This window comes from Triticum dicoccoides, chromosome 2A (assembly GCF_002162155.2).
Source record: "Triticum dicoccoides isolate Atlit2015 ecotype Zavitan chromosome 2A, WEW_v2.0, whole genome shotgun sequence".
Classification (NCBI taxonomy): Eukaryota; Viridiplantae; Streptophyta; class Magnoliopsida; order Poales; family Poaceae; genus Triticum; species Triticum dicoccoides.
This window is the reverse complement of record NC_041382.1, coordinates 699,182,417-699,254,505: the sequence shown is the minus strand read 5'-3', so window position 1 is coordinate 699,254,505 and position 72,089 is coordinate 699,182,417. Positions and strand designations below refer to the sequence as shown.

At 42.1% G+C, this 72,089-nt stretch overlaps 2 protein-coding genes and 1 long non-coding RNA gene across 3 annotated transcripts; 2 read left to right on the top strand and 1 right to left on the bottom strand.

Annotated features, from left to right (window-relative positions):
* Positions 1 to 30,677: 30,677 nt before the first annotated feature.
* LOC119358135 lies at positions 30,678 to 31,154 on the top strand. The gene is made up of 2 exons (XM_037624823.1): positions 30,678 to 31,031; positions 31,065 to 31,154. The coding sequence occupies exons 1-2, from the start codon at positions 30,678 to 30,680 to the stop codon at positions 31,152 to 31,154; spliced, it is 444 nt and encodes a 147-aa protein (XP_037480720.1).
* Positions 31,155 to 37,806: 6,652 nt separating this feature from the next.
* LOC119356379 (norbelladine synthase-like) lies at positions 37,807 to 38,702 on the top strand. The gene is made up of 2 exons (XM_037623330.1): positions 37,807 to 38,002; positions 38,116 to 38,702. Exons 1-2 carry the CDS (start codon positions 37,813 to 37,815, stop codon positions 38,415 to 38,417), a joined length of 492 nt encoding a protein of 163 aa, XP_037479227.1. The 5' UTR covers positions 37,807 to 37,812; the 3' UTR covers positions 38,418 to 38,702.
* A 25,704-nt stretch (positions 38,703 to 64,406) lies between these two features.
* On the bottom strand, positions 64,407 to 66,678 carry LOC119356380. The gene is made up of 3 exons (XR_005171913.1): positions 66,136 to 66,678; positions 64,609 to 64,775; positions 64,407 to 64,501 (listed from the first exon to the last, which is right to left on the bottom strand). It is a non-coding gene; the product is annotated as an uncharacterized LOC119356380 (long non-coding RNA).
* Between the last annotated feature and the right edge of the window lie 5,411 nt (positions 66,679 to 72,089).

Genomic DNA, 72,089 nt, shown 5'->3' with positions numbered 1-72,089 from the left:
CGATTCTAGCTCCACTGACCGTACGATGTCCATCCAACGGCCGTAGTGCTTCTTCAACCTTTGGTCTTCTTGCTCCAGCCGCCCAAAGTAGCGCCAGTCGTGCCGCATGCTCCTACCTCCCGTGGCCGGCTGTGCTGCCGCGGAGGCCTCACCGCCCCTACTATTCCCACCACTGGCCAGGCCCTGCGGCAACGACAGCCTCACAATGTAGCCGAACCAGTGAACCCTCGTACTCCTCTTCGCGCGGGCTTCCGCTGCCGCGTCTTCCCTGGCTCCGCGTCGTCCCCTTCCTAGGCCTCGCCGTTGTCCACCGCCCTGGTGCTCTCGGCGTGGCGTGGTCAACATGGTCAAGGAACGACTTCCATCGGAAGAGTACTGTACGTGGAGAGGCTGACAGCTGGGTCCACGGCTGCAGCAAGGAAGTGCCTCCTTATTACGCGCAAAATAATTATTCCTCCACCGGACAGCGAGGACCCATCGGACGGGCCACCGTATTTCGCGAAAAAATGTTTCCCCCTGACTGCTGGGACCCACCAGCTACATCTTAGCATGCAAGGAAGTGCATCCGGGCAAAAAAACGATTCGCCCCCCTGACTGCTGGGACCCACCAGCTATATCTTCGCACGCAAGGAAGTGCCTGACAGTCGGGACCCACCTGGTCGAAGCGTACATAGCGTTCTCATTCTGGTCGCGAACGTGTACGTACATACTGGTCGATGTAGAGGTGTGCACGTGTCGTAGTAGAGGCGCGCACGTAGCATGTACATGTACGTACAGCGGCAGGGTGCAAGAAAGTAAATACGGCCACGTACATACATACGGGCGGGGTCTCGAACACCTACTCGCGCGTACGTACGGCCAGGGCTCGTGTACATGGCTGGGTCGGAACGGAGAAACAACATCGTCGTCATGTTCATGGGGAGCCAACCGGCTGGGTCGGAACGGAATGCGTCGTCGTGTTCATCGGGAGGGCTTGGACGGAACAACCGATGGAAACGAGGCCTGGTGTACCGCAGAACGGAGGAAACGACCTTGTGTTTGACCGGCCACGTTCAAAACGGGATCCTGTTCATCTGGAGGGGTCTGGCGTACCATAAAACGGAGGAAACGGACCTCCTACGATCGAAACGAGGGTCCTGTTGATCGGGAGGGGTGTGGCGTACCGCAAAACGGAGGAAACGGACTTGTGTTGGAGCGCTACGGTCGAAACAGGGATCCTGTTCATCGGGAGGGGTGTGGCGTACCGCAAAGCAGGACTCCACGGGATACTGTTCATCTCCACCATCAACCCTCTCCAGCCTCCACGGGCTACTGTTCATCCACCGTCGACCTCCTCCAGCCTCCACCTGCGACTGTTCATCCACGGGCTCCTGTTCATCCAGCCTCCAGCGCGCTACTCCACCGGCTACTATTCAACCAGCCCTCTCCACGGGCTCCTGTTCAACCACCCCTCCACGGGCTACTGTTCATCCAACCCTCCATTGTATATTGTTCATCCTGCCCTCCACGGGGTGGTCCTGTTCATCCAGCCCTCCATGGGGTCCTGTTCATCTAGCCCCAACCGGCTCGATCGATCAGGGTCATGTTCATCCAGAGGCAACACCATGGGTTCATGTTCATCCACCCCCACCAGGAACTGTTCATCCAAACCCCCCAGCAACGCTCACTGTTCATCCAGAGGCAGCATCGATCGGCTTCAGTTAGCAGCAGTAGCGAAGGAATCGCTCGATCAGGTTCAGTTAACAGCCATCGATCGATTGGCCGGGTTCAGTAACGCGTAGCCTGCAGTGCAACTGCTCTGGTTCAGTTAGAGCCCAATGCCTCGCTCGGGTTTAGTTAGAGCCCAACGCCTCGCACCCACGCGCGTGCGTGTACGAGAAAAACGCGCATCGCTCGGCCCCGACCACCCACCGTAACCGGGAACACCCCGATATTTTCCTCGCCCTCGCTTCTACCACGGTTTTTTCCGTCATGGACGGCCCAAAGAATGTCATGCAGCTGCGTCTCCGGCCCGCCCAGGACGAAAAGCCCATTTTCTGTCATGATTTTTTGTCATAGAAGTAGGACCCCACCACATCTATGATGATACCGGGTTTTTTCACAATTATCGTCATAGAAGTGTCATAAGTATGACAGAAAAAAATTCGTTCGGCCCAAAATGTCACGGATGTGTCTTTTTTTGTAGTGAATCATCATACAGAAGAGCGGGATCCGACCCGAAACCAAATGAAAAAGAAGAACGACATCCACCCTGCTAATCCCAGGCTCCCTGACCCGAAACCTATTCCCTTGATCGAAGAAGAAGAACTCCAAAATCAATCAAGAATCGCTCTCATGTCAGATCATCGCATTACCTGTACCTGCAACCTCCGTCTAGATGAATAATTCTTTCACGTAGTTCTAGGTCATTGATTTGAGGAAATAAATATGTATTATATGTCATGAAAAGTATATCACTAGATTACTACACGGATGTAGTTTCTAAGTATATATTTTTTGTTACATATACTACATATTTAGATAGTTAAATCGTTGACCTAAAACTATGTGAATGACTTATTCACCGAGCCGTAGGTAGTAGGAAAACTGCCGTGTGTTGCAACGGGGAAAACCCACATACCCATGCCCTGTGTTTTGATATTGACTACCGGGATCAATATCGTCTGGAGAAAAATTATTTTATATTTACTTTACTAGATGTGATATATGTTTTCGATGTGTGTGTGTGTCATAATCTCTGTATACTAGATCATTGATGGCGCGCGTTGCCGCGCCCGTCTATTTTTGCTCTTAGTTGTTAGGGATTAATGCGTGTTGCAACTTCAAAAAGTATCATGCTTTCTCGTAGCTTGTGCTTGACTCCATTTTTTTGGAATTAATGGTCTGTAATAGAAGAGAGGAATTCGGTTAATCTGCAATAGTGGCATACAACCAAAGAAAGAAATTTGGTTGATCTACAAGAAAGTGACATGTTGAGCCCCTTTTAGGCCTAATAGACTTGTTGGTTCAAGATGTGAAATCAAACATATGGGATTTGAATTAAGATGGTTGATCGATACAAGTTTCATGATTGATCATGACTCTTTTGGCTCTAAAAACTCTCTCTCACAAAAATTCGCTTCATGACATCTAAAAATATAAATATTGAGGAAAGACATTAGGAATATTTCAGAAACTAAGAATAAAAATAAGACATACAAATATTTTAGAAATTTTGAACAACTTTTATTATTTAAACAATAACAATGCATTTCAGACATTGTTGCCGGCCTGCAATAAAATTCTACTGTATATTGCAGTATAATAGACAAAGATTCTCCAATGGATTACACCCGGGCACTAAACATCTGGTCAATACATGAAAATTGTTACGAAATAAGGAGTAAAAGTAGAAGTGGAGTTCTCTGAATATTAGCACAACGAACGAGAATTTATATAGGATCAATAGGGGTACATAAATATAAGTGAATCCATCATTAGTGAGTGTAAAACAAAAGGATGATTTGCAGGGTATCTCCAACAATCTTAAACAATTTCTGCCAAGGGAACTAAGGACATGGAGCACAGATACACTGTGACAACAAAGAGTGGAAAGCAAATACTTTATGGTTGATTGCAGAGGCACCAACCTGGATAAATCAAAGCCAACAAATCCAGTGTTCAAATGATCAGTTTTAGAATCAAAATATTCTTTGGCTCAACTGTTGATAATATATTCACCTCTTCCATTACTAACAAAAATAGATACCTTGTTTTTAACTATCACCTTGCATACCTCCATGTATTTTACTGGACGGCTAGCAAATAGGTATTGATTAGCATATGCGAATTATCAAAGGTCGAAACTAAGAAAGGCATACAATACCCTTTTTTAAGATGGAGACCCTTCCCATTTCATTGATAATTTGGATCGCTTGTCGGTTTCATAACTTTTCACAATATATATTCAAGAATCAACAAACTTTTTTGTCTCAAACAATAACTCGTCTTGCCATTCAATCAGGAAGTTATGTCAATCTAGGAGGACAAAAGGGAATTGATGCAAAGTCTACTTGTTAGATTTCAAAAAGAAAGAGTGGACATGCATGAGATAAGTCAATCATATTGCCATGGTAGATAAGCCCCAAACAATACGTAGGAGTGATACCATGAAATCAGAGTGAGCTATGGCCAATGGACTGCACATCCCATAAGAGTACATTCGCCTAAATGCATGTACCTGGACGTATCGGATAACCTTAACTCAGTAGTAGTCATAAAAAAGAAAGAAAGAAAAGAGTAAAGTGCACTTCAAGAATTATGCATATATGATATTCCAATGAGAACACGATTCACATGCATGCAGTCAAAATGATTCAGTAATAGGGAGAACCTTGGGAAACTTAATTTAAATAAAATCACACTTCTAACAGAATGATTATTGGACAATTTTGTAGCGCCCAAAATGCGATTCTACGTGATGAACTCATGATTGGGGCACAACCATATTTCGAGTGCATAACAAGGTGGATATCATTACAACATACCATGTACTGAATAGATGAGAATACAAGATAAAGGCTTACACTCGCCACAAGCTACAATATGAATACAACAGTTCATCAATACATCGCAATCATCATACAGAAGAGCAGGATCCGACTACGGATGAAACCAAACGAAAAAGAAGAACGACATCCACCCTGCTAATCCCAGGCTCCCCGACCCCAAACATATTCCCTTGATCGAAGAAGAAGAAGAAGAAGAACTCCAAAAGCAATCAAGCATCGCTCTCACGTCAGATCATCGCATTACATGTACCTACAACTATTGTTGTAGTAATTTGTGAGCCACGAGGACTCAGCAATCCCATTACCATGGGTATCAAGACTAGCAAAGCTTAAAGGGTATGGAATGGATAAGTCGTGAGGTTGCAGCAAGCAACTAACCATTGTATGGTGGCTAACTTACGAGTACAAGATTAAGATGAGAAACTATGCAACGGTCGCAAACTAGTAATGATCAAGAAATTTTCCTGAACTACTTATGTTCAAACATAACCCCGCCGTGTTCTCTTCTTGACTCACTCGAAAAGAGACAATCACGGTTATGCATGCGGTTGGTGTATTTTAATTGAGTTTAGTTCAAGTCCACTACAACCGGATATTAACAAATTCCCATCTGCCACATAACTGCGGGCACGGTTCCTGAAAGTTTAAACCCTGTAGGGGTGTCCCAATTTAGCCCATGACAAGCTCACGATCTGCGGAGACAATCCTCCATCGCGGGACCCTCCGATCAGACTCGGAATCCTGGTGCACAAGACATTTCGACGATGGTAAAACTAATCCAGCAAGACCTCTCGGTGTGCCGACACCCTGATAGTAGCCCCGCGTATCTCGTCTCAGGCCACGTCCTGATGAGCAGTCCGTACAACTAAACCAGTCCTCGAGTTTCCCCGTGGCGGTGCTGCAAGGGGCTCTAGTTTGGGACCAACACCATCAACACTGGTCCCCTTGTATGTAGAATAGAATCCTCGGGTTCATGACGCCCTATGCCAATTAATTATTTAGTTCAATATTATTATGGCAAATGTTAAAACCAATGTTGGGCTTTGCTGGAAGAGTTTTATTCAAAGCGAACTGTCAAGAGGGGCCCATAAACCCTCATCGTGTTAGGGACGCAAAATTAAGGAACATAACACCGGTATGATGGAAACTAGGGCGGCAAGAGTGGAACAAAACACAAGGCAAAAGGCCGAGCCTTCCACGCTTTACCAAGTATATAGATGCATTAATTAAATAAGAGATATGGTGATATCCCATGATATCCATGTCCCAACATGGATTGCAACTAGCAACGCTATAAGAGGGGTTGAGCAAAGCGGTAACATAGCCAAACAATGGTTTGCTAGGATGGTGGAAAAGGTTACATGCTATCATGGCAATTTGGGAGGCTTGATAAACAAGTGGTAGGTAGCCCGACATAGCGATAGCTGATACGTCTCCAACGTATCTATATTTTTTGATTGTTCCATGCTATTATGTTATCAACCTTGGATGTTTTATATGCATTTATATGCTATTTTATATGATTGTTGGGATTAACCTATTAACCCAGAGCCTAGTGCCAGTTTCTATTTTTACCTTGTTTTAGAGTATCGCAGAAAAAGAAAATCAAACGGAGTCCAATTGACCTGAAACTTCACGGAACTTATTTTTCGAAGGAAAGCCACCCGGGAGACTTGGAGTCTAGGTCAAGAAACAACGAGGAAGCCACGAGGCAGGGCGGCGCGCCCACCCCCCTGGGCGCGCCCTCCACCCTCGTGGGCCCCTCGTGGCTCCCCTGACGTACTTCTTCCGCCTATATATATCCATATATCCTAAAACGATCGGGGAGCACAATACATCGGGAGTTCCGCCGCCAGAAGCCTCCGTAGCCACCGAAAGCCAATCTAGACCCGTTCCGGCACCCCGCTGGAGGGGAAATCCCTCTCCGGTGGCCATCTTCATCATCCCGGTGCTCTCCATGACGAGGAGGGAGTAGTTCTCCCTCGGGGCTGAGGGTATGTACCAGTAGCTATGTGTTTGATCTCTCTCTCTCTCTCTCTCTCTCTCTCTCTCTCTCTCGTGTTCTTGATTTGGCACGATCTTGATGTATCGCGAGCTTTGCTATTATAGTTGGATCCTACGATGTTTCTCCTCCCCCTCTACTCTCTTGTAATGGATTGAGTTTTCCCCTTGAAGTAATCTTATCGGATTGAGTCTTTAAAGATTTGAAACACTTCATGTATGTCTTGGCATGCGTATCTGTGGTGACAATTGGATATCACGTGATTCACTTGATATATGTTTTGGTGATCAACTTGCGGGTTTCTCCCATGAACCTATGCATAGGGGTTGGCACATGTTTTCATCGTGATTCTCCGGTAGAACTTTGGGGCACTCTTTGAGGTCCTTTGTGTTGGTTGAATAGATGAATCTGAGATTGTGTGATGCATATCTTATAATCATACCCATGGATACTTGAGGTGACATTGGAGTATCTAGGTGACATTAGGGTTTTGGTTGATTTGTGTCTTAAGGTGTTATTCTAGTACGAACTCTAGGGTTGTTTGTGACACTTATAGGAATAGCCCAACGGATTGATTGGAAAGAATAACTTTGAGGTGGTTTCGTACCCTACCATAATCTCTTCATTTGTTCTTCGCTATTAGTGACTTTGGAGTGACTCTTTGTTGCATGTTGAGGGATAGTTATATGATCCAATTATGTTATTATTGTTGAGAGAACTTGCACTAGTGAAAGTATGAACCCTAGGCCTTGTTTCCTAGCATTGCAATACCATTTACGCTCACTTTTATCATTAGTTACCTTGCTGTTTTTATATTTCCAGATTACAAAAACCTATATCTACCATCCATATACCACTTGTATCACCATCTCTTCGCCGAACTAGTGCACCTATACGATTTACCATTGTATTGGGTGTGTTGGGGACACAAGAGACTCTTTGTTATTTGGTTGCAGGGTTGCTTGAGAGAGACCATCTTCATCCTATGCCTCCTACGGATTGATAAACCTTAGGTCATCCACTTGAGGGAAATTTTCTTCTGTCCTTCAAACCTCTGCACTTGGAGGCCCAACAACGTCTACAAGAAGAAGGTTGTGTAGTAGACATCAATGGTATCAAGACAACTAGCAAAGCAAAGATAGTAGTGGTATCCAGAGTAACGGTCATCTTGCCTGAAATCCCGCTAGGAAGAAGATCGAATCCATGAAGTATACGAACCAACATAGTCAAACGGATCCTCACAATCGCAACGTAACCAGAACTATCGTGAAGAAGTACAACCAGAAAGAAGTAAACAACATGATAAACACACATATCATAACCATGGCATGATGTCCAATCAAGTATGATGCATGTCCGGTTTAATGAGTCATGGCATGGCAAAGTGCAAGAAACAATACTACAAGTTAAGTGGAGCTCAATATGCAACGAGTTGCATATTGACGAAACACCACATTCAAACATTTAGTTCACTCCCGCTTATGCTACCCATCAATATTAAATGTTGTTAAACATGGAAAGAGGTAAAGCATAAGTAAAATACACATTTAGGTATTTTAAATGAGGCCGGAAACAACAATAATAATTTTGGAAAATCCCCATATGCATATTTAGAAATTTTCATGCAAACAACAATTTTTAAAGAATTTACATGTTGTTATCATGATGCGGATGATATATGCAAGTTTTACGCAATTTTTGTTAAAAGTTGACATGAACATGATATGAAGCATTTGGTCGCCATGACGGAATGAAAGGGGTGCCATGGCGGTGATAATGAAAATGATGCCAAGGCATTGTTCCGATTCCGACAACTCATTGAGACGTCGGTGCAAAAGAAACATGGGATGCATGGAAGGTGCAATGCAACAGGGAGTGATCTCGGATATCGGGCGTCCTATGTGTCGGTGGCATGACAAACGAGGGACGTGCACGAAACAAACGGGCACGGTTCAAACACGGGGTTCATCTCATACACCACACAACATTCGTCCACGGCGGTCATATCGACGTTATACCTTTGAAGTGTGCATCTTTGAGGCGGAACGAGTTCGTCGAGGGAAGTAGTTATTCTCATGACGGTAGTGGAAGTAGTCATTCACAGGGCGTCATGGGGAGTAGTCGTTCACGGGTCTTCTAGGTTCAACGGTAGTTGTACATGTTCCGTAGTTGTTCGGGGACGTCGGTAGAGTTACTCGACACATCATAGGGTGTAGTCGTACACGTTCGGAGAGGAACTTGTCGTCGAGGGACTTGGTGCATCCAAGATCTTTGGACTAACGGTACTTGGCGCTTGAGGTTCCAATACGGTTTCAAATGCGTCCACGCAAGACATCACAGGTGCAAGAGGCAACATCTTGGTGTGGTTATGGCCACGCATGATGAACTCGAAGCCGAGGCGAACAGGAACTACCTGGGAAGGCAAATGACGGTGGTGTCAGGGCATGAACAGGGGCCAAGGAGCTCGAGGCAAACCCCCAACAGAGAAGACAGTATGAGGCCTCAGCATGGCACGATGAGGGAGCAGCGGCTTGGCGAGCTTGAGGCCATGGCTGCAGGCTGGCTTGGCCAGCGGAAGCGGCAACAAGCTCGGCGGGGCTTGGGCGCCTACGAGAAGACACAATTGGTGGCGGGGTCCAGCGGGTCGCTCCACCGACCGACCCGCAGGGTCGTGTCATTGCGGCGAGCGCAGATGGCAGGGTCGAGGTCGAGTGACAGTGAGGGGCGAAGTGGACGGTGTCAGCCTGGCGCAATGGAGATGGAGCAGAGGCGGGGGCGGAGTAGAGGCGGTGGTGGCAGACGCGGGCGAGCTCAATCTGGCTGGATCTAGTAGCTAAGGTCGGGGACGAGGCCAGAGATGCGAGGACAAGATGGTGCGGGGCGGCGGTCGTCTCTGGCGGCGGGGAGGCAGTGGCGAGGCGGCGGCCTAGTTCTACGGGAGGGTCCGGCGATGCTCTCTCGCAGGGGAGGCATGCCATGGGGTCGGGTGCGACGGTGCGAGAGCGAGGCAGGGGGATTGAGAGCGGGGTCGAGCGGGACTTCGGGTCTGCGTGCGTGTGTGTGCGTGGCTGGTGGCGGCACAAAGGAATGAGGAGGGAGAGGGACATCAATGAGAGTGAGGGATCGCTGGCTAGGGTTAGAGTGCGGCTGGGCCTAGGTGGACATGGGTCGGCCTGGGCATAGGTTGCAGCTAGGCTGGGCTCTCTCTCTCTCACTCTAAAGAGAAATAAAATCAAAACAGAGATAAGAAAGAAAAGAAAGAGAGGTTAGGGGAAGAAGTTGGATACGCGGATAATTTTCCCGGACTCACAAAAATGAGCTTGATCCAAGAAAATAGAAGTTGGCACGAATGCAAGATTTAAATTCAAACTCATTTGAATTTAATTCAAATGGTTTGAACTAGGACAAGGTTTAGGAGTGGCCAAAATGTTGAGATTTTTGGTGGAGCTCCGGAAAGTGAAGAAAGAATTTAGGGCAAAGTTTGGAGACCAAACATGAAGCAGAAAAGGCACGGAATTATTTTGCAAGTGTGTTTATTGGTGATTCCGAAATAGTGGAATATTTAATATAGCTCCCTAATAATATTGGGAGACTTTTATATGTTGTAAAGAGAAATCACCATGTGCATTTCCCTCAATTTAAATGGATCGAAGATCCATGCAATTTATTTAGGTGAGTTTTAAAAAGGGGGTGCAAGATGATATGATGCAATGTACATGATGAAAAGATGAATGCAATGAACAAAAAAAATCACACGACGAATCTCGGAATCCATGGAAGGCATCTGGAGCGCCGGTCTTGGGGTGTCACAAATTTACTTTTGAACAAATTTCCAGAAAGTATAGTTAAGACTCAACATAACTTTCCATCCGCATCTAGTGTATTAGAAGTTGCTTTGTATCAGTGTGTGCTACAATGCACAATTTTCCTAATATAGATCAAGAATTAGAATTATGGAAATGGGTTAGCAATTAAATGAGGCAACGGTAGGAACCTGAAAGGGCAAAAGAAATGGTAGTTTTCTCCCTAACGCGTACTCGACCATAAAGATTTACTCCAGCATCTGGTAGCCTGCTAATTTAAACACCTAAACAGCAGAAACATCATAGAAAAATAAAGAAGAAAACTAAAAACACCAGATTTTCACTTCAATTGTTGCTTGAAGCTTTTCGTGGCCAGAGTACAAAGAAAAATAAAGGCAACCTAAGCTTGTATGCAGGTTGATTCATGTCTCACGAATGCATAAGTGAAGACTCCTCCATTGGTTGGTGTCGTCCACTCTTCTTGCTTCCTTCAAACCTAGTAGAGCAGTTTCTCTCAGCCAAGCAGCCATGGCATAGGCATCCATCGCCTCGGCGGGGCTGACCTCTCTATTTGCTTGGCTCTTCTCTCCCTAAATAGTGGGACCAGTCGAACGTCTCATTCTCTCTTTCGTAGCGACGGATCCTCACCGTCTCTCTCCCATCAACGGATCCAATTACGCGTGAAATAAAATGCCACAACTACCAATTAGTGGCATCAATGATACACAATATATCTAATACATACCTCTAACACACTACAAACATGTATAATGGAATCTTGTTATTTAATTTGTACACAGTATATGTAATTGATGTCTACTACACAACCTTCTTCTTGTAGACGTTGTTGGGCCTCCAAGTGCAGAGGTTTGTAGGACAGTAGCAAATTTCCCTCAAGTGGATGACCTAAGGTTTATCAATCCGTGGGAGGCGTAGGATGAAGATGGTCTCTCTCAAACAACCCTGCAACCAAATAGCAAAGAGTCTCTTGTGTCCCCAACACACCCAATACAATGGTAAATTGTATAGGTGCAGTAGTTCGGCGAAGAGATGGTGATACAAGTGCAATATGGATAGTAGATATAGGTTTTTCTAATCTGAAAATATACAAACAGCAAGGTAACTAATGATAAAAGTGAGTGAAAATGGTATTGCAATGCGTTGAAACAAGGCCTAGGGTTCATACTTTCACTAGGTCAAGTTCTCTCAACAATAATAACATAACTGGATCATATAACAATCCCTCAACATGCAACAAAGAGTCAGTCCAAATTCACTAACAACAGAGAACAAATGGAGAGATTATTGTAGGGTATGAAACCACCTCAAAAGCTATCCTTTCTGATCGATCTATTCAAGAGTCCGTAGTAAAATAACACGAAGCTATTCTTTCCGTTCAATCTATCCTAGAGTTCGTACTAGAATAACACCTTAAGACACAAATCAACCAAAACTTTAATGTCACCTAGATACTCCAATGTCACCTCAAGTATCTGTGGGTATGATTATACGATATGCACCACACAATCTCAGATTCATCCATTCAACCAACACAAAGAACTTCAAAGAGTGCCCCAAAGTTTCTACCGGAGAGTCAAGATGAAAACATGTGCCAACCCCTATGCATAAGTTCACGAGGTCATGAAACTCGCAACTTGATCACCAAAACATACATCAAGTGGATCACGTGAATGTCCGATTGTCACCACAGATAAGCACATGCAAGACATACATCAAGTCACTACAAAAAAATACACTTCCGCGATGGTACATGTTTGTCATAGTAGGTTGCGTTTTTTGTCATGCATGTACATCCATGATGATTTTATGACAGAATCAAGATAGTCATACCTGTGCTATCGTAGAAGTATTCCATGACATTACCAAAATTATCATCACGGAAGTGTCCACTTCCATGACAATAAATCGTGCGTCACAGAAGTTCTTTCGTCAAGGGTGACCGACACGTGGCATCCACCGTAACGGAACACCGTTAAGCTATCGGGTCGGGTTTTGGATCTGATAACCTGTTAGCAGCCCCAACCAATGGGGATTTTCCACGTGTAAAATCATCATTGGCTGGAGGAGACACGTGTTAGGTCTGCGTTGGCACAGGTGTCACTCATCCAATGGGTGAGACGCGCCTATGATATGTTGACACGTGGACCGGACCATCAAGTTTAAATGGCCCGGCCCAACTGAAGGCCCACAAGATTTTGCGGACCATAATGGACCGGCCCAGCTAAAGGCCCATGAGATTTTGCGGACCATAATGGGCTGGCCCAGCTAAAGGCCCATAAGATTTTGCGGGCCATAATGGGCCGGCCCAGGTAAAGGCCCACAATATTCTTGCGGATCATAATGGGCCGGCCCAGCTAATGGCCCACGAGATTTCACCGACATTAATGGGCCAGCCCAGCTGTAGGACCACAAGATTTTGAGGACCCTAGTAGGCCGGCCCATTAACTGGCTGCCATGTTTTGGGCCAAATGCCGGCCCATATTTCTTACTAACGAATAAAGTGACACGGTTTAAAATTTCATTAACACAATATGGTATTGTTCAGGTCAAGACATGGCAGGAAATGACATTGTGAAGGAGTTGGCAGCTTCACGACACCACTGGATTATAGATCAAGAACTCATAAGTATCAATGGTTAGTGTGTTGTCAATTTATACCATTTCAGATTGGCAAATAAAGAGACGGTTTAAATAATAGTAGAATGATATGACATTGTTCATAGTTAAGACATTGCAGAATATGACATTGTGCTGTAGTGGGTAGGTTCACCACACCACTGGATTACGGATGAAGAACAGAAGCATACATGCAGTGCAAAAGAAGATCACTTGCTCTGTATAGTTTAATTTACATGGTATGAAGAAGGAACTTGGTTGTACAACTAAAAACTTAAATTGAGAAAGGACAAACTTTTGTTTATGAACTACATAATAAACTTTAAACAAGCAATTTGATGCAAACACCAAAAATAAATAACTGTTGCAGTCATGCCTAACCAAATATATACAACAAAGTTTGAAGGCTTGAGATGGATAAACTTACATTATTGGTGAAGGCAGGCTCTATAAAGGCCTTATCCATGCTGATGGGGGGGGGGGCAATTCAAGAAGTTTACCACATAATCTTCTTCAAAAGCATTGCCTTTATTCTACATTTTGTTAAGAGTAAATATAGATGTGATAATATACGAAAAAATGGAGAATATTTAAGATAAGATGAAGAGTGATGCTACATAACCAAGTAGCTATAAATGTAAGTGCAGCGATACAGGAAAAAGGTACAGCCAAGAGAAATGCATAGCTAAACTTCTTCAATACCAACCTTATGGTAAGAGTAAATATAGATCTGATGTGTAGAAAATGGAGGGCAAAGGAAAATAAGCTGCAGAGTGATGGTACATGAACAACTACCTATCATTATAAGTACACTGATACAGGACATCATGTACTTACAAGAACAATGCAGAGCTAAAAAAACATCGGCATTGGATATATTCTACACTAATGTAACCATTCATACAGATCAGATAATTTGGAGCGAACAATTGATAAGCAAGCTATCATGCATACTGCTGTCACATAATGAACCAGGTATGTATGCAAGTGCAGTGATACAGGACAACAGGTACTAACAAGAGCAAAGCAGCGGGCAGCATATTTGTGATATCCTGTCATTCTTGTCAAATCGGAATTTTTCTTCGAGCATATTTCCTGCAAAAAAGATCCGTAAGGCACATGCGGAAAAGTAGAAGTTCAAATTGTCATGTGATTTCATAGACAGTACCTCATCCTGGGAACGAGACCAGTGCATAACAAGGGTTTTCCATTCAATGTCTTTTAAATTTAGCACAGGAGACTTTACCGGAAATTCATTTATAGACTTGCCATCAAAGTGTGATTTCCTCAGGTAACACCGATACTGCTGCAATGCTTCCTTGAAAAGCACAAGCAAGCTTTGCTCGTCATGACTATCCAGATTGACCCTCGCCTAGTTACAACAATGTAATGTAAATCATTGATGTGTTCAATCAGCAGAAAACAGGAAAATAATAACCATGAATAATAGCACTTACACGTAAGTTGGACAGGAAGATGTGAAAATGGTGTTTGTCTTCACAATAATCTTCCCATGATGGGAATATATGCACGTAGTCCCTAACAACATTGAAAGCATTGTCTTTTAAACTGGGAATAAATGGAATGGGGTTCCAATCTGCAGGAATTGGCCGTCTTTGCAGTTGGGATAGGTCTTCGGCCGGTGGACTTGCTGTACTTTTTGCTGGAGTGGGATTTTTCTGTGGTACAGCTGGTGCTATGGCAAATGAAATCGGTATACCTTTTGCTGGAGTTCAGGTCCTGTGTGGTGGGGCTAGTGGTGTGGCTAGTGAAGTATGGGTACAGTCTGCTGGAGTCGGTCCTACGTTTTGTGTCACTGGTTGTACAACCAATATAAGTGGGGTGATGTCTGATTTCTCCGGCACCACCGCGTTTTTCAAGGACTTTGCTGGTGCTCCTTCAGGTTCGGCAATCACCCTCTTCCTTTTTGATGTCTGATGCACAAGAACAACATTTGAGTGGAAAAACATGGTATGATGACAGATGGAATATGTATTGATAATGGATGGGCATGGCATCTCGACATATATGATGAGTAAACTAAGCATATGGCGCTGCAACAAAGTAGAAGAAATGCGAGACAACATATAAAAGATACCCGCAATCAATAAAATATTGCCAAATTAGAACAGGCACCTTGATGGGTGAACAGGACATGCCATCTGCCTTTGACTCCTCGAGGTTAGAATAGTCATTAGGATCATATTCTGAACAAGAATCAACAGGTGGGGAGCGTACGAGTTTCATTGCATCCAGAATGGCACTCAATGCCTTGGTGCCAATTTTGTAAGTCATTGCAGTGTTTAGCTTCAAGAGTGGACTGCTGCTAGTGCAACACAAAGCAGCTACATAGATCATAGTGTAGATATAACCGGAAAACCTTAAGCATCAGAGTAAAATCAGCAAAGTGGAACTTGCTGGAATATATGTGCTAGTATTGCCGGTACGACTAGAAAGGCTTTGGATACCATCTCTCTTCAAGTGAAGGTGCGGTACTGTTAATATCAGTGTAACTCTCAAAGGCGACACAGCTCCCCGCATTTCCTTGCTATTCTTATAGGATTCAAGTGGACAGGCCACTACAAATCCTATTCCTATGTTTACAAGATCCTACGAATCAAAGAGGCTCAAAGTGTCCATCAGAACTGACCGTATAGACCTCTACACTGCAAATGTCCCTGCTCATCTTCAGTACAAGGAACATATTGTACTACTATCATACTCCCTCCATTCCAAAATATAAGTCTTGGTAGAGATTTCCACTATGGATCACATACAGATGTATCCAGATACATTTTAGAGTGTAGATTCACTCATTTTGCTCCATATGTAGTCCATGGTGGAATCTATACAAAGACTTGTATTTAGGAATGGAGAGAGTACATATTAAAGAAGAACGGAAGAGGAACATGGTAAAGAAGAGCAAGAAGATTCTGGATAATAAAATGTTGGTTGCGCAGTGCCCACACATGATGAACCAGAGCGCATTAAGAATGCAACTCCCAGCTGTCTCTCGACCATTTCAGGCGGTTGGATGAAGATCCTATGTCTCCTAACCCTTCTTCTTCCTCGTCTCTGATTCTTCCCATACAGAACACCGCACGGGCCGCTGGCCGGACCATCGGCCCCCACCGCCCGTGTTCCTCCGCCACCCCCACCCCCACCCCCACCCCTGCCCCAACCCCTACCCGCGTCGAGTTTTCTTCGTTTGGCGAGGCCCCACAACCACCCGAGCCCCTTCGGTCGCACCGGCGAACTCTGGCGAGCTCTGAAAAATTGATTGACCCAATTTTGAAATTTAGTCTACTGTGATTTAACTAGTGTGGAATATAAAAGGGGATAACCATAAGCATTGGGAGTATAGTATTGAGCGTGCCATGGCGGATCTGAAGGTGCAAACCGGACAAAGGCAACTTCGCAACCAAGACAAGAAATCAGAGTAAAGCAGTGGCGATCTATTTTCTTGTTGCGATAAATAAGTTGAGCAGATACGAAGGAGTACCGCCTCTGGTGCGGCGTCGTGTACGCATCTGCTGAGAATTTGATGGTGTTGCGGTAGCGATGGCTGTCGGCGGCGTGGAAGCAGATCTAGGAGGGTATACGGTGGCGGCGGGGCGCGGTGGACGAGAGGATCGTAGGAGCGGCGCCGGCAAGGTGGACGACGGCGGGGATGAAGCGAGAGGACGGGATGCAAGGATCCCGGTCTGAAGTCGTGGATGAGAGAGGTCGATCTCTTGTAATGGACGGCGGCGTCGGGGTATCAGCTCCGGCATGGTGGAGGAGGACGGCGGTGGATGGGGTGGCGGACGGCGGCAGACGGAGGAGGGTGGGGTGGAGAGGGTGTTTTGGCGCCCACGGAGTACGAATGGGGAAAGGGAGGTAGAGAGGAAGGGTGGAACCATGTATTCAGGGCGCGCTTGTCTCAAATGCAAGGAAATTTACAAACTTAGCCCCCGTTTCAAATTTATACTACATCACAGCAACATTAGTCGGTTGGGGATAGGACGGTAATCTCGCATACACCGAATATTTGCCGACGAGAGTTTGTTTTTGGCGCCCACCGTGTATGAATATGAATCGGGGAGGGAGTCGATTTCGGCCGAGGACACACTTTGTTTTGGCGCCCACCATGTATGAATCCGGGTGAGAGGCGGTTACGTCATTTTTGGGTGAAATTACAAACCTACCCCTGTCGAAACCTATAGAAATCCAGCAGATAGGCTTTGCGTGGCAGGGATAGGCAGTAGTGATTTCCATCTCGCAGACTTTTGTTTCAAGCGGTTACTGCGACTTTCCCCGCTTCATTCAAATTTTGCAGAGTGCGCGTTTACCGTTCCAACTCAATTCGAATCCCGTTTGTATTCTAATTTTTTTCGGGCGGGATCCATTTCAATTGGAATTACATTCTATATACATCATTTTTTATATATACTTTCAAAAGCACAACAAAGAATTCTGCTCCTTTATATGTATAATATGATTTACAAATACAACGATCTCGAAATCTTAAGGTTGAATTCAAAAAAATTTAACCAAATTATGTTCTACTAAAATGTATGGATCAGTAATATCTACATATTAAATAACATAGATGTGCGTGAATTCATATGAGTATGCATGTTTGATAGATCAATTTTGGTTCGAGTATGGATTACATGTATCATCATCTCGAATTCAAATATTTGAATCCCTTTTTTGTTCACTCCTTTCACGCCCATCTCTCTCGCATGCATGCTCCTACAGGTAGCTATCACTCTCTTTTCTCCAGCTCACCCGCACGCTCACTTCATGTTTCTCCTATCCTCGCAAACATGGTCTCTTGACGTCTCCCTTGAGAAGTGTCACACTCTCCCTATCATTATACATTTCACGGTTTTCATTATCTCTCACGTCTCTACTGTTCTCTGGTATCACTCGGTACCTAAGCTTTCTTTTTCACCGCCACACACACAGTCTCCACTCGTCTTTCACTTTGTCTTTCTCTCTATGGGATTCTCTCACACACCCTATATGTCTCTACATATGACTCATACCACTAAAATTACTCTCTCTCTCTCTCTCCTGTAGACACAACATTTGTTGCGTTCTCCTTTTCGTCTCCATCCTAGACTGACATTATTCATTTGTTTACCGATCAGACAACCCCGACTACCGTCTCCTCTCTCTCTCTCTCTCTCTCATAGACACACACACAACTCCTGCTTCCACTCCCCTTCCCAACTACCATCTCTCTCTCTCACACACACAACTCTCGCTTTCGCACCCCGACTCGTATTTCTCTCACAAACATTTATCGACTAGCTAGCCTCTAGATAAGTTTATACACCCGCACATTCGTGCTTCCACCATCGCATACATGTCTCTCTCCCGCTCCTTGTATCTATGTAGATTTTTCTTCCCTTCTTGAGACACACCCTCTCGATCGTGCACACACACACTATCGCCTCATTTTAAGCCGATACCTATCGCACACACACTCCTTGTGTCTTTGTCACACATGCACTCCGTCCTCCTCCACTCTCCCACTCTCACACACACACATGGGCTTTTTGCAACAACTAGAAAGATGCCCATGCGTTGCACGGAACATCAAGATGCATTTGTATGAGTAGTTTATCTTGTGGGGGAAAAGGATGAATGAGGGAAGGCCTTATTTGCAAATGTGGAGAGGGGTGTGGGTATCTTTTTGCAAAATTGCCATAGTTTCCTTCCTATCCATCAGATATAGATCGGACGGCCTATATTGCAGGATGGCAGGCACACGATCATCACCGACAATGCTTTTTATAAGAGTAGGGATAAAAAATAGAGTTGGTGACGATGGTGGGCCTGCCATCCTGCAATGTAGGTCGTCCGATTTATATCTGGTGGATAGGAAGGAAAATATGGCAATTTACCCGCACTCTTCACCACATTTGCAGATAAGGCCTTCCCTCGTTCATCCTTTTCTCCCACAAGATCTTGATGTTCCATGCAACGCATGGGCATCTTGCTAGTAAGAGTAGAAATTAGACATATACCACTTCTCGAATCTTGAAACCAACAACATTCCTCCCTTATCTCATCAAAACCGCCAAAGGAATATATTTTGAGTGAAACATAACATATTTTTAGTGATATACATATTTCAAAACTAGACTTTTTTCTATCAAATCGGTGAATATGTATTAATCTATTTTGATCGTGTGGCAACGCATTGGCACATTGCTAGTAGTTATTATAATTTTTTGGACACCAGACAAATGGTGGAGTACATATACGAAGAGAAGAGGCGCACGCACGCAGTCGGCCTCTCGCTGTCTCGCACACATGAGTGTTACGTAAAGGCGACGTTAACAAATAAACCGTAAAACCCTAGGTGCACGATTGCTGCATTCGCGGGTACCGGGTACGTGGTGGAGCACCTTTGTAGGAATAGTCAGCTCGCGTGATAATTTGATCCATAGGAGTTGATGGTCGGAACCACAGGTGAACGACTTGGAGAGCGGTGGCTTGCCAGTTGCCACAGATCGAGTAGCCACATCTAAAATATCGTTTTTTAGCGGGGTTAAGAGTTCCAATTTTCAATGGCGTGTTATAAGTAGTAAGTAGTTTTTAGAACGATTGGTATGGAGCGAAAATGGAATTCATAGTACTACGTACCTCCTTGGCGTATGGTTGTATGATTTTTTTTTGCGATGGAGGTTGTATGGGTTTATGTTGCGAGATGTTGAACCTGGTAGTTCTAGGGAAAATACTATGGTTTAGATCTAGATGTTGGTTTTTAGTAATGAAAATCGAAAGGGGAAACCCTTCTTTGATTAAAAAAAACTACTACCTCCATTCTGGTTTACTAGTCCCCATCATACTTTGGGTCAAAGTTTGTCCATGAATTTTACTTGTAAAATGTGAATGGAAAACGAGATGCATGCATGAACACTAGTTACTCTAACCCCCTCTCTTCTTTAATTCTTTGCCACATCAGCATGTTTGCTATTCCCGTGTGCATGATACTGATACGTCTCCAACATATCTATAATTTTTGATTGCTCCATGCTATATTATCTACTGTTTTGGATGTTTATGGGCTTTATTATACACTTTTATATCATTTTTGGGACTAACCTATTAACCCAGAGCCCAGTGTCAATGCCAGTTTCTGTTTTTACCTTGTTTTAGGGTTTCGAAGAAAAGGAAAATCAAACGGAGTCCAATTGACCTGAAACTTCACGGAACCCATTTTTGGAAGGAAAGAAGCCCAGAAGACTTGAAGTGCACGTAAGGGAAGGTTCGAAGAGGCCACGAGGTAGGGGGCTCGCCCTCCACCCTCATGGGCCCCTCGTGGCCCTCCTGACGTACTTCTTCCGCCTATATATCTCCATATATCCTAAAAACATCAGAGAGCAGAATAGATCGGGAGTTCCGCCGCCAAAAGCCTCCGTAGCCACCGAAAGCCAATCTAGACCCGTTCCGGCACCCTGTCGAAGGGGGAATCCCTCTTCGGTGGCCATCTTCATCATCCCGGTGCTCTCCATGACGAGGAGGGAGTAGTTCTCCCTCGGGGCTGAGGGTATGTACCAGTAGCTATGTGTTTGATCTCTCTCTCTCTCTCTCTCTCTCTCTCGTGTTCTTGAGGTGATACGATCTTGATGTATCGCGAGCTTTGCTATTATATTTGGATCCTATGATGTTTATCCTCCCCCTCTACTCTCTTGTAATGGATTGAGTTTTCCCCTTGAAGTAATCTTACCGAATTGACACTACAAGAAATATGTCAACTAGTGACCTTCTGTCAGTGACCTTGGAAGAATTGGTCATAGATCTATGACCATTTGAGACCAATTGGTCAAAAGCTATTTAGGGGGCTCCAAACCCTAAACTATAACGACCATTTTGGTCAGAAAGGTCGTAATTTCCTTACATGAAATTGTCATAAAGCATATAGCACTGGTCTGCTGCCTTATTTCTAGCTGATCATGACCAATATAGATGGTCATAACCTTGTAAATTGTGGTGGGTTGCTATGACTAGGCGCCACCTCATCAATTTTGCCTATGTGTCATGTCCATGTGTCAGTTTTTGCCCTAGGTTGTGAAGCAAGCTATATTTCTGTCATTCCAAAAATTCCCAAAAAAATCTCATAAATTTTCTGGGTCATATCTTTGTCAAATATGTACAAAACCTTCCTTGCCTAGTTCAAAAATAATTCTATAATATTCATTTTCCTATTCTGTTCAGAAAAACACTTTGTGAAGGAAGTGCTATTTATATATTCTTGATTGCCCTCAAAATTTTTGGGCACTCTTTCCTATCGAAATCATTGCCGCATGATAAAATTCAGGTCCATTTGCCCAGTAAATCTTCCTCGGCAAATTTCCAAAGTTTTTGTCCACCTAGAAGCATTGTGAAGGAAGTACAAGATAGGAATATCATTATGAGTTTAATTTTTGCCACATATTCTATATGCCAAAGTCATAACTCTACACAAAAGTTTAGCTCTATCTAACAATACATGTGAGATCATCATCGAATCTTTGTTCCTGGTAATATTTTTAGTTTGTGAAGCAACTACATTTTATATTGCTTTATAATTGCTGAAAAATTTCCAGGACATTACCCTGACTATAGAAACCCCCTACACCAAATTTCAGCATAACCCAATCATCTATGTAAGCCCAGCTTCAATTTCTATTTTCTGTCCAAATTGGCACATTGCAAAGGAAGTGCTATCTAGACACCTCCTATTGTCCTCAAACTTTTTGTGCCATCTTACATATAAAAATCATTGCCACATTCCAATATTCAGCTCCATTTTCCTATTAAATCTTCCTCAGCAAATTTATAAAGTTTCTATCCAGAGAGAAGCTTTGTGAAGGAAGTACAAGCTAGGATTATCCAAATGGTATAAAACTTTTACAGTGCTTTAATATGCCCAAATTACCATACTCCACAAAATTTCAGCTCAATCCACTTATCCATTTGAGCCCAGATTCAACATCCATATTTCTGCCGGATGTGGTACTTTGCAAAGCAAGTACCATCCAAACTCCTCCATTTGAGATGAAAATTTGCCAAGACAGTATCCCTAGTAGATGATCATCCTCAGCCAAAAATCAGGCCCATTAGCCTTGTGAATTTCCCGTACCGCTTATCAAACGCTTGGCTGCTAATTCATGTTTGAGCATAGTTCGGTCTCCTTGTGAGATTCTTCTGTTGTTATTTTCTTCCAAGCATCTACCTGAGGAGTGCCCAACCTACTAGACATGCCTAGGCTACCCAGAACGCATGGCAATGCCATGGTCAGGCGGTGACCACGCGGCGGGCATGCGAGTCTACGCGCTTTGGAGTTGGGGCCCTGGGCCACCGTCCAAACCACGACGTATCACCACCAAACCATGTATTTATGATTAAATAGATACTTATGTAACTAGAAACGACTTTTGGAAAAAATAAAGAGCAAACTATAAGGCAGTTGCAGTTCAAATTTGACACGTTTCCTACTGAATGGGCGAAAATTTGTCTTTTTTACGAGAGGTGGATAAAAACTTTTGACACCCAACCATTTTGTCAATTGTGAATTAAATATATGGTAGGTCCTATAAAAAAACTCATTTCGGGCACTCGGAAAATGGAAAATGAATTTTTCGTGCCAAGAAAATGAAAACTTCCTTAGGAAACATTGTTTGGAATTCCAATATGCACCCTTGTGCACAATATGAGATCATTTGAACAAACTATACCATGAATGTGGCCATAAGATTGATCATTTGGCTTGAAAGCCATGAATCTTCACGCATGATAGCTCATTTTTTAGAACACCTTTTTTAAATAATTGTCATATTACAACTTTATTATTTTTCCTCGTAACTTGGTCACATATAATGACACAATGCGAAGGTTTTCCAAAAAAAAATTTGAATTTTTTATGCCCGTTTCAAAATGCGGTCAAAACGGCAGGCTTGACCGTTCCTAGCTAGTGGTTGAATCTTGGAATTTTTTTGATGTTTCTATGATTAAATAGATACTTATGTACCTATAAATGATTTTTGGAAAAAATAATGAGCAAACTATGAGGCAGCTGCAGTTCAAATTTGACCCAGTTCCTACTTAATCGGCAGAAACTTGTCTTTTTCACCAGAGGTGGATCGAAACTCTTGACACCCAACCATTTTGTCAATTGTGCATTCAATATGTCCTAGTATTTTAGAAAATTGATTTGGTCCAAATTTGCAACAAATATATGGTAGGTCCTTCAAATAAAAACTCATTTCGGGCACTCGGAAAATGGAAAATGAATTTTCCGTGCAAAGAAAATGAAAACTTCCTTAGGAACATTGTTTGGAATTCCAATATGCACCCTTGTGCACAATATGAGATCATTTGAACAAACTATGCCATGAATGTGGCTACAAGATTGATCATTTGGCTTGAAAGCCAAGATCTTCACGCATGATAGCTCATTTCTGAGAACACTTTTTTAAATTAATTTCCGTATTACAACTTTATTATTTTTCCTGTAAACTTGGACACACATAATGACACAATGCGAAGGTTTTCCAATTTTTTGATTCTTTTTCAATTTTTTATGCCCGTTTCAAAATGCGATCAAAACGGCGGGCTTGACCGTCCTAGCTAGTTGTTGAATCTTGGAAAACTTTTGATGTTTCTCTGATTAAATAGATACTTATGTAGAAATGATTTTTGGAAAAAATAAAGAGCAAACTATGAGGCAGCTGTAGTTCAAATTTGACCCGGTTCCTATTAAATCGGCGGAAATTTGTCTTTTTCACCAGAGGTGGATCAAAACTTTTGACACCCAACCATTTTGTCAATTGTGCATTAAATATGGCCTAGTATTTTAGAAAATTGATTTGGTCCAATTTTGCAACAAATATATGGTAGGTCCTTCACAGAAAAACTCATTTCGGGCACTCAGAAAATGGAAAATGAATTTTCCGTGCAAAGAAAATGAAAACTCCCTTAGGCAACATTGTTTGGATTCCAAGATGCACCCTTGTGCACAATATGAGATCATTTGAACAAACTATGCCATGAATGTGGCCATAAGATTGATCATTTGGCTTGAAAGCCATGAATCGTCAAGCAAGATAGCTCATTTCTGAGAACACTTTTTTAAATTTATTGTCGTATTACACCTTTATTATTTTCCCTGGAAACTTGGTCACATATAATGACACAACGTGAAGGTTTTCCTATTTTGTGATTTTTTTGAATTTTTTATGCCCGTTTCAAAATGCGGTCAAAACGGCGGGCTTGACCGTTCCTAGCTAGTGGTTGAATCTTGGAAAACTTTTGATATTTCTATGATTAAATAGATGCTTATGTACCTATAAATGATTTTTGGAAAAAATAATGAGCAAACTATGAGGCAGCTGTAGTTCAAATTTGACCCGGTTCCTACTTAATCGGCAGAAACTTGTCTTTTTCACCAGAGGTGGATCAAAACTTTTGACACCCAACCATTTTGACAATTGTGCATTAAATATGGCCTAGTATTTTAGAAAATTTATTTGGTCCAATTTTGCAACAAATATATGGTAGGTCATTCTCACAAAAAACTCATTTCGGGCACTCGGAAAATGGAAAATGAATTTTCCGTGCAAAGAAAATGAAAACTCCCTTAGGCAACATTGTTTGGAAGTCCAAGATGCACCCTTGTGCACAATATGAGATCATTTGAACAAACTATGCCATGAAAGTGGCCATAAGATTGATCATTTGGCTTGAAAGACACAAATCTTCAAGCATGATAGCTCATTTCTGAGAACACTTTTTGAAATTAATTGCCGTATTACAACTTTATTATGTTTCCTAGAAACTTGGTCACATATAATGACACAATGCGAAGGTTTTCCAATTTTTTTTTGAATTTTTCATTCCTGTTTCAAAATGCGATCAAAACGGCGGGCTTAACTGTTCCTAGCTAGTGGTTGAATCTTGGAAAACTTTTGATGTTTCTCTGATTAAATAGATACTTATGTACCTAGAAATCATTTTTGGAAAAAAATAAAGAGCAAATTATGAGGCAGCTGCAGTTCAAATTTGATCGGGTTCCTATTAAATCGGCGAGAATTTGTCTTTTTCACCAGAGGTGGATCAAAACTTTTGACACCCAACCATTTTGTCAATTGTGCATTAAATATGGCCTAGTATTTTAGAAATTTGATTTGGTCCAATTTTGCAACAAATATATGGTAGGTCCTTCACAAAAAAACTCATTTCGAGCACTCGGAAAATGGAAAAAGATATTTCCGTGCAAAGAAAATGAAAACTCCCTTAGGCAACATTGTTTGGAACTCCAAGATGCACCCTTGTGCACAATACGAGATCATTTGAACAAACTATGCCATGAATGTGGCCATATGATTGATCATTTGGCTTGAAAGCCATGAATTTTCAAGCATGATAGCTCATTTCTGAGAATACTTTTTTAAATTAATTGTCGTATTACAACTTTATTATTTTTCCTGGAAACTTGGTCACATATAATGACACAATGCAAAGGTTTTCCAATTATTTATTTATTTTGAATTTTTATTCCCGTTTCAAAATGTGATCAAAACGGTGGGCTTGACCGTTCCTAGCTAGTGGTTGAATCTTGGAAAACTTTTGACGTTTCTCTGATTAAATAGATACTTATGTACCTAGAAATGATTTTTGGAAAAAATAAAGAGCAAATTATGAGGCAGCTGCAGTTCAAATTTGACCTGGTTCCTATTAAATCAGCGGGAATTTGTCTTTTTCACCAGAGGTGGATCAAAACTTTTGACACCCAACCATTTTGTCAATTGTGCATTAAATTTGGCCTAGTATTTTAGAAAATTGATTTGGTCCAATTTTGCAACAAATATATGGTAGGTCATTCACAAAAAAACTCATTTCGGGCACTCAGAAAATGGAAAATGAATTTTTCGTGCAAAGAAAATGAAAACTTCCTTAGGAAACATTGTTTGGAATTCCAATATGCACCCTTGTGCACAATATGAGATCATTTGAACAAACTATACCATGAATGTGGCCATAAGATTGATCATTTGGCTTGAAAGCCATGAATCTTCACGCATGGTAGCTCACTTTTTAGAACACTTTTTTTTAAATAATTAATGTATTACAACTTTATGATTTTTCCTCGTAACTTGGTCACATATAATGACACAATGCGAAGGTTTTCCAATTTTTTGATTTTTTTTGAAATTTTTATGCCCATTTCAAAATGCGGCCAAAACGGCGGGCTTGACCGTTCCTAGCTAGTGGTTGAATCTTGGAAAACTTTTGATGTTTCTATGGTTAAATAGATACTTATGTACCTAGAAATGATTTTTGGAAAAAATAATGAGCAAACTATGAGCCAGCTGCAGTTCAAATTTCACTCGGTTCCTACTTAATCGGCAGAAACGTGTCTTTTTCACCAGAGGTGGATCGAAACTTTTGACACCCAGCCATTTTGTCAATTGTGCATTCAATATGTCCTAGTATTTTAGAAAATTGATTTGGTCCAAATTTGCAACAAATATATGGTAGGTCCTTCAAATAAAAACTCATTTCGGGCACTCGGAAAATGGAAAATGAATTTTCCGTGCAAAGAAAATAAAAACTTCCTTAGGAACATTGTTTGGAATTCCAAGATGCACCCTTGTGCACAATATGAGATCATTTGAACAAACTATGCCATGAATGTGGCCACAAGATTGATCATTTGGCTTGAAAGCCACGATCTTCACGCATGATAGCTCATTTCTGAGAACATTTTTTAAATTAATTGCCGTATTACAAGTTTATTATTTTTCCTGGAAACTTGGTCACATATAATGACACAATGCGAAGGTTTTCCAATTTTTTGCTTTTTTTTCAATTTTTATGCCCGTTTCAAAATGCGATCAAAACGGCGGGCTTAACCGTTCCTAGCTAGTGGTTGAATCTTGGAAAACTTTTGATGTTTCTCTGATTAAATAGATACTTTTGTACCTAGAAATAATTTTTTCAAAAAATAAAGAGGAAATTATGAGGCAGCTGCAGTTCAAATTTGACCCGGTTCCTATTAAATCGGCGGGAATTTGTCTTTTTCACCAGAGGTGGATCAAAACTTTTGACACCCAACCATTTTGTCAATTGTGCATTAAATTTGGCCTAGTATTTTAGAAAATTGATTTGGTCCAATTTTGCAACAAATATATGGTAGGTCCTTCACAAAAAACACTCATTTCGGGCACTTGGAAAATGGAAAATGAATTTTCCGTGCAAAGAAAATGAAAACTCCCCTAGGCAACATTGTTTGGAACTCCAAGATGCACCCTTGTGCACAATACGAGATCATTTGAACAAACTATGCCATGAATGTGGCCATAAGATTGATCATTTGGCTTGAAAGCCATGAATCTTCAAACATGATAGCTCATTCTGAGAACACTTTTTTAAATTAATTGTTGTATTACAACTTTGTTATTTTTCCTTAAAACTTGGTCACATATAATGACACAATGCAAAGGTTTTCCAATTATTTATTTATTTTTAAATTTTTTATTCCCGTTTCAAAATGCGATCAAAACGGCAGGCGTGACCGTCCTAGCTAGTGGTTGAATCTTGGAAAACTTTTGATGTTTCTCTAATTAAATAGATACTTATGTACCTAGAAATGATTTTTGGAAAAAATAAAGAGCAAATTATGAGGCAGCTGTAGTTCAAATTTGACCGGGTTCCTATTAAATCGGCGGGAATTTGTCTTTTTCACCAGAAGTGGATCAAAACTTTTGACACCCAACCATTTTGTCAATTGTGCATTAAATATGGCCTAGTATTTTATAAAATTGATTTGGTACAATTTTGCAACAAATATATGGTCGGTCATTCACAAAAAAAACTCATTTCGGGCACTCAGAAAATGGAAAATGAATTTTTCGTGCAAAGAAAATGAAAACTTCCTTAGGAAACATTGTTTGTAATTCCAATATGCACCCTTGTGCACAATATGAGATCATTTGAAAAAACTATACCATGAATGTGGCCATAAGATTGATCATTTGGCTTGAAAACCATGAATCTTCACGCATGGTAGCTCATTTTTTAGAACACTTTTTTTAAATAATTGCCGTATTACAACTTTATTATTTTTCCTCGTAACTTGGTCACATATAATGACACAACGCGAAGGTTTTCCTATTTTTTGATTTTTTTTGAATTTTTTATGCCCGTTTCAAAATGCGGTCAAAACGGCGGGCTTGACCGTTCCTAGCTAGTGGTTGAATCTTGGAAAACTTTTGATATTTCTATGATTAAATAGATACTTATGTACCTAGAAATGATTTTTGGAAAAAATAATGATTAAACTATGAGGCAGCTGTAGTTCAAATTTGACTCGGTTCCTACTTAATCGGCAGAAACTTGTCTTTTTCACCAGAGGTGGATCGAAACTTTTGACACCCAACCATTTTGTCAATTGTGCATTCAATATGTCATAGTATTTTAGAAAATTAATTTGGTCCAAATTTGCAACAAATATATGGTAGGTCCTTCAAATAAAAACTCATTTCGGACACTCGGGAAATGGAAAATGAATCTTCTGTGCAAAGAAAATGAAAACTTCCTTAGGAACATTGTTTGGAATTCCAAGATGCACCCTTGTGCACAATATGAGATCATTTAAACAAACTATGCCATGAATGTGGCCACAAGATTGATCATTTGGCTTGAAAGCCATGATCTTCACGCATGAATCATGATAGCTCATTTCTAAGAACACTTTTTTAAATTAATTGCCTTATGACAACTTTATTATTTTTCCTGAAAACTTGGTCCCATATAATGACACAATGCGAAGGTTTTCCAAATTTTTTTCACTTTTTATGCCCGTTTCAAAATGCGATCAAAATGGCGGGCTTGACCATTCCTAGCTAGTGATTGAATCTTGGAAAACTTTTGATGTTTCTCTGACTGAATAGATACTTATGTACCTAGAAATGATTTTTGGAAAAAATAAAGAGCAAATTATGTGGCAGCTGCAGGTCAAATTTGACCGGGTTCCCATTAAATCGGCGGGAATTTGTCTTTTTCACCAGAGGTGGATCAAAACTTTTGACACCCAACCATTTTGTCAATTGTGCATTAAATATGGCCTAGTATTTTAGAAAATTGATTTGGTCTAATTTTGCAACAAATATATGGTAGGTCATTCAAAAAAAACTCATTTCGGGCACTCGGAAAATGGAAAATGAATTTTCCGTGCAAAGAAAATGAAAACCCCCTTAGGCAACATTGTTTGGAACTCCAAGATGCACCCTTGTGCACAATACGAGATCATTTGAACAAACTATGCCATGAACGTGGTCCTAAGATTGATCATTTGACTTGAAATCCATGAATCTTCAAGCATGATAGCTCATTTCTGAGAACACTTTTTTAAATTAATTGTTGTATTACAACTTTATTATTTTTCCTGGAAACTTGGTCACATATAATGACACAATGCGAAGGTTTTCCATTTTTTTTATTTTTTTGAATTTTTTATTCCCGTTTCAAAATGAGATCAAAACGGCGGGCTTGACCGTTCCTAGCTAGTGGTTGAATCTTGGAAAACTTTTGATGTTTCTCTGATTAAATAGATACTTATGTACCTAGAAATGATTTTTGGAAAAAATAAAGAGCAAATTATGAGGCAACTGCAGTTCAAATTTGACCCAGTTCCTATTAAATCGGCGGGAATTTGTCTTTTCACCGGAGGTGGATCAAAACTTTTGACACCCAACCATTTTGTCAATTGTGCATTAAATATGGCCTAGTATTTTAAAAAATTGATTTGGTCCAATTTTGCAACAAATATATGGTAGGTCCTTCACAAAAAAACTCATTTCGGGCACTCGGAAAATGGAAAATGAATTTTCCGTGCAAAGAAAATGAAAACTCCCTTAGGCAACATTGTTTGGAATTCCAAGATACACCCTTGTGCACAATATGAGATCATTTGAACAAATATTTGGTAGGTCTTTTACAAAAAAGCTCATTTTGAGAACTAAAAAGTGAAAACTGGGTTTTCCTGAAAAACTTATCTTTGATTTCAACCAATTTAAATGGTCATAAGGTCTTCAAATTGTTTGCTGCGTTTTGATTGGTCCACAGACATATCACGCGGAGCATGGATTATACACCATCGGATGCTCGAGGATCCAACGGCAGTCATCAACCCTTCCACACCAACCCTAGCTCTGTTCTCGTGGTCATTTTGCATCCACCCCCCGCCTCCTTTTTTCCCAATCCATCCCAGATCGAGAGAGAGCTCGTTTCCTTCCTTCCTCCAGCTCCCTCCAGATCGAGGAAGAGATCGCCGCCGCCACCTCCCTCCAGCGGAGCTCGCCGCCGTCCATGGCCTCCCCCACGCCCTCCTGCTCCGCCTGCTCCTCCTCCCTCGACGCCCCCCGCGCGCCATTGCTGATTTCCCAAACCAGACCGCCTCCCCGGTTCATTCCTTCCTCCCCTCCTATCCACCCACCTCGGCGCCGCCACCCAACTCGTATGATGATGGAGATTCCCTTCCGTTTCGCCCGCCGGTGTCACGGGACAAGTAAAACTGGTGGTCACACACAGCACAACGACCACACGATCGATCGAGCTCGAGCCGGCGGAGAGAAAAGTGCTCACTCCCATGAGGCCGGCCAGTGATGCTTGCACACAGGTGCCGACCACGACCGCACCAGCATGGCCAAGTGGGATCCCACCTACCCGCGCTCCAAGCAGCGGTCAACCCCGCCCCGCCGCAGCCTCGCGCTGCGCCGCAAGTGCTCGTCCCACCGTGTTGCGTCGGGGCTCTCCGCCAGAGACTCCAGCGCGTCTGGGGCGGATCTGGAGCTTGCGGTGCCCAAGCGGCGGCGCAGCATCGGCGGGTCCACGGACTGGAGGGCCGGGCTGCTGCCGCCGACCACCACCACAGCCTCCTCCTCCTCCGCGCAGAAGGGCAACGACGGCCACGCGCGTGTGAAGCGGGGCGCGTGGCTGGACGTCTCTCTGTCACTCCATTTCTGTACCTCAATTTCGATCGCCTCGGCTAATGATGTGTTGGTTGGTTGCACGTGCGTGCACGCTCAGACGTGGAAGAAGATGGTGGCGGGCGCGTCGAGGATGTTTGTGGAGATGCACCGGAGCAGCCACGTGCAGCTCATCAGCGACATGGTCTAGCAGATGAGATCACCCAAGCTGCCGCCCGTCCACCCGCCTCGGCGCCGCCGTTGCCGTTGGATGTTCAGTTTCTATCTATGAACAAGTATGCGTCACTTTTTCTTTTTGTTTGACCAAACTCAAGTCCCCTTTCTAAAACTGCAGCCAAGCAGTACTTGCTACTGGAATAATCCCATGAATGAATTCTTTGTTGTGGTCAACTCTTTCTTGTCTCTCTACTAGGATTCATCCACCAAGCCCAGAGTTAGAATTTTGTGTCAGGCTGCTAGTAAATCAGGCTCTACTCTGTCCAATAGCATGTTGGATGGCACCTGCAGTTAATTGCACGGACATATGGATTTTGGTTCATTTTGTACGTATGTTTGTTTGTTCATGCTTACGACTTTGGCTAAAACACGTTGGATGCCCAACTCCTATGGTGAACCTTTTGGTTCAAGCAAGCAAACTCATGTTCCCTTTCTATGACTGAAGCCAAGCTGTACCTACTACTGGCATAATATGATGGATTCATTCTTTGTTTGTGGTCAACTCTTGTCTGTCTACTAGCATTTGTGCGAGAACCTGAATGTTGTGTAGGCTGCTGTGCTTTACTACCAGTAAACTAGTTTGTACTCTCTCCAACTGCAAGTTGGATAGCCTTGCAATTAATTGTACAGACATGCATATGATTTTTGGTTCAATTTGTATGTATGTATATGCTTAAGACTTTGACTAAAACTAGTTGGATGTTCAGTTCCCCATGAAGGTGACCAATCCCTAGCAGTGCCCATTGGTCCTTCCTGTTAATTTCACCTCCTGTGATTTTAATCTTTGTTTCTTGCTTTCCACAGCGACCAAGTTCTCTTAACAGCGGGACATCTGAGTTCGTCGTGGTGATGGCAGCTGACACGGAGCCGCTCGAAATCTCCTCGACCTCCCGTCATGTTTCTTGCGGATGGCAAGGTAGACATTCTGTCCATATACATCATACTAATGCTAATTAATTTATATGTTGTAGCTTGTGCGATATGGTCATAGCAGTAACTGTTAAGCTCGTAATTCTGTATGTTGTCTTCAAGTTCTCTCTAATATAGATTTCTCAAATATCTCTCTGAACTTCTCTAATAAAAAATGGTGCTAACTGTTAAAGCTCTTCGTGGTGACATGTTTCTTTTACCAATGCAATAATATATTAGCACTCAAGGACTGTTTGAGTGATAGGCTGTTCATACTATTAGAGAAGTGAACTGATTAAGCTATTGTTTTCCCCAACAACAAAAAATAAACACGGCAGTTGAACAACTAGTATCCCTTCACTTGGAAGCCTATGAAACTTTCTGTAGCAGCAGTGCAGCACACTTTATATATATGTATGAGGCTGGGTAGTTCAAATCTACTTTACTTCCTAACTCATTCATATATATGATGGAAATTGTGCAGGTTCCATGGTGCCAAGTGGCCTTTGGCCATCTTGAACTGGGACTCCAGTAACAAGTAGATGTTGCTGCCACACTCAATATTTTAATTTGTTTTCTTTTTCTTTTTGGAGAGATGTTAATCACCCAGTTTCCCTGTTAATAACCTGAGAACACTTGCCTCCTCCCCAACCCTCGCCCCAGCCTGCCGCTGCTGGCTTGCTGCGTGGCTGTCGCCACAACAGATAATTAGATTTTTGGGACTCTGTTTCTATGCTCTGCTCAATAGCATTTTGGATATTGATTGGACACGCTTTATATAAAACGATTTATCTTGTACATTGCTCTGCCTAACTTGTAGGAGTATACATGAAACCATACTTGTCAAATATCGATACTTGTCAAATATCGAGTATCACAACTGAATAATAACGTCTTGTTTTCTGTTCACTGAATCAAAATTCTTATCTCTTTTTACGATCAGTCCATCTTACAACCATCAATAAGAAAAACACTTATCTTCATATTAGGATTATTATTTTCTTGTCTGCAATATTATAATGTACATATGCTTTTCTGTTCACTGAATCACAATTCTTCACTCTTTTTACCATCAATCCATCTCCTTACAGTTGCATGTTTTTTTAGCTGTCCAGATGACCAAGCCCAAGGAGGAAGCAGCTGCTCATCACTAAGGACAAGTAACTCCAGCAGGTTGACGCCGTAGATTCATAGTGTACCTTCTATATGCCCATCCAGTTCTGTGATTTGTATCTTGAAACCCAAAAACCCCATGCCCATGTGGGAGCAGAACCATAGTTTTTTGCTTGTGGAAAATAATATCCTTGGCTGAATCGACTTGAGGCGGTTTCTTCGAAATTCTTGGAAATAATTTGGTAGTTTCTTTCGGCGAGGAATTGTTTCATACTGAAGTTTACTGGTACATGTGTGGTTTGCTACTGTTGCTTCGTTTGGGTTGGGTTGGTTCCAGCGGGGAGATGTGCACGCACACTGGCAGCATGAGCTAGCAGCCATGATTGCCAGCTAGCCACCACCATGTAAATGTAATAAATGTGTGGCCTATCTAGTGTGCTGCTGATAGAAATATAGATGTGTGGCCTATCTAGTGTGTTGCTGATAATCTGTTTTTACCTCACTTGGCAGGCACCATAATCTGTTTTTTCCTCACTGTACTGTAGGAATAAATGTGTGGCCTATCTAGTGTGCTGCTGATAGAAATATAGATGGAAGATTTGTTGACCAGTTAAATTGAGCTTATTATCAATTCTGCTTATAAGCTATGTTTGATGCTGCCTACAGGTTCTTATTCTTCTTTTTTTGCATAGGTGAAGTATGAAGTGTGAAGCCGTGAAGCCTATCAGCAAGAGTAGCATATTATGTATTGTAATATCAAGCAAAGTGTAATATTAGTCAGAGTAGCATATTATGTATTGTAATATTTAGTGTTGTTTTGGATGAATTTCATTTGCTCTATAATCTGTTTGAAATATTGACTGTGTATAATTTCCATACCTATGAAATGGAAACCGGACCAGGGGGCCCACTTATGAAAATTGGTTGACAAATTTTGAAATTTCTGATGTGTGGGTCCAATTGTGATATCAGCATGACAAGTGGGACCAGCGCAAAAATAATGTGGCTAAAAATAGAAAATTAATAGTAATGGCCTAGAAATTAAAAAGGCCGAATAGTTGGGCCTGGCCCATATAGCTGACCAAAATTAATAAGAAAAAATATATAAAAATGCTAAATTGTTGGGCTCGGCCCATGTAAACCATCGAACTGGACCGGGTTGAATCTTATCAATGATCTTTTCAATTGGTCGCAATTTTGCCATGTCAGATTGACATGTCGGATCCTACGTGGCCTGGTCAGAGAGCTAGCGACCAAAACAAAAGGTCATAGAATCAACGACCTTTTGTTTTGGTCATGGAATTCCATGACCTTCTCACAAAGAAGGTCGTTAATTTTAGTTTATGACCGCCAGCTTTTGACCTTCTATTTTTGGTCACAAAAAGGTCACAAATAAAAAACAATGACCTTTCAGTGACCAATAGTGATGGTCGCAAGTTGACATATTTCTTGTAGTGTGAGTCTTTAAAGATTTGAGAACACTTGATGTATGTCTTGCCGTGCATATCTGTGGTGACAATGGGATATCACGTGATTCACTTGATGTATGTTTTGGTGATCAACTTGCGGGTTCCGCCCATGAACCTATGCATAGGGGTTGGCACACGTTTTCATCGTGATTCTCCGGTAGAAACTTTGGGGCACTCTTTGAGGTCCTATGTGTTGGTTGAATAGATGAATCTGAGATTGTGTGATGCATATCGTATAATCATATCCACGAATACTTGAGGTGACATTGGAGTATCTATGTGACATTAGGGTTTTGGTTGATTTGTGTCTTAAGGTGTTATTCTAGTATGAACTCTAGGGATGTTTGTGACACTTATAGGAATAGCCTAACGGATTGATTGGAAAGAATAACTTTGAGGTGGTTTCGTACCCTACCATAATCTCTTTGTTTCTTCTCCGCTATTAGTGACTTTGGAGTGACTCTTTGTTGCATATTGAGGGATAGTTATGTGATCCAATTATGTTATTATTGTTGAGAGGACTTGCACTAGTGAAAGTATGAACCCCAGGCCTTGTTTCCTATAATTGCAATACCGTTTATGCTCACTTTTACCATTAGTTACCTTGTTGTTTTTATATTTTCAGATTACAAAAACCTATATCTACCATCCATATACCACTTGTATCACCATCTCTTCGCCGAACTAGTGCACCTATATAATTTATCATTGTATTTGGTGTGTTGGGGACACAAGAGACTCTTTGTTATTTAGTTGCAGGGTTGCCTGAGAGAAACCATCTTCATCCTACGCCTCCTACGGATTGATAAACCTTAGGTCATCCACTTAAGGGAAATTTGCTACTGTCCTACAAATCTCTGTACTTGGAGGCCCAACAACGTCTACAAGAAGAAGATTGTGTAGTAGACATCAAACTTTTTTCTGGCGCCGTTGCCGGGGAGGTGAGTGCTGGAAGGTATATCTTTAGATTTTGCACGAGTCTTTTAGTGTCTTGTTTTATCACTAGTTTAGTTTATAGAAAAAACTATAAAAAATGAAATTGAGTTTGTCTCATACGCTTCACCTTTTTAATATCTTTCGTTAGTATGATGGAAAGGAAAATTGTGCTCAAGTGCTAGAAGAAGAAATCTATAAAATGTTTAACACTAAATGTTTGAATGATGAGCATGATTGCAATGCTGTAAGTATTCAAATAGAGTCACAACTACTTGTTTACAAATGAGGTTGCAATTGCATGTTTTTCAAATGGGGTGGGAACTGCATGCTTTTAAGAAGGGTCATAACCAATAGCTCTATGTTTTGTAGTTTTGAAAATTGTTCATGTCTTTCGAGGCTCACAATCTCGCTAAGCATGCACTTACTTTAGGGGTTTGCCACCATACTTAGTTAGGCCATCACGATAATCTTTTGTTCGTCCCAGTAACGGTGGTGACACCTTAATAAAGCTTGCGTACAAATAAAAAGGAGTCACTGCAAGCATTATATAGACGCACCCGCTGTATACCGCTTTGTGCGGGAATTAACGCCCCATTACCGGCAGCCCCGTTTCATGGGCCACTATTTGTGTGGCCCGTTAGAAAATAGGTATTTTTACTTCAGAATTTTGATAAAAAAATATAAAATAAAATATGCTTCAATCATGGAAATAATTAAATATAATCTTGTGTTATAAAATATGTTCTTCCATACTGAATAACAAATATCTATGCTTTTGGGAAAGATTAGTGTATTTTCAAAAATGTTCATGAAATTCGAAAAAGTGTGGTATTCTTTTAGAATGCATATAATTTTTAAACGTTGACATTTTTTAAATCATGTACTCTTTTTGAGTTGAAAAAAATGTCCATGTACTTGAAAAATTTATGTTTTTGCAGTTTTGAAAATTGTTCATGTCTTTCGAACAAATTGTTCATGTAATTTTCAAATATTGTTCATGCATTAATTGTAGGTGAAATGAAACTTTGATCTCCCCAAAAGGAGATCTTCATATAACTGGGATATTGGATATATTTTGTCACACTGTTGAAACAGATGGTTCCAAAATTGTTTCTGTTTTACATATTCTGTAAGAACATCCATGATTTTGTAAAGAAACCAGGGATAAAACCCTTCCCCCCAAAAAGAAAAACAAATACATAACCATAGCGATGATCGCCGGCCGCTGGCTCCATCTTCCTCACCGGCCGTCGCCACCATCAAGGACATGCCACCAGCAGTGAAAGGCGCGCTAGCGGTGAATGGAGCACTCTGCTGGCCTCTGGGAGATGCTCAATTTTGAGAGCATGACCATGCTTTTCCAGAGAGAATAAGAGTAGGCAAGGGAATTTGCTTTCGGCGCCAAGCATTTGTGATGTACTACTAATTAAGGGCAGGCCCTCAAACACTGTATCGCCTTACACTTGGTTCAAATCTCTTAAGAATCAATGAAAAAGAACACCCCAGATCGCCGCGGCGAATCAACCAAATATTTTTGGCATTGCCGTACCGCAAGTCCAGCCTGCACAGCATAGCATCGTACCGTGCTACATTTAGTAAGATGAGGAGCTGACATGAGGAGCAAATGATGGCGCCAGGATTGGCTAACAAAATCGCATAAACGGCAGCCGGCCAGCACATGAGGATCACAGTGACGCACAAATGATTGGCTTCCATGATCACAAAGCAGCAGTAAACAAATCGGCAAACGATGGAGACGGACGCAATCAGACATGTTGGCGAGAACCAAGTGCTTATGGAGGAATCAGTTCTCCAAAATAAGAAAAAATAAAGGGGGCTTACAGGAAGAGAATCGCTTTGTCCACTGGTCCAGGCAGGCCAAAATGCACAATATAGTAAGCTTCAGGCCCGCAAACCACGCAAATACTTTATTTGCCTCCAAGGGAAACCACCCAATATTTAACTTCAGCCAAAACAATGCCAGGATAACTCCAGCCAAAAGCGCGCCCCTCGTTGTCACCGTGGCATCTCAACCTTCGAGATTCCGAGCGAAGACTTTAAGCCGTGTTCACTTGTCATAACTCATACCCGACTTGCCTATATATACAGTTAATCAGTTTCAGTTGTAAACACCGTCACACACTGAACTCCATCAGCTTCTTGGTTGACAGACACTTCCCTCGTCACACACAGTCCATCAAGTCCATGGCGATGAGGAGGAACAAGGTTCACGAGTTCGAGGCCGATGTGCCCGCCGCCGAGCTATGGGGGCTCTACGGCACGCTCCGTGCGGCCGAGCTGCTGCCAGAGCTTCTCCCGCAGGTGCTCGCCAAGATACAGCTCGTGAGCGGCGACGGCGACGTCGGCACCATCTTGGAGCTCACATTTGCTCCAGGTCAGATATCCAGAAACCACCCTTCAATCCTCAACTCGTATGCTTTCAAAAAAAAAATTCCTCAAGTCGTCCATGTGCATACTGACCGAGCAACGGTTTGCTGCTTTTGCTAGGGATCCCTGGCCTGGAGACATACAGGGAGAAATTCATCAAGGTTGACAATGAGAACTACATCAAGGAGGCACAGACGATCGACGGAGACATCCTGAAGCTCGGGTTCCTCTATTACATGGTCAGGTTCGAGATCATCGCCAAAGGACCCAGTTCTTCAGTGATAAGATCGACCATTGTGTATGAGATAAATGAGGAAACTCACCCCGGGCTTGAAGCTATGGTCAGCACCGGACCTCTGGCTGCAACTGCTGAGAAATTTGCAGGGTACCTCAAGGAGCAGAAGATCCCTCAGAGCAGTTAATTCTTGCAACAGCTCAGAGCAAAAGTGTACCAATGCTTTGAGAGAAATAATGTCTGATTCCACGTTGTGTGTTTTCCCTGAAAAATAAATGACCAATGATCAAACATATTAGGATAGTATGTTTGATCATATGAATATCGCATAGTTGATATATAGATATTTCGCGGTCCATGTACCTTAACTTTATTAGTTTCATGAAAATGAAGTTGGGAGCCTTGATGCTCCTTTTCTCGAAGAAATGTACCTTAACTTGTTTTGGTTAATGAAGGTTTGATTAAAAAAGTACCACGGATTTCATTATGTATCATCACATACTTGGAATTTTGGAAAATATTCTCACGCATATGCATTTTGCAGTTATGACCAGTTAAGCCGAATAAACACAAGATATATATGACTCAGATTGATGGCAAGATGGACTAAATTGTATTGTGCAAATGAAGAAGCTGAACCGAGAGGGGATTATATCATCCAAACAATCACGAAGTTCTAGGTTGATGAGTAGTTCAACACCACATTCGAGAAGATCTGACCAAATGAAAATAACAGTTGACTGTAACGAATCAAATCAGCCATGAACAGAAACCAAACCTCGCCAGCCTTTGATTCATCTCTGCAGAACTACTACCCTCCTGCTTCTGCTGCAAGTAAAGGAGAACATACACACATACCAAAAGCAAGATCAACTGCTACAATAAGAATAAATCAGGACACTGAATCCACCTCCTATTAAATGATGAATGATGGAACTCATGAACAGAAGACCACAGGGAGATGGCCCTTCAAATCAGACCTTCCTCAAACCCCCATCGACATGATCTCCACATACCAGATTCAGTCCTGCAACCAACGCATGGAGGCCAACACAAATGAATCGAACAAACCACCGAAAAGGCACTGACCTGACTCAGTTACAGAGCAAAGGTTTGCCCACGAGACCAACAACAACAAAGCCTTTAGTCCCAAACAAGTTGGGGTAGGCTAGAGGTGAAACCCACAAGATCTCGCAACCAACTCATGGCTCTGGCACATGGATAGCAAGCTTCCACGCACCCCTGTCCATAGCTAGTTCTTTGGTCATACTCCAATTCTTCAGGTCTCTCTTAACGGACTCATCCCATGTCAAATTCGGTCTACCCCGACCTCTCTTGACATTCTCCGCATGCTTTAACCGACCGCTATGCACTGGAGCTTCTAGAGGCCTGCGCTGAATACGGCCAAACCATCTCAGACGATGTTGGACAAGCTTCTCTTCAATAGGTGCTACCCCAACTGTATCTCGTATATCATCATTCCGGACTCGATCCTTCCTCATGTGGCCACACATCCATCTCAACATACGCATCTCCGCCACACCTAACTGTCGAACATGTCGCCTTTTAGTCGGCCAACACTCAACGCCATACAACATTGCGGGTCGAACCGCCGTCCTGTAGAACTTTCCTTTTAGCTTTTGTGGCACTCTTGTCACAGAGAATGCCAGAAGCTTGGCGCCACTTCATCCATCCGGCTTTGATTCGATTGTTCACATCTTCATCAATACCCCCATCCTCCTGCAGCATTGACCCCAAATATCGAAAGGTGTTTTCTGAGGCACCACCTGCCCATCAAGGCTAACCTCCTCCTCCTCACACCTAGTAGTACTGACACCGCACATTATGTACTCGGTTTTAGTTCTACTAAGCATTCCAAGGTTTGTATCCACAACTCTAACTTCCTAAATATATCGTGCAACCGACAGGCGCAGAAGACCAACATGGGGATCAAGGGTACATATAATGGACCAAACCTTGAGAGATAGGTCGCAAACCAAACAATTTAAACAGATTCCAACTCACTACCAGAGTACCAATGATGGTGCAGAAAACTGTCAGTGCCCCCGTTAGGGTGGAGACAGTAGTCGGAAGTAAAGGGGGTTCACACGGGGGTTTTACCCAGGTTTGAGACCTCATGATCGAGGTAATACCCTACTCCTGCTTTGTTTTGGATTGATGTGGCAGCACCTCGTGCGAGGGGGTTACAAGTGGAGGATAATGAATGCTACCGAGGTCTGGGCAATGGAACAGATGCCTCGGACTACCCCTAGCCTCACCTTATAAAGGGGATGAGAGCTTCTTGGCTTGCACGCCAAGGATAAATTTTATCTCCAAGCCTGGACCCTTGGACCGATCGCTGGGTAAGGCTGCCGCTAGGCCTCTTGGGCCCTGAAGCCAGCCAAGTCTCGAGCTTCCCGGGGACGGGCCACCCTCGGTATATTGTACCGTCGGTAGCGCCCGAGCTTGTCTGGAGTTGTGGAGTCTTGCTGCCTTGAGAACGGAATCCAGGCAAGCTCTTTCTTAGTGATGGAGACAGTCTAGCTCCCGGTAGCCCGACCTCAAAATCTACGTATCACGCGGCCTCCAGCGACGCATCTCTATGGCTTCGTAGCTCTTGATTTTGTGGTGCCGCGATCTAGCGGTTTTGCATCTTTCACCTTCATGGCTTCGCGGTATGCGTCTTTGCAATGTTGCGGCTTCACGGCTACACGGCCTCCGGCGTCGCGTCTTCACAGCTTCATGGCTGTGGGGCCTCCAGTGTCAAGTCTTCTTCAAATCATTTATTGCTAGCCGTAGGAACCTAGGCGTCGTTGCCGCTCGCTTTGTCACATCCCGTCATCACTGTCGTAAAGATAGGGAGATAGCCAGTCGGTTCCGCTTTGACCGCTGCATCATGATGATAATGCCTGGATCTCCGCACCCACATCCTGCGTGGTGGGAAACCGCAAAGGAAATGGGCAGTTGTCGACCTGCCAAAGCCGTTTCCTGGGTTTCCCGATGGGATATAAAGAGGGGGGAGAGAGGCATTTCCCCACTTCCTCTTTTCCTCTCGTAGATTCCGCTACTGCTTCTCCCTCCCCCGTCGGAACCGCCATCGTCGCAAGCTCTTGCTCCTCAAGCCCTCCCTTTCTTTCCTTCTCCACCCAAGCGAGCCGCTGATGGTGTGAGTCGAGGGAGACCGCGGTCGAGGTCGTGGCCGAAGCGTTCCCAAGGCCACCACCGCTGACAAGTGGAAGGACAACGCTTCCGCCAACGAGAAGGCGGGCGAGACCACGGACAAGTGGTTCTTCTCCACTGCGTTGGTTCAAGACGACTTTCTGCTGCCTTGGGAGGTACTTCAATGGATGATGGCGGGGACCGAAGCCATCCTGGCGTCGGTCGGCAGAAGCAAGTGTTGCACTAGCAGTTCTTTTGTCGAGGTTTGGCTTTCCCTCTGCACAGCTTTGTGTGCGGGCTTCTGTTCTCCTACGGGTGTCAGTTGCATCATTTGACACCCAACGCCATTCTCCAATCGCCAACTTCATCACCCTTTGCAAATGCTTCCTCGGGACAAACCCAAACTTCGAGTTATTTTGATACTACTTCCTGGTGAAGGTCTAGAAGAATGGCGATGATATCCGCGACCTTGAAGGCGCCAAACCTCCAGCTCCAGCTTGAATCGAACTACTTCAAGATTGCTTTAGCGAAGTCAGACTGCAACTGGCATAAGGGTTCTATGCTTCGGGGCTCGCGGGAGATCTGCCGCCTTTCATCAATGAACCACCCAAGCATCTGAGAGATCTTGGAAGCCGATGAAGAAGACATCTAGCAATGCTCGGGGGCTGATCAAGGCGGTGGAGAGCCTGATCGACCACGGGCTGACCGGGGAGCAAGTCTTGGAGATGTATCTCGAGCGGCGAGTCCAGCCACTCGGGCTCACCCCATGTATCTTTACATGGGGCCTCAAAATCCAACTCAGGCAACGGCATGAGAGCTCAGCAACGACAAGCTGCGAGCCCGCATCGTCACCCTAAAAGATCTAGGGTCAAAAAAAATTCCGCTCACTGTAGCAATGGAGACTTTTAGCGCTGCCAACCCTCAAGTGACGTAAGTGTTCTCGAGCCCGGGGCCGTGTGGCTTTAAGATTCATAGTGGCTTTTCTTCTCTTCTTCATCCTGCCTTGACTTGTTGATGTTTGCAGTAGTTTGCGGCTTTCGCTGCCTTCCTATCCATACCTTTGCTGCTTGGAAAAGCTCTGAGCCCAGCGATGGTAGCACTACTTGAGCTGGAGCCAGTGAAGGTGATTGCGGCTCGCCGCGCTCCTACCAAGGGGAAGACCGCCACACCGCCTGAAGAGGAGGAAAATGACGATGGTGGCAACAAGGAGGACGATGAATTTTTAGAAGGTGAAGAATATGATGATGCCCTTGAAGAACCTGATCTCTATGCATATCGGAGAGTACCCAACCCTACATATGCAAGGGATACATACAAGGTGAAAGCTGAGAACAAATTAAATAAAGATTAGTTCATTCAAAATAGATTAACAAATAAGTTGCTCCCGCCAAGCCGTATTTAGAACCACCAATAATCCAAGTAAGAATCATAAGGGACTAAATTATACTATGCAAACAAGAAGTAATCAAAAGGGATTATTATCCAAATAATCAAACTCCAGATCAACACCAAAACATCATCCAAGAAGATCTGACCAAATAAAAAAACTGTTGAACCATAACAAATCAAATTAGCCATTAACAAAAATAAAACCACTCCAGCCAATGATTCATCTCTACGGAACTACTACCCTCAGTTTCCGTGGCATCCAAAGATGACATACATACCAAAATGAGATCATCAAAGTCAAACTAGGCATTAACAAAAACAGAACCTCTCCAACCATTGATTCATCTCTACGTGACTACTACCCTCCGTTTCTGTGGCATCCAAAGAAAACATAACCCTTATAATTCCAATTTTCAAAGAACACCAACAAATCCAAATCAGAATTCATGACAAAGTTAAACCCCGAAGACAAAGAAATGAAATAGGATAACTATAATCCTAACTCATCATGAAGACGCTCCCGTTAAGATGTATAATCCAAATTTCTAGGCAAATGGACACAAATTCAAACCAGAATTGTTGAAAACGTAGATGAAGAAGAAATTAAATAGAAGGAGAGATCATACAAATGAAGAGAGAACCTCAAATAATCCAAGTGAGAATCATCAAGGACTAAAATTTGATAAAAAACGAAGAAGTATTCAAGAGGGGATTAACATCCAAACAATTCAACTAAATAAGACGCAAACAAGAAATCTTTTTGCAAATTTTGGGTTTTGCAACATAAACACAAAGACGAAAGAAATGATAAAAAGAAAACAACAAAGAAAAGAAAAAAAGAACAACCAAAAGAAAACAAAAGAACAACGAAAGAGAAATATTTTTGGATTTTCGAAAACATAAAAGGCAAAGATGAACTCAAAGAAACACAACAGAAATATTTTCGTAACTTTCGTTTTTTTTCTCAAAGAAGGCAAACAAGAACGCAGAGAGAAGCAAATATAAAAGATATTCAAAGTTTCAACAAAGAGGCAATCAAATAAACTTTTCAAAGAAAAAGAGCGAGAATTTTGTTTTATTTTCTCAAATAAATTCAAAAGAACATAAGGACAAAGAAATCTTTGGGGGTTTCCTTTAAAAGCAAACAAAAAACAAAAAAATAGGAAAGAAAAATAATCAAAAAGAACACTTCAAACACTTAACGCTCAATAAGAAACAAACGAGAAATCTTTTTGGAATATTTGGGTTTTGCAATTTAAACACAAAGACCAAAAAAACGACAAAAAAAAAGAAAAGTCAAAAGGAACCAAAAGAAAACAAAAGAACAACGGAAGAGAAATATTTTTCGATTTTCAGAAACATAAAAAGCAAAGAAATATTTTTTGGAATTTTGTTTTTCCTCAAAGAAGGCAAACGAACTTAAAGAGAAGCGAAGATAAAATATTTTTAAAGTTTCAACAAAGAGGCAATCAAATAAACTTCCAAAGAAAAGCAAAATGAATGAGGAAATATTTTTGTTGTTTTCTCGAAGAACTTCAAAAGAACAAAAGGACAAAGAAATATTTGGGGGTTTATTTTAAAAGCAAACAACAAACAAACAAAAGAAAAAATAGGAATAAAAAAATCAAAAAGAACACTTCAAACACTTGAGACTCAATAAGACGCAAACGAGAAATCTTTTGGAATTTTTGGGTTTTGCAACTTAAACACATAGACGAAAGAAACGACAAAAAGAAAAGAGCAAAGAAAAGCCAAAAAGAACCAAAAGAACACCAGAACATAAATATTTTTTGGATTTTTGGAAACATAAAAGGCAAAAAAGAACTTAAAGAAACATAACAGAAATATTTTTGGAATTTTTATTTTTTCTCGAATAAGACAAACAAGAGTGTACAAAGAAGCAAAGATAAAAGATTTTCAAAGTTTCAACAAAGAGGCAATCAAATAAACTTTCAAACAAAAAGCAAAACGAACGAGGAAATATATTTTTTGTTTTCTCAAAGAACTTCGAAAGAACAGAAGGACAAAGAAATCTTTTGGGGTTACTTTTAAAAGCAAACAGCAAACAAACATCCAAACGAAAAAATAGGAAGAGAAAAACAAAAAGAACACCTCAAACAGTTGACACTCAATAAGAGCAAATGAGAAATCTTTTGGATTTTTTGGGTTTTGCAACTTAAAAACAAAGACAAAAGAAACGATGAAAAGAAAACAACAAAGAAAAGCCAAAAAGAACGACCAAAAGAAAACAAGAAAAACAAACAAACAATGAAAAAGAAATGTTTTTGGATTCTGGAAACATAAAAGGCAAAGAAGAACTTAAAGAAACACAACAAAAATATTTTTGGAACTTTTGTTTTTTCTTAAAGAAGGCAAACAAGAACGTAAAGACAAGCAAAGGTAAAACATATGCAAAGTTTCAACAAAGTGGCAATCAAATACACTTCCAGAGAAAAAGCAAAACAAACAAGGAAATATTTTTGTTGTTTTCTCAACATCAAAAGAACAAAAGGACAAAGAAATATTTTGGGGTTTCTTGAAAACAACAAACAAACATACAAAAGAAGAAATAGGAAGAAAAAAGAACAAAAAGAACACTTTAAACACTCAAGACTCAATAAGACGCAAACAAGAAATCTTTTTGCAATTTTTGGGTTTTGGAACTCAAACACAAAGACAAAAGAAAGAACAAAAAGAAACAGGACGAAAAGCCAAAAAGAACAATCAAAAGAAAACGAAGGAAAACAAAAGAAAAATGGAAGAGAAATATTTTTGGATTTCTTTAAATATAAAAGGTAAAGAACTACACAAATATTTTTGAAATTTTTTGTTTTCTCAAAGAAGGCAAACAATAAAACGAAGACAAGCAAAGATAAAAGATTTCCAAAGTTTCAACAAAGAGGCAATCAGATAAACTTCCAAAGAAAAAGCAAAAAGAACGAAGAAATATTTTTGTTGTTTTCTCAAAGAACTTCAAAAGAAAAAAAAGGAGAAAGAAATGTTTTGTGGTTTATTGTAAAAGCAAACAAATAAATAAAAGAAACAATAAGAAGGAAAAACACCATAAAGAACACAAAAGAAAGAGATCAAAAACCAAATGAAACCAAACAAGAAGAACGAGAAATACTTTTGGGTTTCCGATCTTTAACAGAACACCTACTTCCTACTTCTAGTTTCATTGCCCGGTACGTCTTTGTCAACTTCTTCAGTTGAGACCCTAACTACACCGGAGGTTAGGCGACTTCAACATCTACTTGCGGCTTCTTTTGGTTCAACATCAACAGGTTTTGCTACTAATTTTTCTTGTATCGAGTGACCACTTTTTACAGAACCAGGTACATCTCCATGGATCCTTGGTACTGGACGTATTTTCATATAACTTATGATTCTTCCAGTTTGTCAACCATTCGACCTCCAGATTCTCATGTTCATGTTCTGATTAGAATCCTCACACGAATGCTCTACTTGGTGTTGGCCTTCAACCTTTTAATTCCCAGGTCCTTTGGGAGCTTATCTGGCTTAACCTTCCCTTTGTTGCCACCACCGCCAGTCTCTCCGCCTCGGTTACTTCGTTTACCGACTCTTTTGGCATCATCGTCTTGGTCACTTGTGTGGCTCTAGTCTCCCATCCTTAGTTCGACGTGGTCTTCTTGGATCTGTCTCTAGCGGTGTGTCTTTAGGCTGTCGGTTCGTCGGCTTAACAAACAGGTTAAGTTACATTATCCTCATAGCGAGATTGTGTCTCATCGTCCTTTCGATCTTGTTCACTTTGATGTTTGGGGTCCAGATCCCTTTGCCTCAAAAGGAAGACATCGCTACTATATTATCTTTATAGATGATTTCTCTAGACACATGGATATATTTTATGCTTTTCTTCTAGTGAGGTCTTATCTATCAGTAAGAAGTTTGCCGCCATGCTTCATACCCAATTTTCCACTCCTATCTATGCCTTCCATGCAGATTTTGCTTGCGAGTTTATCAATCATTTGTTGTGCGGATTCCTTGTTGAGCAGGGCACACTTTCTTAGTTCTCTTGTCGTGGTCTTGATGCTTAGAATTATTTGCTAAGCATCGTCACCTTCTTGAGGCAGCTTGTGCATTGAAGATCAACGCATGTCTTCCATCTCACTTTTGGGTTGAGGTTGTTTCTAAATCCACCTACCTCATCGACAGTCAGCCTTCCTTGCTTTGCAGGGCGATATTTCTCTTGAGTGTCTTTTTGGTCATTCTCGTGGCTACTCAGTTGCTTCGTTTGTTTTGTTGCGTCTAATATGTTCTTCTTGCGCCTCAAAATGACTGCTTAGTATATTGAATGTGTCTTCTTAGGTTACTGATGAGCACAAGGGCTATCAGTGTTGGGATCGTATCGATCGGCGGATAAGCATTCCTCCGGGTAGGGATGAAAATGGAGTGGAAACTTTCTGTTTTTCCGGAGAAAAAATGGAAATGGAGAGGAAATATGAAAACGGAAATGGAAATTTACAAAACGGAAGTGGAAATGAAATTTTTTATGCGGAAATGGAAACAAAAACGGAACGGTGTTTTCCGGTGGAACATGCATGGAAATGGAACTTTCCGTTTCCGTGAATATGGAATTTCTGTTTTTACTATAGACCAATAGCTGCTTTGTAGCCCAACCACCAAAGGGAACACAATGACAGAATTAGTAGAATGGATTTAAGGCCCAACTTCTACTGCCACAGATGTACTCAGCTTGACCCTATATGCAATGGTCAAGTACTACTACAATACTACGCTAAGTTGCTAACATAATGGTATTATTTTGTAGCCATGTTAACAACTCATTAAATTTGTTTGTTTTTGTGTGTATTTCTCTATGATTCAAGGGGTTATTAAGTTCCGATCAATGCCTATTTCTGTATCCGTATCCGCTTTGTATTCGCTCCGTGTCCGTTTCCGATAATATCTGTTTCCATATTCATTTCCGGGGTTTCTGTATTCGTTTCCGCTTCTACAAAAGAATATGAAAACAAATATGATAGCACTCAGTTCCGTCCGTTTCCGCTCCGTTTTCATCCCTACCTCCGGGTGCAACTTTTGATGAGCCTCGTCCTTCCTATCCACGTCGATTCTCTCCTTCAGCCTCTCTCATTGAGGATATTTCTTTCCTAGCTTTTGCCGATACACCTATCACTCATATATTGCCCTTGTCCATCCATTCCAATGTGTCTTCCTATACGACTATTGTAGACCCCACATCATCGTCACCTGCAGCTTCCCCACCTTGTTCGTCCCCTAAGCCTTCCCCGGTGATTCATCCTCATCCTCTTCTTTACTACACTAGTCGTCCACATCCTGTGGATTCTTCTGATGTGTCATCTTTCAATGAGCTATCTCCCCTAAGCCTTCCCCGATGATTCATCCTCATCCTCTTCTTTACTACACTAGTCGTCCACATCTTGTGGATTCTTCTGATGTGTCATCTTTCAATGAGCTATCTCCCCTAAGCCTTCCCCGATGATTCATCCTCATCCTCTTCTTTACTACACTAGTCGTCCACATCTAGTGGATTCTTATGATGTTTCATCTTTCAATGAGCTATCTCCCTCGACTACTATGTCTCCTTCTATTGACAACGCACCTCCTCCAGCTCAACCTACTTATGGCTTCTGCGCTCGCCCGCTTCCGCTAATTGATCGCTATGGGTATTCTAGCGTTGCTCTTCTCAATACGACTTACCATGATGCCATGTTCATCCCAAACATCGACATGTGATGGCTGAGGAGATTGCTGCTCTTGAACGCACCGACACGTGGGATCTCATTTCACTTGTATCTTGTAGGTAGGTATACAAGATTTAGACTAATGGTTCTCCTGCGTTAGAAAGCTCGTCTTGTGACCTGTGGCTTTCAACATGAACATGGCTATGACTATGATGAGACATTTGCTCATATGGCACACATGACCACTCTTCGCACACTTCTCCTGTGATATTTGTTCGCTACTGGTCCGTCTCTCAGCTTGATGTCAAGAATGTCTTTCTTAATGGTGAGTTGCATGAGAAGGTATACATGTAGCCACCACCTAGATTTTTTTTCCTGATGGCACGATTTGGCGTCTTTGTTGCTCTCTCTATGCCTTTAGCCCCTCGTGTCCGGTTTGAGTGTTTTGTCTCAGCGATAACTGCGACCAGTTTTTGCCAAATGCTTATGATCTACACTTTATACCATCTTTCAACTCAGGGTCAAACTTTGCTTCTATATGTCGATGACATGATCATCACTGCCAACAACTCTGAGTGCATTGCCTTTTTGAAGGTTCGTCTTAGTGAATAGTTTTTATGTCTAATATTGGTCCTCTTTGTTACTTCCTTGGAATTGAGGTTTATTCTACCTCTGATGGCTTCTTTATTTCCTAAGAGAAGTACATTCAGTATCTTCTTGCTCATGCTGCTTAGTGATAAAGTCACTATTGACACTGCCATGGAGCTCAACGTCCACCTTTGTTTGATCTGACACGCTATCGTCATCTTGTTGGGAGTCTTGTATTTAGATGTCACTCGTCCAGACATTTCATATCACATTCTCATTCTAAGTCAGCTTGTCTTTGCTCCCACTTTAATCCACTTTGAGTCACCCCCCTCCCCCGGTTCTACAATATCTTTGTGGAACTACCTCACCGTCTCCTTATTCCTATGCACAAGTTTGCTCGTCCCGTTGTACTTACTGTGTTTTCTTGATGGTTTTCTCATTGCCCGAAAGACAAAGAAACAGACTACGCTATTCCCTTTGAGTGCAAAGGCTAAGTTGCAAGCTATACCTCTGTTGACAACAGAGGTGACTTGGTTACGATGGTTGCTTGAGGATTTTGATGTTTTTGACACTAGACCTACTCCTCCTTTGTCAAACAGTACAAATGCTATCAATATTGCGTGCTATCCTGAAAAGCATGAACTCACCAACCATAATCTTGTTGATGTGTCCTATCACTCACGTATTGCCCTCTTCCATTCCCGTGTGTCTTCTTGTACTACTGTTGTAGACCCCACATCATCGTCACCTGCGGCTTCCCCACCTCGTTCATTCCCTAAGACTTCCCCGATGATTCCCCCCAATCCTCTTCTTTACTGCACTAGTCATCCGCATCTTGTGGATTCTTCTAATGTGTCATCTTTCGATGAGCCATCTCCCTCGACTATTATATCTTCTTTTGTTAGCAATGCACCACCTCTAGCTCAACCTACTTATGGCTTCTGCGCTTGCCCGCTTCCGCATATTGATCGCTATGGGTATTCTAGTGCTGCTCTTCACAATACAACATACCGTGACGCCATGTTCATCCCGAACGGCGACATGCGATGGCAGAGGAGATTGCTTCTCTTGAACACACCGGCATGTGGGGTCTCATTTCCCTTCCTCCCTATGCTCATCCCATAACTTGTATATTCATCACGTTAACTTGCCAGACCGATTAAATGGTTGGTTAGACCGACTAATCTGTTGTCAGGCTGATTAATCATTGTTGGCATGTTAATTTGTGGGCAAACAAAGCCCAATTGTTTGGCCCATAAACCCTCCCGCTCCTAAATAGCTAGGGTTTAGCCCTCCTGTCACCCCTCTTACTCCTTTCATCCCCTCCCGACCTAGATGGCGGCCGACCAAGTCCTCGTCGGCGTGCTGCCACTTCCCCTCCTCCCATGTGTGTCGCCGCTTCCTCTTCTCCCTCTACGCACCGCTACTTCCCCTCCTTCATGACATAAAACCTACTGCAACCGACCCGTTCAGATGCCCTTCACGAAGGCCGTCACCTTCCCTCTGTCTGTCGTCATCGTGTGGCCACCATCTCTTAGAGTTGCGACACGGGCAGAATTTAGCAAAAAATGTTGTATAAATGTTTGTTGATGACTTTTGATGCCCACATGGATGATTGTTGTTGTATACATGTTTGTGGTCTATTGAGAAAAGAAAACGGTGCCATTTGCCTCCTATTTGCAATGTAGATTTTCCCTCCATACAAAATTTGCTTCTATTGAGTTGAAAAATCCACTAATTAGTGGTTGACCGGTTAATCCGGTTAATACGCCGATTCAACGATTAATCACTACTCCCAAGTTGCGTGAGCAGTTACCAGATAGCGATTTCCTCAACATTCTTAACCCGCAAGATGTGTGCACGACGCTACCTGTCATCGAGGCCAAGGGCCACCAAAGGGAGCATGGGATGCAACTTCAAGTCCGTGGCACAGAACCTGCAACCAGGGGAAGGACTCCAAACCGGATCGACGAGGAACAGAGATTGCACAACTTTGACACCTACTTCTTTTAGTTTTTACTCATAGCCTTGTGCTTCTTCGTCAACCTCTTCAGTTGACCTCCTCACTACACTCGAGATTACGCGACTTCAGTGTCTGCTAGCTGCTTCTTTTGGTTCTCTATCAATAGGTTTTGCAGGTTTACTACTGGACAATTTGTACAAAAGAGAAGACAAGGGAAATATTTTTGGTCTTTTCATTAGTTCAACAATAAAGCAGATAAGAGCCAATCAGAAATATTTTTGGTTCACAATACTTAAGACTCAATAAGACGCAAACAAGAAATATTTTTGGAATTTGTAAGTTTTGCAACATAAATAAACGCAAAGACGAAACAAACAACAAAAAGGAAACAACAGAGAAAAGCCAAAAACAACAGCCAAAAAAACAAAGGAAAACAAAAGAACAACGAAAGAGAAATATTTTTGGATTTTCTAAATCACAAAAGGCAAAGAACTCAGAGAAACATAACAAAAATAATTTGAAATTTTTGTTTCTTCTCAAATAAGGGAAACAAGAATGCAAAGAGAAGCAAAGATAAAAGATTTCCAAAGTTTCAACAAAGAGGAAATCAAATAAACATCCAAAAGAAAAGCAAAAAGAACCAAGAAATATTTTATTATTTTCTCAAAGAACTTCAAAAGAACAAAACTACAAGAGGACAAAGAAATCTTTTTGGGTTTCTTTTAAAAGCAAAGAACAAAAAACAAAAGAAGCAATAGGAAGCAAAAAAACACTACAGACACTTAAGACTCAAAAGAGAAATCTTTGTGGAATTTTTGGGTTTTGCAACTTTTTTTTGAACGTGTGTAACTTCAACACAAAGATGAAATAGCAAAAAGAAAACATCAAAAAATATGCCAAGAAGAACAATCAAAAGAAAGCAAAAGATCAACGAAAGAAAATATTTTAATTATGGATTTTCTGACAAATAAAAGGGAAAGAACAACTAAGAGAAACACAGAGAAATGATTTTGGAATTTTGGCTTTTCTCAAAGAAGGCAAAGAGAAGCAGAGATAAAAGATTTTCAAAGTTTTAACAAAGAGGTAATCAAATAAACATCCAAAGAAAAAAACGAGGAAATATTTTTGTGGTTTTCTCAAATAACATCAGAAGAATAAAAAGATAAAGAAATCTTTTTGGGTTTCTTTTAATAGCAAACAACAAAGAAACAAAAGAAAAAATAGGAAGCAAAAAAACATTTCAAACAATTAAGACTCCATATGACGCAAACAAGAATCTTTCTGGAATGTTTGGGTTTTACAACTTAAACACAAAGACGAAAGAAACGACAAAAAGAAAAAAAGAAAGAAAAGAGAAAAAGAATAACCAAAAGAAAACAAAGGAAACAATTAGGACTCAATAAGACGCAAACGATAAATCTTTTGGAATGTTTGGTTTTGCAACTTAAACACAAAGATGAAAGAAACGACAAAAAGAAAACAACGGAGAAAATCCAAAAAGAACAACCAAAAGAAAACAATGGAAAACAGAAGAACAAAGAAAAAGAAATATATTTGGATTTTCTAAAACATAAAAGGCAAAAAAGAACTCAAAAAACACTTCAAAAATATTTTTGGATTTTTTTCTTTTCTCAAAGAAGGCAAACAAGAAAGCAAAAAGAAGATTTTCGAAGTTTTAAAGACAAAATCAAATAAACTTCCAAAGGAAAAGCAAAAAGAAAGAAAGGAAAAAATAAATCTTTTTGGGTTTCTTTCAAAAGCAAACAACACACAGACAATAGGGGGTAAAAAAACACAACAAACACTTGGGACTCAATAAGATGCAAACGAAAGATCTTTTTGAAAATTTTGGGTTTTGCAACTTAAACACAAAGATGAAAGAAACAATAAAGAAAAGTCAAAAAGAACAACCAATAGAAAACAAAAGAACGACGAAAGAGAAATATTTTTGAATTTTCTGAAACATAAAATGCAAAGAACCCAGAGAAACACAACAAAAATAATTTAGAATATTTGGTTTTTATCAAAGGCAAAAAGGAACGCAAAGGTAGAAGATTTCCAAAGTTTGAACAAAGAGGCAATCAAATAAACTTCCAAAGAAAAAGCAAAGAGAACGAAGAAATATTTTTATTGTTTTCTGAAAGAACTTAAAAATACCAAAAGAACTAAAGGAGGGTTTCTTTTAAAAGCAAACAACAAACAAACAGAAAAAATAGGGAGCAAAAAAAACAAAGGAACACAAAAGAAAACAATCAAAAACCAAATTAAACTAAACAAAGAAGAAAGAGAAATACTTCTGGGTGTTTGATCTTTTAACATAACACCTACTTGCTACTTCTAGTTTCATCGCACAATACTTCTTCGGCAACCTCTTCAGTTGAGACAGTGACTACACTGGAGATTAGGCGACTTCCATGTCTACTAGCTGATTCTTTGGGTTCTCCATCAACAAGTTTTGCCATTGATTTTTCTAGTACTGAGTGACCACTTTTACACAATCAAGTACATCTCTATGAATCCTTGATACTGGACGTATTTTCAAATAGTTTATGATTCTTTGAGTTTGTCAGCTATTCGACCTTCAGATTCTCATGTTCATGTTCTTACTACTGATGGAACTTCCCTCCAAGTCGACAGTCGAGGCACTCTTACTACTTCGTCTTTTCATGTTAATTCTTTTGCTCATGTTCCTTGGCCCATGCAACTCATTTTAGGTGGTCAGATTGTCGACTTTGGTTGTACAGTCATTCTTTAGTTTAACTCTTGTTCTGATTAGTAACCTCAGATGGATGCTTTACTTGGTGTTGGCCATCGTCGTTGTAACTCCCAGGTCCTCTGGGAGCTTGACTGGTCCCTTTGCAACCAATGTCGACAGTCTCTCTGCCTTGGTTACTTCGTTTATTGTCTCTTTGTGGCACCATCGCCTGTGTCACTTGTGTGGTTCTTGTTTCTCATCCTTAGTTCAAAGTGGTCTTTTCATGTTAATTCTTTTGCTCATATTCCTTGGCCCGTTCAGCTCATTTTAGGTGGTCAGATTGTCGACTTTGGTTGTACAACCATTCTTTAGTTTAACTCTTGTTCTGATTAGGATCCTCGGATGGATGCTTTACTTGTGTTGGCCATCATCGTTGTAACTCCCACGTCCTCTAGGAGCTTGACTGGTCGCTTTGCTACCACCATCGACAGTCTCTTCGCCTCGGTTACTTCGTTTACTGTCTCTTTGTGGCATCATCGTCTTTTTCACTTGTGTGGTTCTTGTTTCTCATCCTTAGTTCAAAGTGGTCTTCTTGGACCTATCTCTAGCGGTGTCTTTAGACTATTAGGTTTGTCGGCTTGGCAAACAGGTTGAATTACTTTATCTTCATAGCGAGATTGTGTCTCGTCCTTTCTGTCTTATTCATTTTGATGTTTGGGGTCCAGCTCCCTTTGTCTCAAAAAGAGGCCATCACCACTATATTATCTTTATAGATGTTTTCTCTCAACACACATGGATATATTGTATGATTTTCTTGTAGTGAGGTCTTATCTATCAGTAAGAAGTTCGCCCCCATGCTTCATACCGGGTTTTCCACTCCCAATTGTGTCTTCCATGAAGATTTTGCTTGTGAGTTCATCTATCATTTGTTGTGCAGATTCCTTGCTGAGCAGGGCACACTTTCTTAGTTCTCATGTTGTGGCCCTGATGCTCAGAATGGTTTGCTGAGTGTAAGCATCGTCAACTTCTTGAGGCGGCTTATGCATCGAAGATCAACACCTCTCTTTCACCTCACTTTTGGGTTGAAATTGTTTCTACTTCCACCTACCCCGTCAAAGTCAGCCTTCCTTGCTTTGCAAGGTGACATTCCTATCGAGTGTTTGTTTGTCGTTCTCATGGCTACTGAGCGCTTCATTTGTTTTGTTGCGTTTACTACGTTCTTCTCCCCCCCCCCCTGAACGCGCCAAACTGACTGCTTTGTCTATGGAATGTGTCTTCTTAGGTTACGCTGATGAGCACAAGGGCTATCAATGTTGGGATCCTATCAATCGGTGAATGCGCATTCCTCAGGGTGTGACTTTTGACGAGTCTCGTCCTTTCTATCCACGTACATCCTCTCCTTCGGCCTCTCCCATTGAGGATATTTCTTTCGTAACGCTTTCCGATACACTTATCACTCATGTTTTGCCCTCCTACATCCATTCCAATGTGTCTCCCTATACTACTATTGTAGACCCCACGTCATCATCACCTGTGGCTTCCCCACCTCATTCATCCCCTAAGACTTCCCCGGTGATTCCCCCGCATCCTCTTCTTTACTACACTAGTCGTCCACATCTTGTGGATTCTTCTGATGCATCATCTTTCGATGAGCAATCTCCCCCCCATTACTATGTCTCCTATTGGAAACGCACTGCCTCAAGCTCAACCTAGCTTCTGCGCTTGCCCGCTTCCACCTATTGATCACTATGGGTGTTCTGGCGCTGCTCTTCTCAATACCACTTACTGTGACACGATGTTCACCCAAACGGCGACATGCGATGGCAGAGGAGATTGCTGCTCTTGAACGCACTGACACATGGGATCTCATTTCCCTTCCTCGTCATGCTCAACCCATCACTTGTATATTGTACATTGGTCTACAAGATTTAGACTATGATGGTTCCCTTGCCTTACAAAGCTCGTCTTGTGACTTGTGGCTTTCAATAGGAACATGGCTATGACTACGACAAGACATTTTCTCATATGGCCCACATGACCACTCCCCGCACACTTCTCGTTGTGATATTTGCTCGCCACTGGTCTGTCTCTTAGCTTGATGTCAAGAATGTCTTTTTTAATGGTGAGTTGCATGAGAAGGTCTACATGTAGCCACCACATAGATATTTTTCCCTGATGGCATGATCTGCCATATTTGTCACTCTCTCTATGCCTTTAGCCCTCATGCACGGTTTGAGGTTTTTTGTCTCAACGATGACTGCGACTAGTTTCTGCAAACGCTCATGATCCTACACTTTATATCCATCTTTAAGCTCATGGTCGAGCTTTGCTCCTATATGTCGATGACATGATCATCACTACCAACAACTTTGAGTGCATTGCCTTTTTGAAGGCTCGTCTTATGAATAGATTTAATGTCTGATCTTGGTCCCTTTCACTACTTGGAACTGAGGTTTCTTCTACCTCTAATGGCTTCTTTATTTCCCAAGAGAAGTACATTCAGGATCTTCTTGCTCATGCTGCTCTTAGTGATAAGGTCATTGCTGAATCTTGGTCCTCTTCGCTACTTCCTTGAGATTGTTCCTTATTTCCTAAGAGAAGTATATCCAGAATCTTCTTGCTCGTGCCGCTCTTACTGATGAGCGCACTGTTGAGACTCACTCCTACGGAGTCAACGTCCACCTTTCTGCCCACCTTTGCTCCCTGCCAGTCTGGATGGGCATTCTTTGCCTTGCTGCGGGTTGCTATGAGTACTGTCTCAATCCCACATCCCATGTTCCCTTTGTGTGCGACACCATAACCGCACGCTCGAGCACCACCAATGGTGAGCAGGAGCTCGGACAGTCGACGCGTACCTGGATTATACACGAGACAAGCCGAGGACAAGCCGAGGACAGGCGCTACGTAAAGTCGAGGCCAAGGGCGCAGTAGGAGAACTTGGGGTGCTTAATCAAGTGCGTGACCCACAACCCGCAAACAGGAAAAGAGCGCCAAGCCAGATCAGTGGGGTACGAAGAGTGCACAGGCACGTGGATGCTGGATCAAGTCCCTCTGCTGCCACCGCCACCAGTATCTGCCTTTGTTGCCTTGTCTACCAGTTATTTTCAGGATTGGCATCATCCCCTTGGGTCACTTGTGATCTCTCATCCTTAGTTCGACGTGGTCTTCTTGGATCTGTCTCCGATGATATCCCTAGTCCCACGGTCTAGTTACCTTATACTCGTAGCGAGACAGTGCCTCAGCGTCCTTCCGACCTTGTTCAATATGATCTCAAGGGTCCATCTGCATTTGCCTCTGGTAGTAGCTTCTCTTGACACACCTGGATATACTTTATTTCTTCTTGTAGTGAGGTCTTATAAGCTTTTTGCTGCCATGGATCACACTCAGTTCTCTACGCCTATTCATGTGTTCTATGATAGCTCTGGTGGAATCCTTTCTGAGCAGACTTTGGTTCTCTTATCCTGGTGCTCATGCTCAGAATGGCGTGGTTGAGCGCAAGCATCGTCACCTTCTTGAGACGACTCGTCCGTTGATGGTCACCGCCTCTCTTCCGCCGCACTTTTGGGTCAAGTCTGTCTCCACTTCCATCTATCTCATCAACCTTTAGCAATCCACTGCTCTGCAGGGTGACGCTCCTTTCGAGCGTCTATTTGATCGTTTATTCGACGCTTCAATTGTTTGGTTGTGTTTGCTATGTCCTTGCCCCTCGTGAACACACCAAACTAACTTGTCAGTCTATTGAGTGTGTCTTCTTAGGATACAACGATGAGCATAAGGGATATTGTTGTTGGGATCATGTTGGTCATCGGATGCCTATTTCTCAGGATATGACTTTTGTTGAGTCCATCTTCTTTGGCCTTTTAAGTGGAGTATATCTCTTTCCACAGTTTTCCCGACACTCTTCTCTGATAATTGTAGAACCAACGCCATCATCTCCTATGATTTCCTCACCTCACTTATCACATGATTCTACACCTTCATCACTGGTGGCTTCCTTGTCTCCATCACCTAAGTTTATCCTGATGATTCCAGCTCGTATTCTTCCATCTTTTCCTAACTTCTATATAGGACACCTACGTGTTGTGGATGCGTCTACCGATGTGCCATCTTCCCCGTTTCAGCCTCCTTATGGCTAGCGTCCTCGTCCGCTTTGGCATGTTGACCGCCAATGTCTTCCAAGCGTTGGCGATGCTGTTCTTGAGCCAACTTCTTATTGTGATGTTGTTCATACCAAATGGCACCTTGTGATGGCAGAGGAGACTGCTGCTCTTGAGCGCATCGGCACGTGGGATATTGTTTATGTTCCTCCTCGTGTTCATCCCATCACTTTGTGGGTCTACAAGGTTAGGACTCACTCTGATGGTTCTCTTGGGCGTTACAAAGCTCGTGTTGTGGGTCATGGCTTTCAGCACGAGCATGGTCCTGATTACGATGAGACTTTCTTTGACCATTGTTCGCACACTTCTTATTGTGGCCTCTGTTCGCCACTGATCTGTGTCTAGGCTTGATGTTAAGAATGCATTTCTTAATGGTGAGTTGCATGAGGAGGTTTACATACAGCCACCACTGGGTATTCTACTCCTTACGACATGATTTGTCGTCTTCATCGCTCTCACTATGGCTCTAAGCAAGCCCCTCACACCTGGTTTGAGCGTTTTGCCTCTATGGTGGTTGTTGCTGGTTTTCATCGAGTGCTCATGATCCAACGTTGTTTGTCCTCCTTTCTGCTCCTGGTAGGACTCTTCTTCTATATATTGATGACATGATCATCACTGACGCAGACCATGAGTATATTTGCCTTTGTTAAGGCATGTCTTAGTATGCAGTTTCTTATGTCTTATCTTGGCCCTCTCTGCTACTTTCTTGGGATTGAGGTCCCTTCCTGCTCAAAAGTAATAATTTAGGATCTTCTGACTCGCGCTGCTCTTACTAATGAGCGCATGTTAAGACTCCCATGGAGCTCAATGTTCACCTCCCTGGTAGTGATGTTGACCTACTGTCTGATCTGGCGCTTCATCGACATTTTGTTACAAGCCTTGTTTATCTGCCTGGCACTTGCCAGAAAGAAACAGGCTACAGTGCAGTGCCCCCCGTTCGAGTGCACCTCCTCCCGCGGCGTCATCGCTCCACTTTCCTACTATATGCTCCGCGGCATTGTCGTCATGGCCAGGATGGTGGCAAAATCGCTAGCGCCGATGCCTCTCGCACGATGTTGCTAGAGCCTTCATCCTCTCAAGTGGCATGAAACTCCCATGGAGCTCAACATCCACCTTTGTTTGATCTGACGCGCTATCATCATCTTGTTGGGAGTCTTGTCTATTTAGATGTCACTCGTCTAGACATTTCATACCACGTTCTCATTCTAAGTCACTTCGTTTTTGCTCCCACTTTCTTATGTCTTATCTTGGCCCTCTCTGCTACTTTCTTGGGATTGAGGTCCCTTCTTGCTCAAAAGTAATAATTTAGGATCTTCTTACTCGCGCTGCTCTTACTAATGAGCGCATGTTGAGACTCCCATGGAGCTTAATGTTCACCTCCCTGCTAGTGATGTTGACCTACTGTCTGATATGGCGCTTTATCGACATTTTGTTGCAAGCCTTGTTTATCTGCCTGGCACTTGCCCGAAAGATGAAACAGACTGCAATGCAGTGCCCCCCGTTCGAGTGCACCTCCTCCCGCGGCATTGTCGCTCCACTTTCCTACTATATGCTCTGCGGCATTGTCGTCGTGGCTAGGATGGTGGCAAACTCGCTAGCGCCGATGCCTCTCGCACGATGTTGCTAGAGCCTTCATCCTCTCAAGTGGCATGAAACTCCCATGGAGCTCAATATCCACCTTTGTTTGATCTGACGCGCTATCATCATCTTATTGGGAGTCTTGTCTATTTAGATGTGATATCAGTACTGTGCATGACTCCGTGCAACATAGCTCACCAAGCATATTGGTGTCGATGCTTCCTTCGTATGCTCCAATGTGCAGGATCAAATAATTCCTCTATCTCTTCAAACTCAGTGTTGTTGATCCACCATTAGCTAGGGAAGGATTTTATTCTCTAAGTACTCCCTCCATTAACCATTATAAGATGTTCTAACTTTTTCTGAATCAAGTGTATATAGACACGTTTTAGAGTGTTTTGTTCACTCATTCCTGTACGTAGTTCATATTAAAATATCCAAAACATTTCGTATTAGTGAACAAAGGGAGTATATGTTTATACTTAAAAGAAGGAATTCGCCCTCGCCCTTTATGGTCATCCAGCCGGGCATAGCTCCCCCCTATGGCCTCCGCCCCGAACATACCTCCCCCTAAACATGCTCGAGTGCACTCTTGCTCCTTTTCTAGACCATACACCATACTCTAGATTCTCTCAGCCAAGATCCTTATTTAGTAGCAACTAGTCCGTGCCTTCGCACGGGCTAGCCTATTTTAGGTAGATGTATATAGGATGAACACCTGGTAACATTTTTTTGGATGCAATGTTTTTTTGAAATTTGAATTCGGAACTAATAATAATACAATTATGAACGACCGCAACTAATAACATGCATAAAACCAATGCATGTTGGTTATTTATGATATGAATGATCTATTTTCAATAGATTCCTAATCGGATAATTTACATATATGTAGGTTTACCAATTGTCTCACACTAATAATTTTTTGTCTTTTATTATTTGGACGGCTTGATACAGGTGTACTCACATATTAATGAAAGGAAACATATTACACGCCAAAATGATAATGGTCTCTTTCTTTGTAAGTTTACTTATTGAGTTTCCCCCAGCCATGTTTTAATCACTGAAAACAAATATGTAACATACCTTGCTTTTAAATCTTTTGGGTTTCATCTCCATAAGATTTAAAAGCAAGGTATGTTACATATTTGTTTTCAGTGGAGGAGTCCGTTAAGAGAGACCCGAAAGATTGGAGTATCGACAAAGAGCTAGCTATGGACAGGGGTGCGTGGAAGCTTGCTATCCATGTGCCAGAGCCATGAGTTGGTTGCGAGATCTTATGGGTTTCATCTCTAGCCTACCCCAACTTGTTTGGGACTAAAGGCTTTGTTGTTGTTGTTGTTGTTGTTGTTGTACCTTGCTTTTAAATGATAAATGTATTTCTATTGTGATAAATGTATCTTTCCTTTTGTTAGTACTGCGAGTCAAATCTTGGGTGTTTCCTAACCTAAGTGCCTCCTTTCAGCTCAAATACTGATCTGAAATATAACTGCTGGGAGCTTATAATGCAAGACATGTTCTACTCAAAATCAATTAATCGTCTGAACTGATTTATTCAAGAAACCAACTAACAAACAGAAGGATCAGATGGATAATGATAACGTCTTTAAATAGGAGTTCAGCACACCAAATGTACAAAAAAACTATACATAACTATGAGGCATGCTTGTAGAACCTGATTCCCAGTTTCATCCATAAACTGTAACAAACTTAATATTATGTATTTAATCTGAGGAGCTAGCATACCTGCTGTAAGTGTCCACCAGTTCGACAGACGTGGATGATGCCATCGCCACTATTCGCCAGACAAAACAGGATTGCTGTTGCTGTTGGGGAACAAACTGTTGCTTGTCTCCGGCTGCTAGATGTGCTTGCTGCCTCTTCTACGTCCCAATAAATTTGACTTGCTCGTGCAGTACTCACCTGCCGGAAGGAAGCAGGATGGAAGTCAGAAAGGGAGGGATAAATAAAGGAGGAAGTAGTTTTATTGGCCTAGGGCGCTGGCTTGAAGTTGATGTGCGCGACAGAAACTTGCAGAGAAAATGATCTGCATAAATGATCCTCTAGAAAAATACTGCACACAACAGTGCTATTGTTACTTCATAAATATAGAATAATCATATAGACTCATTTTGCAGCCATGAAAATTTGCATATAGGCTATAGCATCTTGTAAGGGGAAAAAGCTGCACGGACAACAATAGCTACTATTAATGAGAGTGTATATCACGTCATGTACTCTATCCTAAATTCAATACTGTTAGAGTTGCTCCGAACCATTATATACTATTAACTTCTATATAGAAATTGATCCTTTTTCAACTATAAATCTCCAGAGTGATATCATGAAAAGAAATAACCATTGCATAGGTATTCTTAAAAATATTATCTCAAACATGGCAATCAGGTCCAAGTTCTAGCAGTTAGATGGAGGAGGGATGATTCCCCCGCAAAAAAAAAAGATGGAGGAGGGGTGATTGGAACTGGGTAGATGGTTACTCTATTGTGCTATATGGTGTAACGAATGCACCTGTATGTCTATTCGGTTTTCATCAAGTCGTTGATAAAAAAAGTCAGGTTGTTGCCGGCACATGCATGGTGAATGATGCAACATATCTTCCATTGGCATTAATACATCATAGTTAAGCTTCCTTCAATCTTGGTCTTGCAGGCCCTGCTGGCGTATCCCCTTGCAGCACAGTCCTACGCATTGATCAACCGGTATGATACATCTCCAAGACAGCGACCTTCCTCTTCCTGCCATCCTCCTTTGTGATTCAATTCAAATCAGATTTTGTCTACGGACAGGAACGGGTTGATGTGAGGCGACTGGTGGCTGATGATGCCATGTTATGCGGAAAGGACTCATCAAAGGTGAGTTCAATTAGGAGAAGAAGATGAGGATAGACGGATGCAGCAGGCATCGGTTTTAGGAAGAACAGAAAAGATGGCGGTTTCAGTGAAATTGGGATTTACAAATGGCAGCCGCACAGGAGTAATACATTGGTTTAGGGAAGGACATCGTAGCTGCAACTTTTTTGGCAAGCAATGAAGAGCATGAATACTTGCTTAATTTTCTTTTCAGATACTTGGCTTAGCGGCGTTTTGAGTTGGAGAAAATGTCGAGAAAGAAATCTGGCAAGTGGGCGGGAGAGAAGAGAGGAGGCTGATCTAACATGCGACGGTAGTGGAGCCTGCGGGAACCCATGAGATATGCAAGGTTCAGCAATCTATGGAGAGGAAGAAGGCCTGCGTCAGGGAAGATGACAGCAGATGAGATTGTAACCATCGATGGAGCCATGTTTTTAGCATTGGATTGAAACTATGTTGGACTGTAGATTGTATACCCGTGGGACTCTGTTGGATTGAAACTATGTTAGACTGCAGATTGTATACCTGTGGGACTCTGACCACAGTCTATTATTTAATCTGAATCAATGATTTAAAATCCAAAGGAAAGAGATAGAGTTTGCTTGAATTAGAGTAGCAAGAGAAACGTGGAAGAGAAGTGGAATCACGTCTCATGTGATTCTATTTTTATAACCAACGCTAACGATTGTGGGCCTCAAAGTGTTTTTTTCTTCACAATTAAGCAAAATATTCACAGGGGATTATATCGGTCGATCTACACCGTAATAACTCGGTCCCACCAGATTAACGGCTCCTAATTACTGATTAACGTGGTAATTTTTTGGGAGTCTGTAATTAGTATAGGTATAGATAGATAGATAGATAGATAGATAGATAGATAGATAGATAGATAGATAGATAGATACGGGACTAAAACATTGCACATTATTGTTGCTTCCCTGGGTTAGATGAGTGGTCGGCACCTCCTTCCGCAATGCCGTCACCCACCATCCCGTTCTACCCTCCGTTGTGGCATTGTCGTTGCAACAAGGATGGTGGCAACCTCGCTTGCGCCGATGTCTCTCGCGTGACATCGTCGAAGCCTTCATCCTCTCAAGTGGCATAATGGCCCAAGGGGACACTGCCGCCATGGCTGCTGGCATTCCCTTCCTTGGGAGCGAGACTAAGGGAAATATGGGAAATAAAACGATTACTAGCGTATTAGGGGAATGAGGCCCAAACAAAACCGCTGAGATGAGTTAGGCCCACTACCAAAATGGTAGCTGTATTCTTCAACGAAGTGGGGACACACTATTGATGGAAACAAGACCGAGTGGGATATAGTCATACTCTATCAATCTCAAGACCGAGTGGTAGCTGTATTCTTCAACGAAGTGGGGACACACTTTTGATGGAAACAAGACCGAGTGGGATATAGTCATACTCTATCAATCTCAAATAATAATCTGCTTTTTTCTTGGCAAACTTTAACCCCTACTTTCAAATAATAATTTGACCCAAACACTAAACTAGCATTGACCATAAACTTTTATACATCATACCATATTTTCATAATCTACCAAGTAAGGCATATGAAAAAAAGGGGATAAATCTACACACGTAATTTACATGTAACCATTATAATTATATCGTTTTAGAAATGCTATAGGTAGGTTTGGCTAGATGTCTAGGCCCATGTCTACACTCTATAACATCGTATGTTTGTAAAAGAAACATTACAAATATTCAAGTCTATATAGCAGATTGTCTCCTACAAAGAAACATGCTTTTCTCTTTTGGAATAAATAACCATAACCCTTTTTTTGCGGGGGAAATAACCGTAAACTTAACAGCCAACTGAACAGCAACACAATTAAGGAAAAGAAAATATAATCACAATATATACATAGAATAAGAATGTGTGAAATAGATAACCATGTCGTAAACATCACTTGTGGACAAATTTAGGGTGGTTGATAGAACAGAATCATTACCTTTGAAGCAGAATTGGGATTTGGTCATTCCAGAGTTCCAATAATTCTGTAGAATGAATCAAAACTGTCACATAACTGAGTGTAACTGGTTGGGTGGTGAGCTGATAGAGGCGGCGTCGCGACTGCATCGATTGGAGCCTCGGACTGTCGATTTGGACAAACCGATTTAAATGCAACAGCAGCAGCTTGCACAATGCTAGGGAAATTTTCACTATCTGCAATATCAATAGAAGCATTAATGCTAAGGAATTAGAAGCAGGTTGCACTGAACAAACCTCATCCAAATTTGTGTTTTTTACTGGAAGCAAGTTGCTGAGCTTACATAGTGCTTAAGTTTCACCTCCTAATGGACTGTTCGCACCTTTCTTTGCAACCAGCAATACAAGTGGAGCGACAACATGCAAACTGATGCCGCCATGGTGCCGAAGGCCCAAGCCATCACTTTTATGTGCAAAATAAATCCTTCTGGAATATGCTCCATTTTGTTGCCTGCCGCAATAGCAAGAAAACTTCTGTTGTCACTTTCCACCAGCGCTTGCCAATTACATAAAGAAATACTCCCTCTGTTCACAAATATAAGATGTTTTGGATATTTCAACATGGACAACATACGGACTGAAATGAATGAACAAACACACTAAAATGCATCTATATACATCTGAATCAGAAAAAAAGGTAGAACATCTTATATATGTGAACCGAGGGAGTAACATTCTACTAGCACATGCAAATTGCATACAGAAATAACATTCACCAAATTCAATTAGTTACAAGATCACAAAAGAGTGGATAGCTAGTTAATAAATCAAGCTATTCCGATTATTCAGTGCCAGTATTTTAGGTACTAATTAGCTAGCTGTGTTTTTGTTTTTTTCTCCATGATAGAATACACTATCATTTTCCAATCAAGTCGAGGACCTATGGCATAACAGAAGAAACCTCCAAAGATTAGTCAGACCAAGAAGAGCTGATCAACTTCTCAGGAGGGCAACATTCATCATAAGTGCTGGAACAACTGGTGTGTTTTCCCACTATCTTGCCACAAACCGTTCAGGAACAGATAGTTGGCCACCATATGAGAATCTACTGATAACACATGTCACTAACTATACCCACCGTATGAGAATCTACTTGAAACCTAACAATTTACCTTCTTCTGACATCACCACCTAAATAGACGAATCAAGTGACATGGTGCAAGCTGAGCCTGTCCATAATGATCTTCAGCCATTCTTTGAACTTCACATTCTACACATTGTTGTATTTCTCAACGTGCTAAGTTCATAATCTAAAGAAATAATCCATTTCTGGCATTCATCTAATGAGAAGTAGAACTCTTGCTGATTTGCTTTTTCCATTGGCTACCAACTATAAAAAAATTCTAACTCGTCATTAGCAATGCTTGATGGTGGTAATCTGTCATCATCATCTTTAAAATAGCACTACAGCAAATTAGCAGCAGCAGGTTGTATCTTGAATCTCGTCAATGAACCCGCTCCGAAAAATGTAGGAAACTTTGCCATGATTTATGTAGATTGATAGTCCTTTCAAATCACAACTTCCGTATATGTTTCCCTAAAGAAAAAGAGTGTGTGCTGTGTGAACTGAGTGCACATTATGATTCTTTGCCTGATGCTAGAAAAAATCTATGTTTTGTAACAGGACAGCTGATCAAATATGCTTTAGTCACAAAATTTATATCTTCCTTGTGAGTTCCAGCGGGGCAAATTAGCAGCAGTAGCAGAGTAGTGGCAGCAGCAGAGCATCACGCGGCAAACAAAGGGAAGCAGGAGCATCACACGGCAAACAGCTGGGAAGCAACAACGTAAGGCTGTAGGAGGGTGTCTACCTTGTCCGTGGCGGCGGGCGAGGCAAGCGTTCCGCGGGAGCGAGAGAGCATCCTCCGCCGCGAGCACATGCTCTATTCGTTTACGTCGTCGCGACCGGCAGGCGGAACCAGCGGCAGGAGTCGCCATGCGCACCGGCGTGAGGAGATCTGGGTGAAGACGCCCTCGGTAGCACAACGACGGGGAATTCAGGAGGAGCATGACTGGATCCGCCGCCACCCACCGCCTCGGGCTCGCCTCCTCGTGCATCGCTGTGGCCGTCGTCCAGCTACCTCAGGCTCAGCGTGCTCGCGGCGCAACAGCCTCCGTCGGCAGCTTGGACCTGAGGTCGGATGCCGAGACTCCAGGCGCCCGCCGCGCCGCCGCCTCCCCCTCATCCTCTCCAACTCCCGAACCCGACGATGCTCAGCCGCCGTCGAGCTCGTACTCGCGAGTCGCCGCCGCCTGACTGCTCTCTCAATCTACAGACCCATGTGGGTACTCGTACTCGCGAGTCTCCAACTCCCGAAGCCGACGATGCTCAGCCGCCGTCGAGCTCGTACTCGCGAGCCGCCGCCACCTGACGAATCCCTTGCTCTGCTCGAGCGGACAAATAGGGTTTTCCTACTAGGCAAACAGACCGCATATGGGCCAGCCCAAATAGCTAGGAAACGTATTTTTTTTTCACGGTTTTTTCTGGTTTCTTCCTTTTTTGTTAATCCTCCATGACTGGTTTTCCTTTTGTTTCCTTTTTCTTTTTTATTTTACTACTACCTCCGTCTAGATGAATAAGTCTTTCGCGTAGTTCTACGTCATCGATTTGAGGAACTAAATATGTATTATATGTCATGAAAAGTATATCACTAGATTTTTACACGGATGTAGTTTCTAAGTATATATTTTTTTCACATATAATACATATTTAAATAGTTAAATCGTTGACCTAAAACTACGCAAAAGACTTATTCACCGAGCCGGTGGTAGTAGGAAAACTGCCGTGCGTTGCAACAGGGAAAACCACATACCCATGCCTTGTGTTTTGATATTGACTACCGGGATCAATATCGTCTGGAGACAAATTATTTTATATTTACTTTACTAGATGTGATATATGTTTTCGATGTGTGTGTGTCATAATCTGTGTATACTAGATCACTGATGGCGCGCGTTGCCGCGCCCGTCTATTTTTGCTCTTAGTTGTTAGGGATTAATGCGTGTTGCAACTTCAAAAAGTATCGTGCTTTCTCGTAGATTGTGCTTGACTCCATTTTTTGGAATTAATGGTCTGTAATCGAAGAGAGGAATTCGGTTAATCTGCAATAGTGGCATACAACCAAAGAAAGAAATTTGGTTGATCTGCAAGAAAGTGACATGTTGAGCCCCTTTTAGGCCTAATAGACTTGTTGGTTCAAGTTGTGAAATCAAACATATGGGATTTGAATTAAGATGGTTGATCGATACAAGTTTCATGATTGATCATGACTCTTTTGGCTCTAAAAAAACTCTCTCACAAATACTCGCTTCATGACATCTAAAAATATAAATATTTAGGAAAGACATTAGGAATATTTCATAAACTAAGAATAAAAATAAGCCATACAAATATTTTAGAAATTTTGAACAACTTTCATTATTTAAACAATGACAATGCATTTCAGACATTGTTGCCAGCCTGCAATAAAATTCTACTGTACATTGCAGTATAATAGACAAAGATTCTCCAAGGGATTACACCCGGGCACTAAACATCTGGTCAATACAGGAAAATTGTTACATAATAAGGAGTAAAAATAGAGGTGGAGTTCTCTGAATATTAGCACAACGAACGAGAATTTATATAGGATCAATAGGGGGTACATAAATATAAGTGAATCCGTCATTAGTGAGTGTAAAACAAAAGGATGATTTGCAGGGTATCTCCAACAATCTTAAACAATTTCTGCCAAGGGAACTAAGGTCATGGAACACAGATACACTGTGACAACAAAGAGTGGAAAGCAAAGACTTTGTGGTTGATTGCAGGGGCACCAACCTGGATAAATCAAAGCCAACAAATCCAGTGTTCAAATGATCAATTTTAGAATCAAAATATTCTTGGGCTCAACTGTCGATAATATATTCACCTCTTCCATTACTAACAAAAATAGATACCTTGTTTCGTGAAAATTTAACTGTCACCTTGCATACCTCCATGTATTTTACTGGACAGCTAGCAAATAGGTATTGATTAGCATATGCGAATTATCAAAGGTCGAAACTAAGAAAGGCATACAATACCCTTTTTTTAAAGATGGCGACCCTTCCCATTTCATTGCTAATTTGGATCGCTTGTCGGTTTCATAACTTTTCACGATATATATTCAAGAATCAACAAACTTTTTTGTCTCAAACAATAACTCGTCTTGCCATTCAATCAGGAAGTTATGTCAATCTAGGACGACAAAAGGGAATTCATGCAAAGTCTACTTGTTAGATTTCAAAAAGAAAGAGTGGACATGCATGAGATAAGTCAATCATATTGCCATGGTAGATAAGCCCCAAACAATACGTAGGAGTGATACCATGAAATCAGAGTGAGCTATGGCCAATGGACTGCACATCCCATAAGAGTACATTCGCCTAAATGCATGTACCTGGACGTATCGGATAACCTTAACTCAGTAGTAGTCATAAAAAAGAAAGAAAGAAAAGAGTAAAGTGCACTTCAAGAATTATGCATATATGATATTCCAATGAGAACACGATTCACATGCATGCAGTCAAAATGATTCAGTAATAGGGAGAACCTTGGGAAACTTAATTTAAATAAAATCACACTTCTAACAAAATGATTATTGGACAATTTTGTAGTGCCCAAGATGCGATTTTATCCCAATCACATGATGAACTCATGATTGGGGCACAACCGTATTTCGAGTGCATAACAAGGTGGATATCATTACAACATACCATGTACTGAATATATGAGAATACAAGATAAAGGCTTACACTCGCCACAAGCTACAATATGAATACAACAGTTCATCAATACATAGCAATCATCATACAGAAGAGCAGGATCCGACTACGGATGAAACCAAACGAAAAAGAAGGACGATATCCACCCTGCTAATCCCAGGCTCCCCGACCCGGAACCTATTCCCTTGATCAAAGAAGAAGAAGAACTCCAAAAGCAATCAAGCATTGCTCTCACGCCAGATCATCGCATTACATGTACCTACAACTGTTGTTGTAGTAATCTGTGAGCCACGAGGATTCAGCAATCCCATTACCATGGGTATCAAGACTAGCAAAGCTTAAAGGGTATGGAATGGATAAGTGGTGAGGTTGCAGCAAGCAACTAAGCATTGTATGGTGGCTAACTTACGAGTACAAGATTAAGATGAGAAACTATGCAACGGTCGCAAACTAGTAATGATCAAGAAGTCATCCTGAACTACTTACGTTCAAACATAACCCCACCGTGTTCTCTTCTCGACTCACCCAAAAAGAGACAGTCACGGCTACGCACGTGGTTGGTGTATTCTAATTGAGTTTAGTTCAAGTCCACTACAACCGGATATTAACAAATTCTCATCTGCCACATAACCGCAGGCACGACTCTCGAAAGTTTAAACCCTGCAGGGGTGTCCCAACTTAGCCCATGACAAGCTCATGATCCGCGGAGACAATCCTCCATCGCGGGACCCTCCGATCAGACTCGGAATCTCGATGCACAAGACATTTCGGCAATGGTAAAACTAATCCAGCAAGACCTCCCCGCGTGCCGACACCCTGATAGTAGCCGCGCGTATCTCGTCTCAAGCCACGTCCGGATGAGCAGTCCGTACAACTAAAACCAGTCCTCGAGTTTTCCCGTGACGGCGCTGTAAGGGACTCTAGTTTGAGACCAACACCATCAGCACTGGCCCCCCTGTATGTAGAAAAGAATCCTCGGGTTCATGACGCCCTATGCCAATTAATTATTTAGTTCAATATTATTATGGCAAATGTTAAAACCAATGTTGGGCCTTGCTGGAAGAGTTTTATTCAAAGCGAACTATCAAGAGTGGCCCATAAACCCTTATCGTGTTAGGGACGCAAAATCAAGGAACATAATACCGGTATGACGGAAACTAGGGCGGCAAGAGTGGAACAAAACACCAGGCAAAAGGTCGAGCCTTCCACCCTTTACCAAGTATATAGATGCATTAATTAAATAAGAGATATTGTGATATACCATGATATCCATGTCCCAACATGGAACAAACTGCAACTGCACCTGCAACTAGCAACGCTATAAGAGGGACTGAGCAAAGCGGTACATAGCCAAACAACGGTTTGCTAGGATGGTGGAAAAGGTTAGAGGCTATCATGAAAATTTGGGAGGCTTGATAAACAAGTGGTAGGTAGCGCGACATAGCGATAGCATCGAGACAACTAGCAAAGCAAAGATAGTAGTGGTATCCAGAGTAACGGTCATCTTGCCTGAAATCCCGCTAGGAAGAAGATCGAATCCATGAAGTATACGAACCAATGTAGTTGAATGGATACTCACAATCGCAACGTAACCGGAACTATCAAGAAGAAGTACAACCGGAAAAGAAGCAAACAACACGGTAAACACACATATCATAACCATGGCATGATGTCCAATCAAGTATGATGCATGTCCAGTTCAATGAGTCATGGCATGGCAAAGTGTAAGAAACAATACTACAAGTTAAGTGGATCTTAATATGCTGACGAAACACCACATTCAAAGATTTGGTTCACTCCCGCTTTGTCTACCCATCAATATTAAATGTTGTTAAACATGGCAAGAGGTAAAGCATAAGTAAAACACACATTTAGGCATTTTAAATGAGGTCGGAAACAACAACAATAATTCCGGAAAATCCCCATATGCATATTTAGCAATTTTCATGCAAACAACATTTCTTAATGCATTTACATGTTGTTATCATGATGCGGATGACATATGCAAGTTTTACGCAATTTTTGTTAAAAGTTGACATGAACATGGTATGATGCATTTGGTCGCCATGACGGAATGAAAGGGGTGCCATGGCGGCGATAACGAAAATGATGCCAAGGCATTGTTCCGATTCCGACAACTCATTGAGACGTCGGTGCAAAAGAAACATGGGATGCATGGAATGTGCAATGCAACAGGGAGTGATCCCGGATACCGGGTGTCCCATGTGTCAGTGGCATGGCAAACAAGGGACGTGCACGAAACAAACATGCACGGTGCAAACACGGGGTTCATATCATACATCACACAACATTCGTCCACGGCGGCCGTCTCGACGTTATACCTTTGAAGCGTGCATTTTCGAGGCAGAACGAGTTCTTCAAGGGAAATAGTCATTCTCGTGACAGTAGTGGAAGTAGTCGTTCACAGGGCGTCGTGGGAAGTAGTCGTTCACGGGTCTTCAAGGTTCGACGATAGTCGTACACGTTTCGTAGATGTTCGGGGACGTCGATAGAGGTACTCGACACATCACAGGGTGTAGTTGTACATGTTCGGAGAGGAACTTGTCGTCGAGGGACTTGGTGCATCCAAGATCTTCGGACTCACGGTACTTGGCGCTTGAGGTTCCAATCCGGTTTCAAATGCGTCCACGCAAGACATCACAGGTGCAAGAGGCAACATCTTGGTGTGGTTATGGCCACGCATGATGAAGTCGAAGCCGAGGCGAACAGGAACTTCCTGGGAAGGCAAATGACAGTGGTGTCGGGGCATGAACAGGGGCCAAGGAGCTCGAGGCAAACCCCCAATAGAGAAGACAGTATGAGGCCTCGGCATGGCACGATGAGGGAACAATGGCTTGGCGAGCTTGAGGCCATGGCTGCGGGCTGGCAAGGCCGGCAGAAGCAGCAGTGAGCTCGGCGGGGCCTGGGCACCGACGAGGAGACACAGGAGGCGGTGGGGTCCAGCGAGTCGCTTCGGGGACCAGCCCGTAGGGTCGTGTCGCTGTAGCGAGCGCAGAGG

Excerpts from the sequence above, each read along its gene's own strand:
- LOC119358135 (XM_037624823.1), top strand. The coding sequence starts at position 30,678 with ATGGCCAAGTGGGATCCCACCTACCCGCGCTCCAAGCAGCGGTCAACC. Across the intron at positions 31,032-31,064 it reads CGATCGCCTCGGCTAATGAT|ACGTGGAAGAAGATGGTGGC; the intron begins GTGTTGGTTGGT and ends GTGCACGCTCAG.
- LOC119356379 (XM_037623330.1), top strand. The coding sequence starts at position 37,813 with ATGGCGATGAGGAGGAACAAGGTTCACGAGTTCGAGGCCGATGTGCCC. Across the intron at positions 38,003-38,115 it reads GGAGCTCACATTTGCTCCAG|GGATCCCTGGCCTGGAGACA; the intron begins GTCAGATATCCA and ends TGCTTTTGCTAG.